The sequence below is a fragment of the Periplaneta americana genome, chromosome 16, assembly GCF_040183065.1.
Source record: "Periplaneta americana isolate PAMFEO1 chromosome 16, P.americana_PAMFEO1_priV1, whole genome shotgun sequence".
In the NCBI taxonomy this organism is placed as follows: domain Eukaryota; kingdom Metazoa; phylum Arthropoda; class Insecta; order Blattodea; family Blattidae; genus Periplaneta; species Periplaneta americana.
The window spans coordinates 33372118-33444206 of NC_091132.1; the positions used below are offsets into that span (position 1 = coordinate 33372118).

The window sequence follows — 72089 nt, forward strand, 5'->3', positions numbered from 1 at the left end:
CTGCTGTCTCATTACCAGGAATTCCAACATGGCCTGGGACCCACACCACTCCAACATCGGAGCCCGACGATAGGAGTGAGTGGAAGAGAACCTGGGTTTGTACAATGAGAGAATCATCGCAATAATATGATTGCAGAGACTGGATTGCACTCAAAGAGTCGGAGCAGATTAGAAATCTACCCCGAGGTTGTCGAATTAAAAATAACAAAGCTCTGACACTGGATAGTGAATATGGGAAAATGTGTAGGTCCTACTACATAGTAATAAGTCTTTTAGTGAGACGGGAATCCAGAATTAAGACGCGTGACGCTGCCATAAACAGCGAGTTCTCATAGACACGACTAATCGAAAGTTTCCCAGACATACGTATGATGTAAACTTAATTGTAACGACTTGTTAAAATTCTGGAAATTACCAAAACCAATTATGTGAAATTCATGGCAATTCACAAAATTGGCTCCACACGAACTCGTCAAAGACACTTTCTAAAATTCAAATACGGCATTTATAATTATTATAAAACAATAAACTAACGATAACATATGTCCAAAATCCTGAGGAATTCGTTATTACAAAACAAAGCTCACACAAGCGGCCCTGTTTTCGTCTTAGAATCCGAGAACATATAAACCAGCCATTATGGTGTGCAGCGAAAAAATGAAGAAAAAAAAAAGGTAAAGGTTGTTGCAGCAAATTAGAAAAATAAAAATGAAAATAGTACTTAAAAAGTGAGTCCACAAGAGTCAATATTCAGCGAACGCAGCACGTCAACATTCAGAAAACACATTCCCTCTCAAACCTTCAAAATTCTCACTGGTTGAGAACCACTGATTTAAATTATATGAGTGTGAATAAATCTTTAGTGTGCCACATGTTGAAAAAAGTTGATGCAGACAATTAACAAAAATTAAAAAACACATGATCAGTCAGTCAATAATTGTGAAGAATTAACCTTCTTGTTTCAACCAAATTTCTCTTTCTCTCCAATATTTAATATTTTTTCTTTATATGGTTTATTTTACGATGTTTTATCAACTGCGATTAATGTCTGGCGTCTAAAGGAAATGGAGGTGATAATGCCAGCAAAATGAGTCCAGGGTCCAGTGCCGAAAGTTACCCAGCATTTGCTCTCAATGGTTGAGGGAAAACCCCGGAAAAAAACCTTAACCAGGCAACTTGTCCCAACCAGGATTTGAATCCGGGCCCGCTCGTTTCACAGTCAGACATGTTAATCGTTACTCCATACTGGTGGACCTTAAATTCTTCATAGTTGTTGCTCTTCATCTGAAATACACGATTTTCCGCCAGTTGATTTTGTATCGTGATTTTTAGATAAATCGTGTTTATGTTGGTAACAATAATGGTTGATTTTGCGTCAGTGCAAGTACCTTGTTGTAGATTCCATCTTTGACAAGCTTGGTGATACACGTCACAAGATATACGTTAAGCAAATACATACATGGACAAAGCATCTGAAGAAGGTAAATGGTTTGCTCATATTTTTGGTCTTTCATATCTCGCCCATGAAGAAGTGAGTAACTGTTTTCTATCTGATCTATGCGAAGAGAAACAGGACAATTCCAAGATAAATTGTCGCAAGTTTGTATCTAGTAGTAGTAGGGTTTAAAAAAGGCGCGTCAGCTACTATGGCTATTTGCTCCCTTATCCAAAATTCCAACAAAGACTTAAATAATATAATAATCAGAGTGCTAAAAGAACTAAAAAGCGTTGTCACGGTAAAACGAGGTACACAAATCCAGTATACACAAGGTGATTTCTACAGAATCATAAAAGTGAGCAATTCTACGACCCTAGGTGGTATTCAAAACGAACAAATAAAATAATTAAACTAAGGCCACCAGAGATAAATTGTGTATCGCATTTCAAAAACAATAAAATTTTATTAAATATTCCGATGTATAAAGTCAAAATTGTCAACAATGTAAAATCAAATATAAAACAACAAATGTAACCTCCGGATGTAAAGGGTCCAGAGGATAAGTAAAACGGGTCAATAAAAACTAAATCACCTTATCCAGTCCTGTATTCGATAAATATCTCAGAACTGCATTTGTACAATTAAAATCATTTCCAAGAGCGTCACGTAGTGTCGGCCGAATTCCATATTGCCGGCGGACACGGTCATATTTTCTGCAAAGCGATAAATGTAACACCTGCAAAAACTTCTACATAGGACAGACAGGCAGATCATTTCAAACACGTTACAAAGAACACATCACAGCCATAACAAAATTACAAAACACCTCCACATATGCGGAACACATCACAAATGCCAACCACACCTACAGAGACATCAACATAGACATGGAAATACTGCACATCCAACCAAAAAGCCAGAAACTCAACACACTAGAAAATATGAAATATATAGACACATGAAAACACACCCCAACGATATTCTCAACACACAACTCAATTTCAAAACACATACACTCTTTGACTCTACACTACGAACGCACCCTCACAGGAAAGAAGAGGCGCCAAGACCAACAACGACCAGTTCTGAAGATGACCCAAAATAGGTTGAAACATGTTAACAAGGTACGTTAAAATTTAACACAAGAAAGTTCTTATCATACATATTCCAATAAGCCCACACCTGTGGCGTAACGGTCAGCGTGTCTGGCTGCGAAACCAGGTGGCCCGGGTTCGAATCCCGGTCGGGGCAAGTTACCTGGTTGAGGTTTTTCCGGAGTTTTCCCTCAACCCAATACGAGCAAATGCTGGGTAACTTTCGGTGCTGGACCCCGGACTCATTTCACCGGCATTATCACCTTCATATCATTCAGACGCTAAATAACCTAGATTAGATGTTGATACAGCGTCGTAAAATAACCCAATAAAATAAATATTGCAATAAAAAAATGTTCCACCGTAAGTGGAACACGGCACATATCGTTTGTATCTAAGGAAGAGCGTTTTTCTTCTGTAATTTGGGCAGAACAGTCTGCAGCTACCGCAAACAGAATCATTTCACAGAAAGTTCAATGCGCTCTTTTATTCTCCACATTCTGACATATTAACTGGCCAATGTAATAAATTCTCTCCAAATCAATGGCGCACAAGAACGACAAAAATATTACATTCGTGAAGAAGATGCATATGTTAGACTCATTTCTGGAATGATAACTCGCGGCGACTATATAAGAAGGATTTCTTTCATCATTGTTTTATTTTCTTCTTAAAAGTCTTGAAATATACAGTTTTATGACGTAACACTAGCTATAAGAGAAGGTAGCCTGAAACTATCGGTCTACATTATAAACGAATAGCATTTGATATATTATCTGATCCTAAGTGTCACACGATATAACCCAGTTCACCTTCTCCGCGCTACGGTGTAGATTTTTTGAAGTTCACTTGCTCTGAATTTTTATTAATTTAATAAATCTCAGACGACAAGAAAAGGTCAAGACTTCTAATTTGTCCTCCTTAAATATATCACCTAGTGCTATTATTTAATATAACTCAAGTCGGCTTTGAGAACTCAAAATGAGAATGGCCTTGGAGGCACAAAAATATATTTGCACTAAAGGCACGGGATAAAATGTGACATCAAAGTAGACAAAGGAAGCGGAATGTTGAAGATATTTCAAAACACGTTTCTTGTCTTGACTACTGCTGGAATGTCAAAGGTAATAATACTGGAATTTCAGTAACTCTCGGAGCAATGGTTTCCGTAAATAATGAGCCAACTTCAATTTCTAAAATTCACAGAATTAAAACTGTAACACAACTAAAATTTAACACTAGAGAACACGTTGTTGACTGCTTTATATTGTTGCTGACGTGATCAGTCTGCTAGTGTGCCAGCATTCAGAGAGTTTAAGGTTCAAGATTTAGTAACAATACTTTTATTATTATTATTATTATTATTATTGTTATTAATATTCATTATTCAATTTATTTCCATCACAATAAACTGCAGAAATCTTGGAAGATCAAAGAAGAAATGACGAGAACAATTCTATGAGTCGGAACATGTTAATTAGGCCTACATCCTGATGTCGATATTTTTTTATTTTATTTTACCTGGCAGAGTTGAGGTCTTGAAGGCTTCTCTTCAATTCAACCAAGTCAACAATACAAATATATGTCACAATAATAATAATAATAATAATAATAATAATAATAATAATAATAATAATAACACAGGCCTATGTATCAAATATAATTATTGTTTTAATTTATTTAAGCTACTAGTTTAATGCATTAAAAATGTGAACATAATGTCTTAGAATTACCATTTATAAAGTAAAATTAGATATTTAAATATATAGGACTAATCACTGTATAACATAGGCCTATTGAGAGAAAATCAATGCAGTAATCAAAGATTTTGGCTTTCATAATACACTGTTACAAGATATAAGCCTAAATGCTATTAAAGGTTCTACAGCAATTTTTAAGGGCGGCCGGGTAGCTGGAACTGTATTTTGCGCCGGCAAGTCGTACGGAGGGTATTTGTTATCGGTTGCGTACGGTAACATTCCACAACACAAATCAAATGCTCCGTGTCCATGTTGACCGTCGAAGTTAATGTCAACAAATACGTAAGTAATCGTCTTAACCCTCTCCCCATATCCCCACAGTACGTATTTCCAAATAGTTCACATTCCTGCCACTACCGGCGTTACCGTACGTATCGGTACGTACTCTTCAGAATGATGATGATGATAGTGAAATTTGAAGGGCGCGTCAGCATCGATGGCTATTTGCACCCATGCCTATTGTTTTTCTTTTTGTGTGGTGAAATTACATTATTGTATAACTAAAATTCACACTGACGAAATACTTTGACACATTAAAACACACTAATATTGGACGGACAAGGTGACTCCTGATATAAATTACATTAAAACGAACACGTAGTAGTCCCAAGATAATGTGAGACAATCATAAAATATAAAACAAACACTGCTACAAGAAATATGTGGCAATGTTTTATAACAACATTCATTAAAAATCGGATGTATAAGGTCCGAGTAATAATGTGTATTAAAAGAAATGTAACTAAAATAATCTCCAGATGTAAAGGGTCTGGAGATCTTCAGAATGAACGCCGTACTTGCTAGGCAACTTCTCTGCCTCATAGGTTATACACTTCTGCGGAAGTATAGGAAGATTGAATTCTCTAGGCTCATCGGCTAGCCACATGACGGCATACAGCGAGCCATGACACACTTTGAACTGAACAACCAGTATATATATATATATATATATATATATATATATATATATATATATATCTGTGTGTGTGTGTGTGTGTGTGTGTGTCGACTTCGTTCCTACGTTCATAGACATCTATGACGTAGTGCAGAGGGCGACCACTAGAGGGAACCCAAGAGTTGGAACTTAAACTGAGACGATTCTGTCCGACACCGAGATGGGTATCCGGTGTGGCTTAGTGGATAAAGCATCAGCACGTAGAGCTGAAAACCCGGGTTCAAATCCCGGTGCCAGAGAAATTTTTCTCCGTTCCATTACTCTTTCATCGTTTTTTCTCGTTGCCAAACTTTCAGAACGGCCCCGAGGTTCACTCAGCCTCCTATAAAATTGAGTACCGTGTCTTTCCCAGGGGTTAAAGGCGGTCAGAGCGTGGTGCCGACCACACCACCTCATTCTAGTGCCGAGGTCATGGAAAGCATGGGGCTCTACCTCCATGCCTCCCCAACTGCCTTCATGACATGTTACGGGGATACCTTTACCTATAGCAATGTTTAGACTTCATTTATATAGCCAGATATAAGTTGTTCATGTTCAAAACCATATAATTGGCAAATCTGACGAAAATTGGGTTTTGGCGTCCCGCTGTCATTTGCTTTGACCTGCAAATGAAAATATAAACAAACAGTAACATAAGTGTTCTGGGCACTAGCAAAGTTAATTCAGTCGCATGGAGTCAAAAGGGTCTACCCCACAATTTGAAAACCACTGTTAGTCTCTGAATAAAAAGTACTGACGAAAAAGTAAAGTTGTTCGCAATCCATAATTATGTTTTTAAATTTATTTAATGGAGATCAGGTGATCAGGACTTTTTCATAAAAATACGGACATTTAACAAATTTTGAAAATGAATATGGATGGCAGTACATCTTCAAAATACGTATATGTCCTAACCATAGAGGTCCAAATTAATGTGTTCACCCATAACTATCTACCATGTGACAGCAATGGGTTCATTCTACCATCTTCAGGTGAACAAAAGAGAAAATAGGGAAGAAAAGGGTTTGTTGCTCGTTCGGACATTATAAATGACCAAATCCATTTATACAACCTAACCAACGAGCGTCATGGAATTGAGGAGTAATATAAGCGAAGTACAATAATATAGAAGTTCTAAGACATAATACTTACCTAGATGTATAAATAGAACAAAAAGACAATACAGAATATGGGCTATGTATGGCGTGGAGTAAGACAGGGCCGTGGAAGTAAACAATGTGTAGCAGAGTGAAACTGAATGGAATAATGCTTAACGTGCGAAAATAGTACGTAAAAGATACTCCGACATAGTGCTGTCATCTAGCGAAGAGAGAAGGAATCGAGTAATTGATGACTGGGACAGGCAAGCTGTTGTATTCATTAATAACATCTTGTTTGGGTTAATTCGCAGTGCTGTACTGTGTGGCTAACTCAAGTCAGCTGTTTAAGTTTTGTTAACTTTCAACAGATGTCACCGCTCTCCAGAGTACAGCAGAGAACCGAGTGGCCGCAATGATGCCCTCAGGCGATCGGTTTCTTAGCATTGCACGGTGGCTTGTGTTTTCATTTTCTTTTTTCTTCTTACTTCCAAAATAGGACAGAGGAAAATTATAAAATTGTCTGTCTGTAGCTAGATGATTACCTTTGGGGAGGCCGAGACGTAGATGGGAGGATAATATTAAAATGGATTTGAGGGAAGTGGGATATGATGATAGAGACTGGATTAATCTTGCTCAGGATAGGGACCGATGACGGGCTTATGTGAGGGCGGCAATGAACCTCCGGGCTCCTTAAAAGCCATAAGTAAGTAAATTAGTAGGCCTATGTAGCAAGGGTGACTCTCCTACTCCATGAAGAGAAGAAGAAGAAGAAATTTTTTCTGCTCTATCGATTGGTGAAACCCACAAAGTCCTGAAATAATAAATAAACGGGCCAATGAGGATTTCTCGTTTTACTAAGTCCCAAATCGCAAAACGTTTGTCAGGAGAAATCCATTATTGGACTTAGTGGTAATCTCCTGTATACTTTCTTTACTGCAGTACAGACTAATCGGGACTTAGTTGAAATTAATTTATTGATTTTTTGGCTCCAATGTTACTTTGGTTTTTGCATCTTAACTTACAAGACGAGTTTGAGGATGTCAACAAGATCTGAGAAAATTGTTTCATTAGCAAGACAAGCAGGTAAGTTAATTTCGTATTTCATTACACATCATTATTTTAAATGCATAATTTGTCATAATGCAAAACTATAAAAAAAAACATTTGTAACAAAAATAACATTGACATACTGCATTTGCTGATTCTTTCACATCTGAAGACGTCGGAGGAAATATCCAACGCAACTTACACAGTTGGAATCAGATGGTGTAAATGAAATTGCAGACCCACCAAGCAGTGATATGCTAAAGAATTTAGATATTAATTTGTTCATATTTATTAAAATCTATTATTTGTGGACTCATACATAGCTAGCTAGAGTTCTGAGATGCAGGGTTATGAATGAAATACATTGCTCTGTTGCAATACTTGATGACTGATGAGACTATAAAAACTTACACACGGTTTGAGCGTCTGGCTGTAAATAAAATACTGAGACCATAGAATGGAGAATGCAGAAATTCTGAAATTGGGACCTCTCATTATACATCGCATTTTTGAAACCAGAAGCAACTCATCTTTCATTACTTTCCGATACTTATGAGTTATGAGTAAGGAGCGAATTTCTATGTAATTAAATATTATTTTTGCGTGTGATAAAACACAATTAACAAAGTTAAAAATTCCGAACATGAAGTTTCAAGTTTAAAACTCGAATTTTATTTCACATAAAAATACATATTTTCACAAAAAATTATGTAAATACATATTTACAGGAAATCTGTTATAAACATATAAATCTTGGACTTTTTTATTTAAATAATTTTTTACAAGAACGTTTTAACATTTTAAAACTAAATCATTTATGTCACTCAGAAATACGTTAGCCTATCTTTTTAAGAATTCTTGGTTGCTTCGTGTTTCTAAGCGCTGTGTGGTGCATCCGTGATCCATTTTTGTAATAGTATCGCCACAAGTTCTGAGAACTGCTAGGCAGCATATCAATGTTATTATTAGAGAATAAATTAACATGGACAAGGAGAGATCTTGCAACACATAATTAGGAATGTTTATTGTTGCTGAAGATGGTTTCATTCAACGCTTTGTTTGTGAAACACAATAGATAAGAGCTCGGGTATGAACATTATTTAATTTAAACAAATCTCTCGCCTCTCGCTCATGCCCATCAAGTAAGGCAATACGTCTTGTTGTGATTCCCTGTTATCGAGCTTCGTCAATCGATAGCCTTCAAGATATACTGAAAGACGGTTGTTTAAAAAACAATTTGGCTTTCCTATTAGCAAATCTAAGCTTTTTGTGTGACACCATAAAAAAACTCGAAACATCCCAAAAAAACATATTGTCTGAAACAGGGACGTGCGTGCCGTGGAAATTAAACTAGTCTCGCTACCAGGTTCAGAAGTACAAGTACTAAGGGACAAATTCCAGAATATGTTTGGGAAAACAGTGGATATAAAAAAATGTGTAAAGTTGCTCAAGTATTGGAGGATGTGCCTGTAGGTGAAACTGACGGTGTTTGTGACATTCATCTTTTTAAATATGCACGTCTGACGTCATGTGATGTGGACAGATCGTTTTCACAGTATAAGTCGTTGTTCAGAGATAATCGGCATGCATTTGTGATGGGGAATTTGGAAATGACCTTTGTTGTTCACTGCAATTCTCGGCCAACTACTAGCACTCAAGTGTGGTTGGTGAGTACATAGTATTTTTTTTTTTGCAAGCTAAGTAAGGTATTTTTGTCATATTTAAAAAATATATATATATATTTTTTTATTTTTAGCAAATATTTTTGTACTTTTAGTACATAAAAAATAAATATATTAGAATATTTTAGGACATAAAATTCCGCTCCCTAGTTATGAGAGACCGAATAGGAACACTCTAATGGTGGTTTCCTTACTTCGTACTGTTGCCTCTTACCCACAGTGACAACAAGAGGGTAAACATTTCATGGAAAGTGGCCATTAATTTATGGAAGTAGATTTTATGCATATTACAAAAGAGAACGTAAGAAGAATATTCACATTTTCAGTGTTCATGAAATGGAGACTGTTTCCAAGAACCTCAAAAAAAGAGTGGAGGGAAGGGGAATATCCATATGGTACACGTGAGTTACTGTACAATGAATTTTTGGACCTCAAGACCCCTGTACAAAATAATGAACAAACAAGATATAACATGATTATGGGTTTGGTTTATTTTACGACGCTTTATTAACTGCGATGTTATCTAGTACCTGAGTGAAATGAAGGTGTAATATTAGAGAAATGAATCCAGGATCCAGCGCCAAACGTTTCTCAGAATTTTCACCATTTGTTTTCAATCGGAAATCCTGCAAAATATCTCAATGAGGTTAACTTCTCTCAACCAGGATTTTAATCTGCACGCGCGCGTTTTGCTATCAGATATGTTGAATTTCATTCATTTTTTTCTTGTTATAGCTTCGGGCTATTAATACACATAACTATTATTTTATAAATGCTCTGCATAGCATCGTCATCCTTCAAATTAACCATTCGAATGTACAGTAACGGTACATAAGAATTTATAACAAAGTGCAAGATAGGAGCCAAATTAAATGCTTAAGTTATATAAAGAGTAATAATAAATTATTTTATCGTGTAAGCGAAATACATAAGTTACTATTTTGTCCATATCTCGTCATACCTCTCTTAATTGGAATGTCTTTACTTACGATCCAAATAATATCACACTTAATCTTCACTTAACTCACCTCAAAAATCCACCAGGGCAGTGGAAGCCGGGAACTCTGTTTCAGCGACGAGTGCGATAAGTAGATCGTATGAAGACAGAAATTTATAAGTGGAAGGATAAATTAAAACACATAACATAATATAATTATATGACTTCATATCATAATTTTATTTGTTCCTTCGGTGAAATAAAGGGACCTTGTACATCATAATTCTGTTAACACTTCAATGATAACAAAATAGGCTACGCGAACGTCAAAATATGCAAATCTTTGAAGATATATAAAACTTTGTGCTGAGTAAATCATTAATGACAAATGTAAAAAAAAAATATATCTCTAAAATTGATTGCTTTTCTTAGAAATACATGTAACGTGGAAATGTATTCATGCTATACAAATATAATGAGATGATGGGTCAAACTGGAGGTTGTTTTCCAGTTTTAAAGCACATAACACATATACTGTTTTCGCTGTAAGAAAAATCCTAATGTAAACATACGCACGTTGCTGTCATACCTGTGATTGGCTCCCAGTCGAAACACTCACATGACACAGGAAAATATAGTTCGTATTTGGAAACCACAATCTTGTATTATTTGAAAATAAAACATTGAATTCTAGTTGTTAAATACGATGAAACATTTAACTTTACTCATACGTAAAACGCTATGTAAAAGAAAAGCTACTTTTATATTTTGTTATGAACTATGAACGCGGATGAATACCAACAGTATTACCGAGGTAGTCTGTTCTTGTAACAAGCTGGCGTCACTTGAGCCCGTAGTTGTTCACGTAAGCATGTGGTACTGAAGTATGGCTTTTGCATCCTCAACTGTCCATTGTGAAGATATAAGACTTAAAAATAATTTAATTACAGTAATTATAAAATAAATGTTTCCTAAGCAAACGAATGCATAGTAGTGAGGTTAGACCTACTTGAAGAGTAACGGGAAATGTTTAACATGAAACAGAATGTACAACAGTAGGCGGGAACACGTACTGAGAATCTATGGCGCCAAACGGCGGCCAATGAAGCCTCACTTCAGTCACGTGCTATTGTTTATATTAGGATTTTTCTTGCAGCGAAAAGATTATAGGTACCCGTTTCTCCATATGCTCCACATTGTTTTTTCTAGCAAAAAAAAAATTAATATCAACAAAAGACTTGTATATAAAGTGTCCAATACAATTTTACTCACAATAATTAAGTGAAATCAACATGTCACAACAACTAACTGACCTATAAAACGTTCTTAATAAATGAAAATTTTAAAAGTGTTAAAATTTTTAATAAGCTAATATACCTTGTACGACGGACGGCACCGTTTCGACACGAGTTTCGTGTCTTCGTCAGCGTCTGTTATTAGATCAAAGACAAATGAAGTTAACTAACCATTCTCTATATTCATGTCATACCAAATGAGAACAAAATTAATGAGATCACACTGCTACTGCCGCCGAAGTATATCCTTTTCTTAGAAGCGTTTGTGACTACCGCTATCTTCTATCCAGTCGACAAGGATTCGAATCTCGGTAACTTCATGGTGGAATTTGCGATGGCGGACAAAGCAGGTGTTACTTACTTATGGCTTTTAAGGAACCCGGAGGTTTATTGCCGCCCTCACATAAGCCCTCATCGGTTCCTATCCTGAGCAAGATTAATCCAATTCCTACCATCACATCCCACCTTCCTCAAATCCATTTTAATATTATCCTCCCATCTATGTCTCGGCCTCCCCAAAGGACTTTTTCCTCCGACCTCCCAACTAACACTCTATATGCATTTCTGGATTCGCCCATACGTGCTACATGTCCTGTCCATCTTAAACGTTAGGATTCAATGTTACTAATTATGTCAGGTGATGAATACATTGCGTGCAATTCTGCGTTGTGTAACTTTCTCCATTCTCCTGTAACTTCATCCCTCTTAACCCCAAATATTTTCCCAAGCATTTTATTCTCTAACACCCTTAACTTCTGTTCCTCTCGCAAAGTGAGAGTCCAAGTTTGATAACCGTACAGAACAACCGGTAATATAACTGTTTTGTAAATTCTAATTTTCAGGTTTTCTAAGAGCAGACTGGATGAAAAAGCTTCTCAACCTAATAATTCAACATTCTGATTAGCTTATTACTAGAAAACACTTTTTTGTTCAGTTTTTAATTCCTATTGTCTGTCATCATAATATATTAAACTAGTCCATTTTCTTTAAGGGTAGCAATGAGTTGTATCCATCATGGAGCAATGGTAAGGAGATTTGAAACAATCTAGCGTACCAAGTGAATGCAGTAGGTTAGTTTGCTGCAATCATAGCAGAACGGCTAAATATATAAAAATGTCTTCTACTGTCTTATAGAGTGTAGTTTGTTTGACATAGGTATTCTACGTGCCGTAAATCTATGAGACAGGACCCAGGGTTTTGTCTCCCTCCCAAAGCAAGCCATGCTAAGTACTTTATTGCATTTTAAAAACCATTAACCTTAGTCGGCTTTGAACCCCCGAACCTTTGGTCCGAAGACCAGCACAGTATCGACGTGACGACAGAAGATGACGTAACAAGGAAGTAAAATTGTACTGAACCTTTTATAAACTTCTCTGATTTTATATTCTAAAAATATTTAGTTTGTACAATTCTTTTCTCTGTAGTTCAGATTAGAAGAACACGAAACGCGTCAGATAGAGAAGAGATGAGACGCTTTGTACTAGAGCACACTTCACAATTTGTATGTTGCTCATTTTGATTTGTATTACATTTAACTAGCTACGAGTTAAATAAAATAAAATAATAGTACATTATGCAACGAGCCTATCATGGTAGTAATTAAGAAGCGAGGATGTTTATGAAACGAGCGCAAGCGAGTTTCATAATTTTCATACGAGCGTCTTAATTACCATTATAGGCAAGTTTCATACGACTTTTTATGCTCGACCATATTTCTAACTTGAAATTATTCATAAGTATTCATGTTATTGTTATGTGAGTGACGGCAATAGCCTACCTCATAAATTGTGAGATGTGCGCAGACGCGAAAGTATTGATTTTTTCCGGGAAACGAATGTCGACGATCTTGATATAATCCAGAGAGTAAGATAAAAATTAATCTTGATATAACCTTGAAATTGAATTCGACATTGAAAAACGAGATGGCAAATTGAATTTATTTGAATATTATTTACAATTAACGCTAATTATTATAGTAACAGAACATAACCTTCTGCGACAGTATTGGATTTCCAGCCTCCATGACGTTTCCCTAGTTATCTTTCGATTGCATATCCGAGAATAATCGAAAACCTGAACTTTAATGAATAGGTGTACGTCAATGACATGCATTAAAGGACTGCTACCAGGTGTATAATTACTACATTTCGGCATGGTCGAGCATAAACGTATATTTAAATTTCAGTTCAATTTATGACTCCCTTTAAGGAAATAAATATACAGACAGCATTTCTGTGTAGCTCTGATTGATCCCACAGTTTGTGATCTATTTTTTTTTATCCCGAACAGCGAAATCTAGACATAGAACCCATGGCCACTGCCATGGCCGCCAAAATCAACACCAACTCCAAAACCTCCAAAATGCGATCTCAAAGCGTTGTGATGAACTGTAGGCCTAGGAGATTTATGAGTGACCAAGGGCGCCAACACCACGCCGTCTGTAATATGAGTTACACTGACGTCATGGGTTAGCAAAGGGTCGGGGTCATGTGTAAGAGTGGAAACTTTGTGTACCACTGTGTGAGTTACAGGAGAATCGTTGAGCAAGGGGTCTTTGGTGTGTTCTGTAACTGTGGTCAGTATATGATCGTGACTTGGTAAGTCATGATTAACTGTGATCGTGGTTTTGGTGAGGCATTCGGGCGTCAGCGTTAACGTGGACTGTTTTGAGAGCCCATGACTGGCCTTGTGGCTGAGTGCAGCGACGGGTACCAGGGAATGGTCGAGAACGGTCACCGTCGGCGAGTTGGTAACTCCATGCTCGGATACAGTTGTTGTGGTCACGTGTGTGATCGTAGGCACCAGCGCATGCGTGACATGTTCCAGTCCTCCGACGGGGCCGTGATTCTGGTCCCTGCTCGACGAACTCTTGCCTACAGACACGACCTTCATGATGCTGTGGTGAGATGTGGGATGCGTGACGCTGAGGTCGTGCGCCAGGAACCTGGAAGAGTGAGTTACCACTGGCTTCGTGGAGTGCGACACCAGCGCGTGAGCCAGGCTGGGACTGATGCTCGGCCCCTGGGCCTTCGAAAGGAGTTGCGGCACCTTGTCGGCGATGTGGTTAATAGTGGTTTCATGGTGCACACTACCTATACCCACCACGTACCCTAGATTGAGCGGGGATCTTCTGGTGATCTTGCTTGCCCCTCCGTATTTGTTAATTGCTGGCAGGGAGGACAGAAGAGACTCTATGTTGTATAGATTATGATGCGTCTCGAAGGAGGGTTTGACGAGGCAGCAGATGACTAACAATAAATACCGAGAGAGGCTGAGAAGAACCCAGTACATCTGAAAAAAAAAAACACAGAAAATTAAGTAAATTTTTAGTTCACATACGAAAAAGTTCTCTACAAGGTGTTTCAAAAGTGATATTCAAAAGTTTAGGAGCGAAAAGTAAAAATGAAGAGAAACAAAAAGGTTCCAGTAAACATGGATCCGCAAATTTAACCGTTTACCAAATTATACCATTTTGTGCTGGTCGAGGCCCGCGGAATACTAAGTCCAACAAAAGTAGTGACTATTTTATTTAATTTATCAATCACCAAGTTAGTTAGTGGGGTTTAAAAAGGGTGCGTCAGCTACTATGGCTATTTACGCCCTTATCTAAAATTCTTCACAAAACACAGACACAATACAATAATCTCAATACTTGAAAGAACTAAAAAGCATTGTCACGGTTAAAACAAGGCAAACAAATGCAGTTTCAAAAGGGTGATGCATAAAAAACACAACAGTGAGCAGTTCACAGAACTTAGCTGGAATTTAAAAAGAAACAATAAAATAATAAAACATATGCCGCCAGAAATAAATTATCTGGCGCATTTCGAAAATGCTCGGATGTAAAAGGTCCAAATGTCAAGTGTGTTAAAAACATATATAAAACAACGAATGTAACCTCCAGATGTAATCAATCACCAATCACAAGACATTAAAATTCATAATTTTGGCTTCAACACCACAGAAATATCATTAAACATATACAAAAGAAACTTTATTTGAACAATTGAAAACTTTGTTGATGAACATGGTACAGTACAGTATGAATATGTTAACTGACGAATTTTACAACAGGTGTTCAAAAAGTTGACCATGCACTTGAATGCATCTTTATAGCCTTCTCCGCAAATACCTGCTCCAGCAATCCTGGGTCATTCATTTGCTGGAACGCATCTACATTCCGATGTTGCAATTCTTCAGGTGTGGTGATGTCTCTTGTGTAAAGTAGGCTTTTTATATAAACCCATATACAAACATCCAAAGGATTTAAATCTGGTGATCTAAATTTGTGGACCCATGTTTACTGGAACTCTTTCGGTCCTTTTCGTTTTTACTTTTCATCCCTAAATTTTTTACCATCAGTTTCATACATCCTGTATACATTTTATCAATTATGATTGTTATATAACTATGAGACACGTCAGCAACCGTGCCTATTTGTATCCATTCACTCAAACTGTGTGGAAAATAAAACGTAAAATAGCACGCAATTTAAAAGACGAACACGATTGAAAACTGTTGTCCAATAAAGACTTCTATCACGCAGGTGAATCATGCTTAAAATAAATTCTCTACATCATAAAACTAAGCGATACTAAGTCCTCCAGATGTTAAAATTAACAGCCAGTAATAAAAATATTTCCGGAGTTTCAATCTAATAAAGTCCATAAAATAACCAACTACAAATAATTTGAATAATAATCATTTAATCGTATTTGGCTTCTTTCCGAATACGTAGCTTAAATTACTGAACTGAACTACTATTAATACAATGTCCACGTAGGCTACATGTAGCTAGTAGGCAACAACATAATGGAATAAAATGTTTTCATTAGTGTTATTAACTATCTTTTTGACGGTATTCAACAGATATTAGGGAACAAACGTTCTCCTGTCATTTCTAATCAACATTCTCAGGAAAATTAGTTTAATTATTAATCATAATATAAATTCGAATTAATATTAAGTCATGCAGTAACAATTTTAGTGAAGGCCAACGGCTTCCGAAACACATTTTATAAGATCTAAATGGATTAACTGCAATAATTTTAAAGTTCAAGAGACAGCGCTAGAAATGTAAGTGTTGCAAGTTTCGTTCTGTCAAGACACACCCTCTGTAAGTGGTCTCTTGGACGACAGCCATATTAGCGAGTAGAACACGTGGGGTTCATATAAGCCGAAAATATTTGTCAAGGACCATTCCGTTCAGAAAAGGAGGTGGTAGCGGACACTTTCTTTTCCTGTCAAAGCTTGACCCTGCGACCAACTGGTAAGGAAATACAAGTAGGGAAAACCTTCTGACCACATTAACTTAACCACAATGACAAGAAGCAAAACAGAAAACGATACGTAAAAATTAATTCGTGGATATTTCATGTACTACCTTTTTCGTAGAACAGAAGTTATTTCCACTATTACACTTTTACTAAGTCATACTATTTTTGACCAATAAAACGGAACGAAAGGACGTGTTTCAACCATTCATGGCTGTTTGTCCTACAATTTTATCACTTCCCTAGCATTTGTTTATTTTTATCAGTTCCCTAGAATTTCTTTGTTTTTTATTAGGGGAACGGTGGGTAGCCCCGGACATTGGGTAGCCCCGGGCACTAGGGTTTTCTCTAAACTAACAAAAGTTGGTAATCCTGTTTTACTTGAATATGACTTCCCGCTTTGTTGGACCTTGAATGTTATCAGTTGATTGAGTTGCGTCGACTGGTGTGCTTGTAATATAAATCTTGTGAGTAATTGTTTAGACTTCTGGCAGCGAGATTAAATTTGAAGACCTCCTATAGATTACACAAGTAAGTTGATCTTTATTATTATACATCCAGTCTGTTGTTAGGAATGTGTTTTACATGTATTGCATCTTACAGAGTTAAAGCTGATATACAGGGATATCATTTTATTTTTACTTCAATTTTTATTGTACCTGAGTTTTTGAATGTACTTCACTCCCACCCCTTCTACTAAGGAAGTTCCAACTCCACACAGAACCAAGACCGCAGATAGTAAGCAGTACTGAGTTACTGAGTATAGTACGTTCCAGAAATATGTTCGCGTTTTCCAGTGACGAAAGAGCTTTCAATATTGAATCATATTTTCGCACAGATACTGTCCGTTTGCCTACGTCGCATCCCGATTTCCCCCACCTGCTTCTGCTCGCCCCTCTGTAATAGCTGGGCTGTCTTAGCTCTTTTCTGAAAACATTAATTTCTCTTAGGAATTGGACGTTTACGTAATATTATACAGCTGTTTAATTTAACTTAAATAAAAGGGCCTCGTTAAGTAATTAACTGTCACGTGATTTCCTCCCTTTCTACAATCCTGCGGCATAACCACTTGGACGGAGAGTAGATAGCATGTCTGAGTAATTTTATATTTTCGGGTCGGGCAGAAGTGAAGATTGAATTTACAGTACGTAGAGTAGGTACAGAATTATTTCAACATGGGTTACTAGTACGAAGGACGAAACTGGCAATTGGAATTAGATGCAATAGTCTATAGTGCGATAATATGCACAAAAGAACTGAAGCCTGTATCGATAGATAGATAGATAGATAGTGAAATTTGAAGGGCGCGTCAGCATCAATGGCTATTTGCACCCATGCCTATTGTTTTTTGTTTTTGTGTGGTGAAATTACATTATTGTATAACTAAAATTCACACTGACTAAAAACTTTGACACGTTAAAACACACTAATATTGGACGGACAAGGTGACTTCTGATATAAAATAACATTAAAACGAACACGTAGTAGTCCCAAGATAATGTGAGACAATCATAAAATATAAAACAAACACTGCTACAAGAAATATGTAGCAATGTTTTATAACAACAATCATTAAAAATCGGATGTATAAGGTTCGAGTAATAAGGTGTATTAAAAGAAATGTAACTAAAATAATCTCCAGATGTAAAGGGTCTGGAGAAGAGATAACAATGGGCTAAAAGGACATTAAAACTTAGATCACCTTGTCGAGTTCCGTGTTACGTAAATACCTCAACACTGCGTTGACACAATTAAAATCATTGCCAAGAGCGTCACGTAACGTTGGACGTATTGCATACTGGCATCGAGGCAAATCATATTTGCGACAGTGGAGTAAAAAATGTTCCACCGTAAGAAGGGCATGACAAGTGTCACATTCCGGTGGAGGTTCGCCAGACAATAGGTGACCATGTGTCAAACGACAGTGACCAATCCTCAAGCGAGTAAGTATAACTTCATCTCGCCGTGACGCTCTTGATGACGAATCCCATTCTCGAACTGTATTTTTAATTGGTCGTAGTTTGTTACCCGCTTGTGCAGACCATTTTTCTTCCCAATCTCTCCGAATACAGTTCCTTATGTAAGTCACTACATCTTGCCACCTCTCTCGCCAGTATACCAGTGTGCCATTAAGAGCAGTGTCTCTGGCTCCAGCGTCTGCTGTCTCATTACCAGGAATTCCAACATGGCCTGGGACCCACACCTCTCCAACATCCGAGCCCGACGATAGGAGTGAGTGGAAGAGAACCTGGGTTTGTACAATGAGAGAATCATCGCAATAATATGATTGCAGAGACTGGATTGCACTCAAAGAGTCGGAGCAGATTAGAAATCTACCCCGAGGTTGTCGAATTAAAAATAACAAAGCTCTGTAAATAGCATAAAGTTCGGCAGTAAAAACACTGGTATACAAACTCAGTTTATATTTATAAACCTGCCCGTCGACAACGAAGGAGCAACCCACACGATCATTCACCCGGGATCCGTCAGTATAAATTATACTATTATAAGGAAGCTGAGATAAAATTTCGTAAAAGCGTTGTCTATAAATAAAATTGGGTGTAAAATTCTTAATAGACTGGCTCAAACTTAAGTCGAATTTTGGACGATTCATAATCCATGGTGGTGTAGGCGGGTATTCTATTACCTTTATATTCGGCAGCCTAATGTCCAGCTCTGAGAGTCCCTCCCGGAAACGGACGCCAGCTGGACGAGGTCGCCGTGGATCCCGTCTGTATCGGAAATCTAAAGCCATGGAATGAAAATGTTTGTATGTGTTGTGCTCAGGTTGGGCTCGGAGCTTTACCCCATAGGAACACAACAACATATTACGTCTCTGATACAGTGATGGTTCCCCAGACTCGCAGTAGAGGCTCTCTATCCGACTCGTTCGGAAAGCCCCTGTTGCAAGCCTTAGACCCTGATGATGGATGGGATCTAACATTTTCAATTTCGACTTATTTGCCGAGCCATAAATAAAACTACCATAATCCAATTTTGAGCGTACAACAGCACGATAGATACGTAAAAGAGTTTTGCGGTCTGCACCCCAATGTACCCCTGACAGAATGCGTAAGATATTCAAAGATTTTTCACAGCGCCGCCTTAAATCCCGTATGTGTGCCTCCCAACTTAATTTAGAGTCAAATATTAAGCCCAGAAATTTTGCAGTGTCTGTATAGTGTAACTCTACTCCGTTGAGACGTAACTCCGGGTGTGGGTGAAGTCCACGGGAGTTAACAAAGTGGATGCATTGCGTCTTTGCAGTAGAGAATTTGAACCCATTGCATATAGCCCATTCAGACAAAGTGTTGATGGCTAGCTGCAGTTGTCTCCCAATGGATGGGAGATATCGTGAGCTGTAATACAAACTAAAGTCGTCAACATAAAGAAGAGGTGTTACGTGAGGACTTATGTTAGCAGCTATACCATTAATCGCAATGGAGAACAAAAGAACACTCAGTACAGACCCCTGCGGAACGCCATTTTCCTGTAAATGTTCACTGGAAAGTGTGGTACCTATTCGTACACGGAAATACCTCTCTGCCAAAAAATTGGCCAGAAAAGTAGGAAGACTTCCCCTTAGACCCCAGTTGTGGATAGTGCGTAGGATCCCATAACGCCATGTTGTGTCGTAAGCTTTCTCAAGATCAAAGAAGATTGCTACCAAGTGCTCCTTCTTGAGGAAGGCGTCTCTAATGGCTCCTTCCAGCCGAACAAGGTGATCTGCGGTTGATCGGCGCTTACGAAAACCACACTGGATCTTAGACAAGAGGTTTTCTGATTCCAGGAACCACATTAGGCGATTACTAACCATTCTCTCCATAACTTTACACACGCAGCTGGTGAGACAGATAGGCCTGTAACTATTAGGTAGGGATGGGTCCTTTCCTGGTTTCTGCACAGGTACTACAATGGCTTTATGCCATTGAGATGGAAAGGATTTTTCTGTCCAGATTCTATTATATAAAGAGAGAAGATATATCTTCCCAGCTGGTGGTAAATTTTGGAGCATTTGATTATGAATATTATCTGGGCCAGGAGATGTGTCAGGGGATTTGTCTAGTGCTGACTGTAATTCCTGTAACGTGAACGGAGTATTATAGTTTTCTGTGTTATCAGATATAAACGAGATGTCATTTCGTTCTGCAGCCTCTTTAATTCTTAAAAATCTAGGTTCATAATGGACTGAGCTACTGATATGCGTGAATGATGTAACAAGGAGCTCAGCCATATCCAAATGATTGGTTATCATATTGCCATTATGTACTAGACCCGGAATAGCAGAATTACGTCTTCCCATTATCCTACGGACTTTTCCCCATACGGTTGTGGCTGGGACATTCTTTTTCAGTGAAGAGACATATTTCGTCCAGGATACCTTCTTAGCTTCGCAAATGGTGCGGCGAGCTTTGGCACGGAAGCGTTTGAATTGGATGAAGTTCTCTTCCGTTGGATGCCTTTGAAAGAGTCGTAGAGCTCGTTTACGGGCCAGGATAGCGTCTCTACACCCCTCTGTCCACCAAGGTACAGGGACACGTCTTGGTGTTGATGAGGAACGAGGTACATGTAGTTCTGCTGCCCGTATGATATTTGTACAGAAGTGCTCTATGATTAAGTCGACATCGTCATTTTCATTGTCATTAAACGAAAGGGACTCGGCAAATCCAGTCCAATCCGCCTTTTTTATAACCCAGTTAGGCCAGCGCGACTCCGTGGGACATGATACAGAGAGACGAAGTCGGATAGGAAAATGGTCACTTCCATGGAGATCATCCATGACCGACCACTCCATGTGCGCCGACAGAACTGGGCTACAAATGGACAGATCTATCATGGAGTAGGTGCCGTGGGCGAGAGAAAGATGTGTGGCTGCTCCTGTATTAAGAGTAATGAGATTAAGACGAGTACAAATCTCCACTATTACATGCCCTCTGTCATTGTCATTCATCGAACCCCAGCGGTGATGGGAGGCATTAAAATCTCCCACCAAGAGAAATGGGGCGGGGAGCTGATCTACAAAAAACTGTAATTCACGTATCGTTAATTCCAAGTCGGGTGGTAGATATACGCAAGCTATTGTAAATTCTATGGTAGGCAAGTGTATTCGGATTACTATATTCTGAATGGTGCTTTGAATGTTAATTGCAGAGGACATGATACTATTTTTCACCAAGATAGCACATCCTCCATTGGCCCTGACTCCAGCCAGGTGATCGTGCCGGTGAACCCTGTAACCACGAATGGATAGGGAATGTTCAGGCCGAAGATGTGTCTCTTGGAGACATAGAATAGCGGGTTCTTCATCATAGATTAGCTGCTGTAATTCTGCATATCGGCTGCGAACTCCGTTCACATTCCACTGAATTATGTCGTTACGCATCAAAAATTTTTAGATCATGGTGGTTTCACGGGAGATTTTCTCTTTTTCTTATCACCCGAGCTGCTTTGTCTCGACTGCTTATTTCGCTGCTGTGGGGATTCACTTTCTGACCTTCGTTCTCCCGACCTGGAGCGAGAGCGGGGCGTCTCGTCTGATCGGGGACTTCGACGACGTGGTTTTCTCTCCGCCGTAGAACCGGTAGATTTTGTCGTCGGTACACTGGTCTTTGGACTGTATGGTCTGATAGTAAGTCCACAGCTATCATCATCAGGCTCTGCTGTTTGAGTGGCAGCATCGACATAAGTTTGAGTAGATATCTCTACTCTCTGACGGGTGTCGTCCAGAGGTGGCGTTTGCGTGGAGGCATCACATCCCTTAAGACCTTTATGGACTACTGACGCATATGTTGTGGTCGACTTTTTCTTCTGGTCGTCATAATACCGCTTACGTGCTTCGAAAAATGTTATGTTATCTCTGACACGAAGTTCTTGGATATCCTTCTCTTCTATGTATCTCGGACATTCTTTAGAACTAGAAGCGTGGTCCCCATTGCAATTTACACAGTGCACACTGTGAGGACACGGGGAATCCCCATGATCGCCCTCACCGCACTTTGCACACACGATGTTATTTGTACATCTCTGTTGTGTATGACCGAATCGCTGGCACCGGAAGCACCGCATAGGATTCGGTACATATGCACGAACAGGGACACGCTCGTAGCCTATAAGAATGAACTCCGGGAGAGATGAGACTTCAAAGGTCAAGAATATGGTCCGAAGTGGAACAGTCTGTCCATCCCGCTTACCTAAAAGACGGTAGGCCTTGGAAACAGACTGCTCCGCCAGCTCCAGTTGGATTTCTTCATCGGACAGACCTTCTAAAGAGCTCGTAGTAATCACTCCTCTCGTGGTGTTGAGAGAAGAGTGACGCTCAACTTTAATGGGATAAGAACCAAGTAACTTCGCTTTCAGAAGGGTCTCACTTTGTTTAGGACTTAAAGTTTCAACCAGAAGACTTCCATTTCGAAGGCGAGTAGCATTTCTAACCTTACCAATCATTGCGTCGAGAGCGCGTTTAATATAGAAGGGACTGATATTTTTCATCGTCATTTCATTCCCGTCAATAGTTATACTCACAAATCTCGGAGGCGGCATTTTCACTATAATTTTATCCGGGTCCAAATCCATGTCGTCATTCAATTGAACTTTTTGTTTCTTCGGTAATGAAGAGGGAGGAGGAGAGCGCGAGGACATTTTGAACTGGCCCCCCCTACGGAACCGTCGGCGTCAGCCTGCCACCGGGGGGGCGAAAGAAAAAGACACCAAGATATTCTTCGCGGTCTGTGCCGGCCGTGGGGACCCCCCCACAGCCCGATCCCAAGCAACCCACTTCACGCAAGTTACCCTTCAAACTGGTCATTACATACCTAACGGCAAGTTCTGCACCAGAGGCGTGTCGCAGTTTTATGCCCCTACCACGGGAATAACCGCCCGTGGCTCCCCACTCTACACTGAACACAACCGCCAGACTACTGCGGCTAACTCCGACCTACCCTCCCAAAGCCGGAGCAATCCGAGAGCGCACGCAGCTTCAGGGGACTTGTGGTTGATTACACTGCGACACCCATCAGTCAGCGGTAACACGTCGGAGCGACATACCCGTCCCGGCGAGCGGAGTCGGTCACCGGGACGCCTAAATCGCCCCGGGCCCCTGGGGGGCTCTACGTGAGTGTACTTGACCTCTGGTCCGGGTTCGGCACCTAAACCTGCATATAGGGGCAGTATGAAGGGTCCACTATTGCTTCGTTGCTGGGCGCCCTGTCGGGCCACACAAGTTGGAAGTCGCGCTCGAAACCGTGGGACAGGACCACGGAGATAGTAAAGATCCCCGCTGGTGAGACGGGAGTTATAAACCTAAGAACTTTAATCTAATAATGAATATAATGAACTAGAAGAGGAAGAATAATGTAGCCTCACCAGGCATTAACAAATCCCGTCGTGGTGGCGGACGTGGCGAAAACTAACAGCGGGGATGGAGAGGTGAATATGGCTGTGATGATGTGGTGGGCGTTCCGCATGCAATGGTGGCCGGCGGAGAGAAATAGAGTGATAAAAAAGACGAGAGAGCGAAAAGGTTTGGTTGGTGATAACACGAAAATGATCGAAAAGAAGAGCACGAGGGCCACCATTGCACCCCCCGGTCACCAACTTGGAGGAACCCACCTCGACCGGGCCTGTATCGAAATGAACGGCCACCATTTTCAAAATTGTGTTTAAATATTCATATTATGATTATTTTTCAATTTAACTTCTTTCTCTATATTGTACGCTAATGTGCTGTAGACAGTATAATATACACTGCATAATGAATACGTTCGCATGGATAACTCACTTCGTGAATAAAGCACTTATTCTTAATACAGTACTGTACTTTGATTAAAGAAAAACCTAATGAAAATTATCAAACTCAAAATCGCGATATTTCCTAGTTTACGTAAATGGATGAACTACTTTTCTTCCTTCCTATACCTAGTAGAGTGATTTGTGTTTTACGCCAGTATCATCGAACTCCAGTCTTGGAGAGGGGAGCAAGCGGTGTTTCCGGTTCTCTAAAAGTATAGCCAGGTTAATATTAAAAATGTTAGTAAAAATAAAATGATGTCCCTGTAGTTTGGTTCTATTAATTTATAGAACGTTATATGCACAGTGGGTAGCCGCGGCTAGCCGCGGACAGCTACTATTATAAACTGACATGTATATTATTAGGTCTAGTAGTAATATTAGTATTACTAATAATAATAATGACCGCCTACATAGTCATGAGGTTAGAATGTCTGACTATAGGTCCAGAGGACTCGGGTTCGATTCCCGGCATTCCACTCACAGAAATACTCTATGATCAGAGTAGAAACGAAAATAGTGTTACACTTTCTTTGGTAGTCAGTGTAATATGAATGTTTATTGTCTCTATCACAAAAGCTTTTTTGTTCCTTGCAGTTCTGGAGATAATAATGCCGAATTTTAAGAGAAGGTGAACTAACCAGGGTTCCTGGTCGGAAGAATCTATGAAAAATGCGGTTGAGCAGGTCTTAAGTGGGAAAATGTCTATTAGAAGGGCAGCACACTACTTTCAATCGCCAAAAAGCTCACTACAGGATAAAGTTACTGGAATAAAAGGCGGTAAAGAATGTAATTTTCAACCAAAACTTGGACGTTTTGAGACTACATTTAATAATAGTTATGAAAGCCAGCTTGCCCAGCACATCAAAGATCTTGATGACAGACTGATGGGACTAAGTAAAAAAGAATTTCTCAGGCTCGCGTTTGACCTGGCAGAAAACCTCCGTATCGAACATAGGTTCAATAAGGAGAAAAAGTCTGCGGGGATGGATTTTTATAAATCGTTCATGTCGAGATTTCTTGAGCTGAGCCTCCGCTCTCCAGAATCAAGTTTGATGCGGTGTGTTGGGTTCAATAAACCTCAAGTGAACTTTTTCTTTGAAAAATTGTCTTTCTTGATGGACAAATATCACTTTGCTGCATCAAGAATTTATAATGCTGACGAGACTGGTGTTTCAACGGTTCACCAGAATCCTAAAGTTTTGTCTTGCAAGGGGGAAAAAAAAAACAGGTGGCAAAACTTACATCTGCAGAGAGAGGTCGTAATGTGATTGTGATGTTTTGTATGAATCCTCTTGGTCACTTCATTCCTCCACTCTTTGTTTTCCCACGGAAGAGGATGAACCTGAGACTCACAATTGGAGCACCGGACGAGTCAATTGCTGCTGCACAACCAAATGGCTGGATGAGTGCAGATACCTTTCTAATCTGGCTCAAACATTTCATTAAGCATACAAAGCATACACCTCAGAATCCTGTGCTCCTGATTTTGGATGGGCACAGTAGCCACAAGGAGCTCACAGTGATCAACTGTGCACGAGAAAGTAATGTGCACATGATCAGCACTCCTCCTCACAGAACCCATAAACTCCAACCCTTAGACAGGACGTTTATGAAACCGTTCAAGGCAGCGTATGCAGAAGCTTCTGCTATGTGGATGAGGCAAAATGCTGGGCTTCGAATAACTGAGAATGAAATCTCTGGGTTGGTTTCAACCGCGTACGTCAAATCTTGTCGCCTGGATATGGCAAGAAATGGGTTTTCATGCACAGGAATCAACCCTTAAATCCCGGAGTTTTTACAGAAAATGATTTCCTGCCATCACTCTTCACAGACATCACAGAAGCTCAGGAGGGCTCAACCGAACCACCCCTAGACGAACTACCTCCTGACAACACATCTAGACCAGCTGTAGAGGAACAAACTCCTGTACAAGCCTCAGAAGAACGAAATGCTCCCTCAAATTTCACAGCAAGACCACATGTTTTTGAAAGTCTCACCACACCATCAAACAGAAGCTCCAGACCTGCAGATGAAAGCCCTAAAACATCATTCGATGTGGACAAGAACAAGGCTATGCCAGTTGTTAATATTTTGAAGAAGCTTTCACCTCTTCCAGATGCCAGTAAGAGAAGGAGCGAAACTCGGAAAAGGAAACCTCAGAGAAGCAAAATTTTAACATCATCTCCATTCAAGAAAGTCCTAGAAGAAAAGGGCATTCAAAAATCAAGCAGATCCAGTACAGCACAAGGAAAATCACATAGAAAGGTTTTATTTGGTCCTACATCTGAGATTCAGTCAACTTCTAAGGGTGTTTCTCGAAAGAGAACTGGAGTGCCTCAGAAAACGGTTTGCATAATATGTGGAGAAATATTTGAAGAAAACTGGATCCAGTGCTGCACATGCAACGGGTGGGCACATGAAGAATGTGCTGGGGTCGAGTCAGATGATGTTTCGTTTCATTATGATCGCTGCCTTCAGCAGAAAACGTGAAGTTGTGCATGGATTTAAAGTGTCCGGGGGTACCCTACATTTGCCAATAAAGCTTAGAAATGTAACTTCCAAGTATTACTAATAATATTTATTCCAGTGTTTTCTATCATTCAGTAACATGTATAAACAATGCCCTTATGTCATGCAAAGTGTATTACATTAATGTGGAAGTTGAATAAATGTTAATTACTTACTGTAGAAGTAATAATTCTTAAGTGTCCGGCGCTACCCACCTTTCCCCTACTTCCCTAGCATTTGTTTCATTCTTTGCCAACATTTCAAACTGTAAATTCTTTACAGTACTACAAATAGTCTTTTGTTTCTCGCATAGACAGTCAACTGAAAATGGCGGCTCCGTTGGTAAGGCTAACATTAGTGAAATAGACATTAGTAAGTCAATTAATATTTTATTGTATTAGAGTACTTTATTTCTTATAATCTTTACATACTTTCTTCTAATCGTGTAATAGTCAATTAAACCCCACTCGAGTTTTGATTTTCTCTAATCAAAACCCCTATTGAGATTAGTTGATAAATGCATGGAAAATATATTGAACATTTACATAAACTCTCAATTAAATCAAACCATAGCCAAAGGTAAATTAGCACTGACACACACAGATACGAATACATTACCGCTATACCGCCACGAGGCATTTACTTCTATCGGCTTGCGCGTGAACAGAAGAAAGTACACTCACGGAAACAAAAAGTGATTTAATTGACCGCCAAATGGTACAGTCAACGACATACCATACATTCAACCTTAATATAACTTACATTAATACAAATAAAACTAATCCTGATGTTGCGGTCTACAAGAACATGTATAATAATCAAGATTTAGAATAGAGAGAAGCTACATTTACAATCCCTCCGCAGATCAAGGGCAGTTGCTCCGGGTCATTTTCGCGTGTCTGCGCTGAATCAAGTCTCGTCCATGGATGAATATAATAGGATGCGAGACTGCAGTCAACACCATCTACCATTACCTGACTCAAGTAACAAGACCTGTGTCCGGTGACGTAAGTGATGAACATTCGAATTCCGTGATCGATATATCCGAAATAGTTCTCCACTTATCCGTTAGGGTTAAACAAAAGAGACAAAATGGAAGCCAGGAACGTGCAAATAAAATCTATGCAAATGTTCTGCCCCTGGATGTAAGTGGTATGTTTGTGTAGTTAGTTAGTTAGTGGGGTGTAAAAAGGACGCGTCAGCTACTATGGCTATTTGCGCCCTTATCTAAAATTCATCACAAAACACAGACACATTATAATAATCTCAATGCTTAAAAGAACTAAAAAGCGTTGTCACGGTTAAAACGAGGCAAACAAATACAGTTTCAAAAGGATGATGCATAAAAAACATAACAGTGAGCAGTTCACAGAACTTAGCTGGTATTTAAAAAGAAACAATAAAATAATAAAACATATGCCGCCAGAAATAAATTATCTGGCGCATTTCTAAAATGCTCGGATGTAAAAGGTCCAAATGTCAAGTATGTTAAAAACATATAAAACAACGAATGTAACCTCCGGATGTAAAGGGTCCGGAGGATAAGTAAAGCGGATCAATAAAAAAACTACATCACCCTGTCAAGTCCTGTATTCGATAAAATTCTCAGAACTGCATTTGTACAATTAAAATCGTTTCCAAGAGCGTCACGTAGAGTCGGCCGAATTCCATACTTCCGACGGACACGATGTTTGTGTATGTGCAGTGTATGTTAAACAGTGATGTTTATGGACCTTGTTAAAATAGTATGGCTGAATGTATTATAAAATAGTAGATACATGAGTGAAATTGTTACCCAAAGAATACAATTTCAATTATCTGACATTTTTTCTGGATCTATTTTAATATGTTGTATTAGAAGGTAGTGTAATATAGTCTCTTTTATCTTGCTGTTCGCTCCAATACGAATTTTCAGTGGAAGATGGGGAAAAATAAAAATGTAAATGGTTTACTTTAAATTTGTTGGTTTCTTAATGGAAGAGGGATGTTTTATACACTTGGTGTGCTGCTAGATGAGTGGAGTAATTAGTTATTTCTTTCACCACTTAGTATGCCGCTACATGCATGAAGTTATTAGCAATCCGAGGCCAAAACAGGTGGCAGGAAGATCAATTTTTACATTAGCACCTCTAGCGTTTGAAACGAGAAAGTCAATAAGTTTCGTATTCTATTATTCATCCATGTGTATTCTACAAGCGTGAGGGTAGAAGAAAGGTGTATCGTTCTTACAAATAGGCAATGCATTGCGGAGGGAATAGTTGAACGCATCGTATGTGTATGGAAAATGTGTGTTGATCGAAAAATAGGTATTAGAGATAATATTAGTATATGCCAATCACCTTCAACGTATACGCACGCATGTCGCAACTCCTTCATAATTGAATGGATTTCACGCCAACCTGCTAAGAAAGTGTTCCGTGTTCGGTCCCCGGCTGGGGAAGTCTTCGAGGTACAACGGATTTAAGAGCTTGAAGCTCCGAGACCTTTTGGTTTATCAGTAGAGACCCGCATAATTCTCAAAAAAGCTGTCCTTAATTTTTTTGGATAAGCATGTAAAAAATTCTTGAGAAAAAATATATTCTTCAATAAAATGATTTACTTACTTAGCTGACTTAAGTACAAAAAGTAACACAGTCTATAGTAATTTTCATTAGCATACAGCATTCTTAAAATAAGGAAGTAAAAGACAAAAATATAATTGCAATTGAAGTAGAATAAGCCTATATTATTTCTCATAATTGTATGCCGACAGCAGCTCCAAATTCATATAAAGGTTCGTTCTACGGTCTGTCAAAACATATGCAAATTTTGAAAAGAACCGCTCATAATAAAATTTACGCTAAACACAGGAACACATAACGCTCTCAGACCAACATCAACGAAAGATGGGTGGTCTTCACAAATTGCCTCAAGGGCATTCTCCGCTGGAGTTTCGGCATTGTTTGTGAAGAGTGTAAGATGACAAAATTTGAAAATATTTTAATCTGAAAGTTCTGTCAAATGAGAAAAACTAAAACAAAAAAGGGACCATAATTTTCAAGAACTCATAATAACCAAAAATTAATTTAGACTTAGGTATTTAAAGATAAATTAAAAGTGAAATTCAAATTACAAAAATCATTAAATTAGCAAGCAGAAGTAAAAAATCGTGGATGAAGGCATATTTTAATGCAGTTTCTTCTTCAGTCAAAATGATAGAAGACGTGGTTAAGTAAGTTATGAACATATCAAACACTATTTCATAAGTTTTTTTTTTTTCATGATTTCGCGAGGATCCGCCTGTCAGCACCGGATTCACAAAAATGAAACTTAGGCCACCCGTCGGATTTCAACAATCGTATTAAATATAAGGCGTACAATGGGTCAGTGAGTTCCTAGAAAACCGTTATGGAGTAACGGTTAGCATGTCTGACCGTGAAACGAGCTAGCCCGGGTTCAAATACTAATTTACCTGGTTGAGTTTTTCCGGGGTTTTCCCTCAACCCATTAAAAGCAAATGCTGGGTAACTTTTGGCGCTGGACCCTGGACTTATTTCACCGAAATTACCACCTTCATATCATTCAGACCTAGATAACCACAGCAGTTGATAAAGCGCTGTAAAAATAATCTACTAAAAAATTCCTAGTAACATGGATCCGTCCAGAGTCCAGCTATGGAGAAGCCAAGTCAAGTAAAAACACATTATTATGTAGCCTACATGAATGCATGGGAAAAAAAAAAAGTCACAATTCTCTTAAGGGTGATGTCATCACCTAATTCAGTAGGCCTATATTACTGCAAAATTTATTGTTCGTAATGGAAAAGTATCCGTGGTACTCCTTTACCAGTTTCGATAAGAAAAACATTGAAGTTTGCAGAATTGTGACTTTGATTGTTTTCTCCTGTACTCTTCATATGACAGTAACACAGCCTACTGCAAAAAAAAAAAAAAAAAAAAAAAAAAAAACTCAATATTGTACGCGATGACTTACAGTAGTTCCGTTATGCCATTGGTAAGTACTTTCTGAATTTGTTATTATTTTCTTTAGCAATATATTCTATATTTATACCTGCATTTTTTTCTCAACGCTAAACATTATAGGTCTAATACATAAACTTTTTTTCGCTGTGTTTGTAGTTGTAATTAAGTACAATAAATCAATAATTCTATTATCACAATAATCATGCAAACGTATATGTATACATAGTAATGTATGAAAGATAAATTTTTGATATGTAGTAATATAGTTGGAATAACATTTCAAATGGTTTATGATGTATGTGTACACTCGTTCAACCAGTATGCAGCAAAACAAGGTATTGCCAACGTGAAAGTTGTGACATTGCAATAGTAGCAGGTTTTGAGACCTGTTCACGCCGCGCATATGTGAAAGAATCTTCAAGTTATGATATGTTCAAATGCCACTCTGCCACCTATGCGTTATAAAAAAACACACACACACTCTGCATGAATACTTAAGAGTTGTTCATTAAATCCAAAATTATTTACCTGTATTTTACATAACAAAAATACATAATTAAATCAATAAATAATATTTATTTTCTCCTGGCTTGTTTATGGCTCACTCCCGACGTAAGGCAGTTTTTGGACTCCACGGCTGAAGAAATCCGGTAGTTTGAAATTGAAGAAATCGTCAAGCCAATTTGAAGAGAAGTTTCGCTATTAAAATATATTCCCTGAAGGGAGTATAAGGGCACAGTGCATCAGTTTCATAGATTTCAAAAAGGCATATGACTCGGTTAAGAGAGAAGTTTTATATGATATTCTTATTGAATTTGGTATTTCCAAGAAACTAGTTAGATTAATTAAAATGTGTCTCGGTGAAACGTACAGCAGAGTTCGTATAGGTCAGTTTTTGTCAGATGCGTTTCCAATTCACTGTGGGCTAAAACAAGGAGATGCACTATCACCTTTGCTTTTTAACTTTGCTCTAGAGTATGCCATTAGGAAAGTCCAAGATAACGGAGAGGATTTGGAATTGAACGGGTTACATCAGCTCTTGTCTATGCGGATGACGTGAATGTTAGGAGAAAATCCACAAACGATTAGGGAAAACACGGGAATTTTACTGGAAGCAAGTAAAGAGATAGGTTTGGAAGTAAATCCCGAAAAGACGAAGTATATGATTATGTCTCGTGACGAGAATATTGTACGAAATGGAAATATAAAAATTGGAAATTTATCTTTTGAAGAGGTGGAGAAGTTCAAATATCTGGGAGCAACAGTAACAAATATAAATGATACTCGGGAGGAAATTAAACACAGAATAAATATGGGAAATGCCTGTTATTATTCGGCTGAGAAACTTTTATCATCCAGTCTGCTGTCGAAAAATCTGAAAATTAGAATTTATAAAACAGTTATATTATCGGGTGTTCTGTATGGTTGTGAAACTTGGACTCTCACTTTGAGAGGAACAGAAATTAAGGGTGTTTGAGAATAAAGTGCTTAGGAAAATATTTGAGGCTAAGAGGGATGAATTTACAGGAGAATGGAGAAAGTTACACAACACAGAACTGCACGCATTGTATTCTTCACCTGACATAACTAGGAACATTAAATCCAGACGTTTGTGATGGGCAGGGCTTGTAGCACGTATGGGCGAATCCAGAAATGCATATAGAGTGTTAGTTGGGAGGCCGGAGGGAAAAATACCTTTAGGGAGGCCGAGACGTAGATGGGAAGATGATATTAAAATGGATTTGAGGGAGGTGGGATATGATAGAGAATGGATTAATCTTGCTCAGGATAGGGACCAATGGCGGGCTTATGTGAGGGCGGCAATGAACCTCCGGGTTCCTTAAAAGCCAGTAAGTAAGTAAGAATGTTACGGAAAAGATGAAAATCTGAACAATCTCCCAACCGAGGTTTTGGATCACAGCTATCGTAATGTTAGCAGTATGCGAACGGACATTATCATGCTGCAGAATCACTTTGCAGGATCGGCCTTTCTTTTTTAATGCAGCCTTAAGGCGACTGAGTTGTTGACACTCAGCAGTGATCGTTATACTCCTCCAAAAGTAATTCACAGATGCCTTCTTTGTCTCACAGATGCATAACATTAGCATACGTGGATGTAAACCAACTTTTGCACAAAGAGTTGCTTCTTTGTTACGGCTCAGCCATTCATTTCTGTGCATGATGTTGATGTAAAGGCACCATTTTTCGTCGCCAGTGACAAAAACGATCAATGTTGTTGACGAGCTAAACGATGACGAGCAAGCAAAGAAGCACAAATGGTAACACACTAATTGTTGTTTTCGCTCGAACGTACGGTATCCATACACCCAATTTTTTAACTTTGCCCGTGGAATGTAAATATCGTACGTGGTTAATTGGTCACATTTAATCATACTGACCAATGAAGTGAATCATATATCCACAATGACCCTCTTTGAAACGAGGAAATAATTTTCGTACCAACGGAGTAGAAGGAGGTTATAGCTCCCAACTTTTCTGGACGTAGGAATAACAATGTAATTTCTTGCCTTCTTTACCCCCAAAATAACCATCATACTCATTTCTGTCACAGACTGAGTAAACATCAGGACCACAGTGCGACCGAAAGGGCAGACCGATAACGAAGTCCATGACCCCATCGGGAATCGAACCGGCGACCTCCTGGCTTGGTTATAATTCTAGCGTACGAGTATTACTAGTGTTAATATGATAACTGAAGGAAACTTCAACAGAGTTAATTAGTAGAGTTTAAAAAGAGTGCGTCAGCTACTATGGCTACTCGCGTCCTTATCTAAAATTCATTAAAAAACACAAATGATACAATAAGCTGAATACTAACACGAACGAAAATGCGTTGTCACATTAAAATCAGCTACACAAATGCATTACTAACAAGGTGATCGTTAAAAATTATAAAAAGATAAATTATTGGACACCAGACGTTAAAAATTATAAAAAAGATAAATTATTGGACACCAGACTAAGTTTGAAAAGCAGCCATAAAAATGATAGAAACAAATACTACCAGACACAAATAATCTAGAAGCTTAATAATAATAAAATTCTATATAATATTCGGATTAGACGGTCCAAAACATCAAGTTAAGTAAAACAAAACAACCTCCCGAGTTAGACAGTTAGTGGGGTTTAAAAAAAGGCGCGTCAGCTACTATGGCTATTTGCGCCCTTATCTAATATCATTTACAAAACAGAAACACAATACAATAACCAGAATGCTTAAAAGAACTAAAAAGCGTTGTCATGGTTGAAACGAGGTTCACAAATGCAGTTTCAACGGGGTGATGCATAAAAATAATAAAAGTGAGCAGTTCTCAGACCCTAGCTAGTATTTAAAACGAAACAATAAAATAATAAAACAAATGCCACCAGAAATAAGTTATTATCTGGCGCATTTATAAAATACTCGGATGTAAAAGGTCCGAATGTCAAGTTTGTTAAAAACGTATACTAAACAACAAATGTAACCTCCGGATGTAAAGGGTCCGGAGGGTAAGTAAAACGGGTCAATAAAAAACTAAATCACCCTGTCATGTCCTGTATTCGATAAAAATCTCAGAACTGCATTTGTACAATTAAAACCATTTCCAAGAGCGTCACGTAGTCGGACGAATTCCATACTGCCGACGGACATAACCTCTCAATGTAAAGGGTCCGGAGGGAAAACAAACAGCTGGTCAATAGAATCTAAAACACCTTGCCAAGTCCTGTATTGGATAAAAAATCTCAGAATTTGTACAATTAAGATCATTTCCAAGAGCGTCACGTAGAGTCGGCCGAATTCCATACTGCCGACGGACATAACCTCCCGATGTAAAGAGTCCGAAGGGTAAACAAACAGCGGGTCAATAGAATCTACCAAATCACCTTGTCAAGTCCTGTATTGGATAAAAATCTCAGAATTTGTACAATTAAGATCATTTCCAAGAGCGTCACGTAGAGTCGGCCGAATTCCATACTGCCGACGGACATAACCTCCTGATGTAAAGAGTCCGAAGGGTAAACAAACAGCGGGTCAATAGAATCTACCAAATCATCTTGTCAAGTCCTGTATTGGATAAAAATCTCAGAATTTGTACAATTAAGATCATTTCCAAGAGCGTCACGTAGAGTCGGCCGAATTCCATACTGCCGACGGACATAACCTCCCGATGTAAAGAGTCCGAAGGGTAAACAAACAGCGGGTCAATAGAATCTACCAAATCATCTTGTCAAGTCCTGTATTGGATAAAAATCTCAGAATTTGTACAATTAAGATCATTTCCAAGAGCGTCACGTAGAGTCGGCCGAATTCCATACTGCCGACGGACATAACCTCCCGATGTAAAGGTCCGAAGGGTAAACAAACAGCGGGTCAATAGAATCTAGCAAATCACCTTGTCAAGTCCTGTATTGGATAAAAATCTCAGAATTTGTACAATTAAGATCATTTCCAAGAGCGTCACGTAGAGTCGGCCGAATTCCATACTGCCGACGGACATAAGCTCCCGATGTAAAGAGTCCGAAGGGTAAACAAACAGCGGGTCAATAGAATCTACCAAATCACCTTGTCAAGTCCTGTATTAAATAAAAATCTCAGAATTTGTACAATTAAGATCATTTCCAAGAGCGTCACGTAGAGTCGGCCGAATTCCATACTGCCGACGGACATAACCTCCCGATGTAAAGAGTCCGAAGGGTAAACAAACAGCGGGTCAATAGAATCTACCAAATCACCTTGTCAAGTCCTGTATTGGATAAAAATCTCAGAATTTGTACAATTAAGATCATTTCCAAGAGCGTCACGTAGAGTCGGCCGAATTCCATACTGCCGACGGACATAACCTCCCGATGTAAAGGTCCGAAGGGTAAACAAACAGCGGATCAATAGAATCTACCAAATCACCTTGTCAAGTCCTGTATTGGATAAAAATCTCAGCATTTGTACAATTAAGATCATTTCCAAGAGCGTCGCGTAGAGTCGGCCGAATTCCATACTGCCGACGGACATAACCTCCCGATGTAAAGAGTCCGAAGGGTAAACAAACAGCGGATCAATAGAATCTACCAAATCACCTTGTCAAGTCCTGTATTGGATAAAAATCTCAGAATTTGTACAATTAAGATCATTTCCAAGAGCGTCACGTAGAGTCGGCCGAATTCCATACTGCCGACGGACATAACCTCCCGATGTAAAGAGTCCGAAGGGTAAACAAACAGCGGGTCAATAGAATCTACCAAATCACCTTGTCAAGTCCTGTATTGGATAAAAATCTCAGAATTTGTACAATTAAGATCATTTCCAAGAGCGTCACGTAGAGTCGGCCGAATTCCATACTGCCGACGGACATAACCTCCCGATGTAAAGAGTCCGAAGGGTAAACAAACAGAGGGTCAATAGAATCTACCAAATCATCTTGTCAAGTCCTGTATTGGATAAAAATCTCAGAATTTGTACAATTAAGATCATTTCCAAGAGCGTCACGTAGAGTCGGCCGAATTCCATACTGCCGACGGACATAACCTCCCGATGTAAAGAGTCCGAAGGGTAAACAAACAGCGGGTCAATAGAATCTACCAAATCACCTTGTCAAGTCCTGTATTGGATAAAAATCTCAGAATTTGTACAATTAAGATCATTTCCAAGAGCGTCACGTAGAGTCGGCCGAATTCCATACTGCCGACGGACATAACCTCCCGATGTAAAGAGTCCGAAGGGTAAATAAACAGCTGATCAATACAATCTACCAAATCACCTTGTCAAGTCCTGTATTGGATAAAAATCTCAGAATTTGTACAATTACGATCATTTCCAAGAGCGTCACGTAGAGTCGGCCAAATTCCATACTGCCGACGGACATAACCTCCCGATGTAAAGAGTCCGAAGGGTAAACAAACAGCGGGTCAATAGAATCTAGCAAATCACCTTGTCAAGTCCTGTATTGGATAAAAATCTCAGAATTTGTACAATTAAGATCATTTCCAAGAGCGTCACGTAGAGTCGGCCGAATTCCATACTGCCGACGGACATAACCTCCCGATGTAAAGAGTCCGAAGGGTAAACAAACAGAGGGTCAATAGAATCTACCAAATCACCTTGTCAAGTCCTGTATTGGATAAAAATCTCAGAATTTGTACAATTAAGATCATTTCCAAGAGCGTCACGTAGAGTCGGCCGAATTCCATACTGCCGACGGACATAACCTCCCGATGTAAAGAGTCCGAAGGGTAAACAAACAGCGGGTCAATAGAATCTAGCAAATCACCTTGTCAAGTCCTGTATTGGATAAAAATCTCAGAATTTGTACAATTAAGATCATTTCCAAGAGCGTCACGTAGAGTCGGCCGAATTCCATACTGCCGACGGACATAACCTCCCGATGTAAAGAGTCCGAAGGGTAAACAAACAGCGGGTCAATAGAATCTACCAAATCACCTTGTCAAGTCCTGTATTGGATAAAAATCTCAGAATTTGTACAATTAAGATCATTTCCAAGAGCGTCACGTAGAGTCGGCCGAATTCCATACTGCCGACGGACATAACCTCCCGATGTAAAGAGTCCGAAGGGTAAACAAACAGAGGGTCAATAGAATCTACCAAATCATCTTGTCAAGTCCTGTATTGGATAAAAATCTCAGAATTTGTACAATTAAGATCATTTCCAAGAGCGTCACGTAGAGTCGGCCGAATTCCATACTGCCGACGGACATAACCTCCCGATGTAAAGAGTTCGAAGGGTAAACAAACAGCGGGTCAATAGAATCTACCAAATCAACTTGTCAAGTCCTGTATTGGATAAAAATCTCAGAATTTGTACAATTAAGATCATTTCCAAGAGCGTCACGTAGAGCCGGCTGAATTCCATACTGCCGACGGACATAACCTCCCGATGTAAAGGTCCGAAGGGTAAACAAACAGCGGGTCAATAGAATGTACCAAATCACCTTGTCAAGTCCTGTATTGGATAAAATTCTCAGAATTTGTACAATTAAGATCATTTCCAAGAGCGTCACGTAGAGTCGGCCGAATTCCATACTGCCGACGGACATAAGCTCCCGATGTAAAGAGTCCGAAGGGTAAACAAACAGAGGGTCAATAGAATCTACCAAATCACCTTGTCAAGTCCTGTATTGGATAAAAATCTCAGAATTTGTACAATTAAGATCATTTCCAAGAGCGTCACGTAGAGTCGGCCGAATTCCATACTGCCGACGGACATAACCTCCCGATGTAAAGAGTCCGAAGGGTAAACAAACAGCGGGTCAATAGAATCTACCAAATCATCTTGTCAAGTCCTGTATTAGATAAAAATCTCAGAACTTGTACAATTAAGATCATTTCCAAGAGCGTCACGTAGATTCGGCCGAACTGCGTATTGACGCGGGCACTCTCATATTTCCTACAATGCAATGATATATGTTCGACTGGTAAATGGCAAACATCACACTCTGGTTGACGCTCGCCAACTTCAAGAGCAAATCCAAGCGAGGACACTTCTGCACCGCGAGACTGATGTCGATGTGCCAGTAACAGACATTGCCAAATTTCAGGAGAGAATATCAGCAGCCCTTTGTAGGGGTCCCCGGGTCTAGTTGGCTACAGGAACTAGTTGCCACACTCAATATCTGGAACACGAAATACAGATATCTTCAGTTTTTCGTGTTTCGGAGGTTGCATTTCAAAGATCATTTTGTGAATAATTCTCCACCCCGGAAGTGCTGGAGGTGAAATTTCTTCAGGGTGGATGAAGCCATAACATTTTTTTTTTTTTTTTTTGCAAGTCATTATTTTGCATACAAACTGTTCTAAGAAACGATCAGTGGCGCTTCTGTTCGACAACACCGATTCACACCTATCAATTTCAGTGCTGGATTATTGCATGGACAATGGTGTGATGGTAATTTATTTTCCTCCTCATTGCAGCCACTACTTCAGCCGCTTGACAGAAGCATTCATTAATCGGACTTTTGACGTATGGATAACAAATCATGCACGGCTAAGTATGGCATCCCTAGCAACAATTCCTGAAAATATAAAGTCGGGAATATTTCCGGACATTTTAGTGACGACAATTTTTAAGATCTTATATCATTGACAGAGTTGCTCCACCCACTGTCACTGAAAAGCTTGACCTTCCAAACGCAACAAGAGTCAGGCTCTTCAAATGCACCTCCCACACCTGAAGATACCCCACCATTGCCTAAAGTTCCAGCGAGGAAGGACACAACAAATAACAGAAGAAAGCGAACAACAGCAATCCTGACAGATACACCCGTGAAGTGAAAGTAGTTTTGCGCGAAAAGTCAAAGAGAACAGAAAACGAAACTGGAAGCAAACGGCGTCTCTTTCAGCTACGGGGAAAATGAATCAAATATAAGGAAGAAATCAACGAAGAAATAGCGTCCCGTGTGGACAGATGATGAACATTTTGATTAATTTGCATGGACAGACTTTCAAGAAGAGTGGGCGGCGAAGAATGCATTTAGTGCACCAAATGTAAGATATGGGCCCAATTAAAGTGCATACACGGTGTAATATGAATGTAATTACCTTCTTATTACTAGAAATAATTAAACACTAACTAGTGACTTATGTGATTTTATTTCATGAACAATTTGTTGTTTAAATTGTGCCAACATGCCCCATGGTTGAAGTAAATTGGCTTACATGTCGAGGTTTAAATAATTTACTGGTTCTTGGTTACCTTGATAAAAAGTGGTTATATATTATTTTTTAAATTCCACTAAAGAATTAAACTTTTATACAGATACATTTCCATTACAATATTAGCTAAATTAAAGCTCACAGAAATAGTCCAAAAACTGTACCAATCTACATGAGGACTTCCCTATCGGCTTTTGGATCGTGCAGTATACTGCGCTTGTGAGGAAAAGTAATGAATAATCTTGTACCGACAAATTCTCATCTCCTGCACAATACTGTACCTAATCGAAGAAAATATGACTACGATTTGGATCATTTCCGCAAATAAATGAGGCGCATATTTTTAAAATGAATGAGAAACGTGAATATTCAACTGCGTATAAATTAAATAACAAAATTAGATTATTGAGTATTGATGAGGTGCTCGGTCTATGTAGCTATGTAGAATCTTTTTAAAGTGAATAACATGCAATGTTCCACAACCTCCGCCTTCCTAACATCTACACTAATGTCTTCGTGTCCAATTGACAGCTGGATACAAACAATATTTGTGAATTATTCTTTGAAATTCAACTACTGTAAATATGAAAAGACAGAAAACATATTTGTTTTGATACTTTGTCAATAGGATTGATGAAAGCGAAAAAAAAAATGCTGGATGACCAGTGACGTAGCAGATAGTTTAATGTTCCAACTGGTAAAGCAGGGAGATTGATAGTATGCCACGTGGGTTGCAGTGCTTCAGAAAACGTTGGTTTCCGATCAAGACAATTGTCAGATTATCATTCGGAAATGAATAGTGACATATCCTAACACAGATTTGCCAACAAATGTCTCCCTCCACTAATTTCACAGAGATTCGCTATCTTGTGGACAATGGCTCACTAATTAACACAGCACAGTAATCCCAACTTAACATTCACAGACTGGCGTTAAGTCGAACTAGTCGTGTTTGAACACCTAAACTCGGATACAAAATCTGTCTTTAGAGCCATAAAACAACCGAGAAGTGCTATAAACAAGTAAACATATTGTTTAAGTACAATGTAATATTTTACGCTGTATTTCAAACCTACTCTTTGCGTGTTTGAATTTTTATTAGCAACAATATTTTTTTACAAATCGCTCTTACCGTCTGTAACGCAAGCAGCTCATGAAGGGCCAAAGTCAACCAGCCCGCTGCTGGCCACACGTCCAAATGTCTCAGCAGAGGTGAACTATCATACTACTAAAACGGAGGGATCGTGTTGTCAGCAGGATGATCCACCCAGCCGTTATAGCTGATTTTCGGAATCGAATTTCGCTCCCAAAATTCATCACAATGTTGGGTGAGCACCAACCCCATATGACCAAATTTCGTGAGAAAATGCCTTCCCATCAACTCGAACCAGTCCGCATACCGTAACGCGAGTCCTAGGCATGGTGCCTTAAATCACGACACTTCGGCGCGGGACGTTTACATTTTTTACTGTGTAAATGTTTTCAGAACGGATTTTAACGTGTTGCTATGTTACGAAGAAAGAGGGCGAAGAGGGTGGATAACGGATTAAGGGTGCTTCTTACAGATATTACGTCGACCTGGTTGGCGAGTTGGTATAGCGCTGGCGTTCTATGCCCAAGGTTGCGGGTTCGATCCCGGGCCAGGTCGATGGCATTTAAGTGTGCTTAAATGCGACAGGCTCATGTCAGTAGACTTACTGGCATGTAAAAGAACTCCTGCGGGACAAAATTCCGGCACGTCCGGCGACGCTGATATAACCTCTGCAGTTGCGATCGTCGTTAAATAAAACATAACATTAAAAAAAACATACAGATATTACTTATGCAATAAATGTATGCCATCTTACTGATTCTAACTCTTTCGACTGGATTTTCAGAACTGCAATTTTCCTCACGAATACTGTCAATGACTATTTTGTTTATTGCCTCGGAAACATTTTTTTGTATTACATCATTTAAGTATACTGAAAATTTTCTCTATTTCCTCGGAAACATTTCTTCTATCACATCATTTGGGTGTACTGAAAATTGTCTATTGTCTCGGAAACATTTCTTCTATTAGCTACATCATTTGGATGTACTGAAAATTTTGTCTTTTACCTCAGAAACATTTTTTTCTATCACATCACTTGGGTGTACTGAAAATTTTGTCTCTTGCCTCGGAAACATTTCTTCTATTATATAATTTAGATGTGCTGAAAATGTTTTGTCTATTGCCTCGGAAACATTTTTTCTATCACATCATTTGGGTGTGCTGAAAATTTTGTCTATTGCCTCGGAAACATTTCCTCTATTACATCATTTGGATGCGCTGAAAATTTCGTCTATAGCCTCAGAAACATTTTTTCTATCACCCATTTGGGTGTGCAGAAAATTTTGTCTTTTGCCTCGGAAACATTTCCTCTATTACATCATTTGGATGCGCTGAAAATTTCGTCTATAGCCTCAGAAACATTTTTTCTATCACACCATTTGGGTGTGCTGAAAATGTTGTATATTGACTCGGAAACTTTTTCTATAATATAATAAGGGTGTGCTGAAAATTTCAACTGTCTTTCTTTGTTCGAAGATAATTAAACATTAAGTTGTATGTTACGTAATGTTCTACAGTGTAACAAGGACCCTTCCAAACATTGTAATATTATTGAGTTTAATACATTATGGACTGCGCTTCTAGAAATCGTAACATATTAAATTAAAAGCTGTCTTACCAAAATTAGGGATCCTGCCTTTGTTTCCAGACACTGTAGCATTTTAAGTCGTGTAGAGGTGTCTCCAACCGGTATCCTAGCGACCGCCTCTTTTGACCCACTATCCACGGGTTCAGCTACTAGAATTACATCAATTGCCAACTTGTTATTTAACCGGTTTCAACACGAATAGCCTTTGTTGTTCTATTTATAACAGTGCATTGGTTTATCGACAAAGAATGAATCTGTAATTTAACTTATATTAACTCTCTTCCCTCGGGTTATCGATTCAACTTCGCTATTGGAGCATTACAACGTGACAGACTCTAACAAAAAAAATTTTAAAAAAATCACACTTGGAATCAGAGCAGAATGTGGGCGATTTATATTGAAGAAAGGGACTGAAGTAAGAGCGTTTGCTTTCCTTACCATTACCTTTCCACAGTGCTTCATTAAACATATGTTCATCAGGTCTTCTGAGAATAGCTTACAAGTTTAAGAAGCTATAATGAAACCGGATATACGACGAGACCACCATGACGAGTAACCTCCAATAAAGACAAACAGGATATCATACAATATTGATGTTATCAAAGAGGTAAGACACGTGAGCAACGCTTGAAATATAATCACAAACAGACACGCCCCCTCATCAGTGGCGGATTACTTTCGTCACGTCAAGAACTGCAACAGTTTTAACTATTCTATTATCATAATCTTCTTCTTCAAGGTGAACTATTAGGCCCGTTCCTCCTCAGAGGTCATCCTGACATCGGCGACGAGGTCTTCCGATGTTCCGAGTGTCATCATCATCATCATCATCATCATCATCATCATCATCATCATCATGTATTAGGCTTTAAGGAAGAGACGGGTGAAAATTCTATTAAATATATATTTTTTAAGCTAGAGACTTGATTTTTTGTACACGTGCTTCTATTGATATCAGTATTGATGTGTTTAAGGTTCATGTTTATGGGTTCAAGGGTTCAATAGTTAAAGAATTCATTCAAGTTAAAAGAAATAATTTGCTAATTTTCAAAATTTTTTATCTCCCTCAAATTTCAAGTATTATGTCTGTGAATTTTTTTCACAATAGGCCTACATTTGATCTCTTTAGCAAGTGTCTATGTTCTCACTGTTTTTTTTTTTTTTTTAAGAATTCATTTAAGTTAAAAGAAATAATTTGCTAATTTTCAAAATTTTTCACCTCCCTCAAATTTCAAGTATTATGTCTGTGAATTTTTTCACAATAGGCCTACATTTGATCTCTTTAGCAAGCGTCTATGTTCTCACTGTTTTTTTTTTTTAAGAATTCATTTAAGTTAAAAGAAATAATTAGCTAATTTTCAAAATTTTTCATCTCTCTCAAATTTCAAGTATTATGTCTGTGAATTTTTTTCACAATATGCCTACTTTTGATCTCTGTAGCAAGTGTCTTATGTTCTCACTGTTTTTTTTTTTATTTCACTTTATAAAACAGAGGAACAAATTTAACCAATTGATATTTAATTCTTCTTTAATTTGCAGACAGCATGTACAGATTTCATTTTTTTAATTACAAAAATTATTATTCTTAAATAACTACATAACTTTGTTAAGTATACTTTAAAGAACACGCAGCAAAAATGTCAGCTTCCTAGCATAAAATTTGTGAAATTCTTAGCAATGTGAATGCAGAGACGTGTGGGGAAACAAAGTATGGAGAAATCAGTTTAAAAGTGTGAATGCATTTAAACCTTAATCCGCGCAGACTTCTTGAATATGGTTCTGAAAACTAAAAATAAAAAATTTCTTGAATGTGGGTTAATTAATGACACAGTCGCCATAGGGTTCTAAAACTTCGTAAAAGTGAAGAAATATGTCAAATAGTAATAATAATAATAATAATAATAATAATAATAATAATAATAATAATAATAATAATGTTTTATTTTCGCTGGCAGAGTTAAGACCATAAGGCCTTCTCTTCCACTCAACCAGCCATAATCAATACAATACATATTTAAATTACGAATATTTACACTACACTCCAGCAATATTCTTCAGTTAAGTTTTAACGACTAGTAGACTATGGGCTCCTTTTTCTCAAAATAAAGATATTTCCGGCTTAAGATGTTTTAATGGTAAAAATGCCTGTTTTTTCAATACCCTTTCCTTAAAACTATAAAAACCAATACACATTCAGATCTACTACAAATACAGTACTTTGCTTTAAAATATGCAGTGGTCCATACTGGGAAGCTATGTGTTCTAACATGGCCTACAAAAACTATTACAAGATGAATATAAATTATTCTAAAATTTGATTAGCCATTCAGGCATTTGTCATAAACGACATGGACTTCTGACTTATCTGTATAGTCAGAATGACATCACATTTTACACTTAGTAAGCTGAACCCATTGCTCGCCACTTTTGCCTTCCCCACCGCAACAGGAACACTCAGCGTCATCACCACTGTCACAATCCTTATCATAGTCTGTGTCGATCAATATGGGGACAGATTCTGAGTCAGTTGAGTCAGGGTTTCCATTCTTCTTGCGTGCAATTTTTTTTTTCTGTAGCTTTCTCAGCCATTATTTATTTTCTCTTCGCAGGCTTTTTTGCTGCATGTTGAGAGGTATTACACTTTGTTTCCTTCAATTGGTTCCTGTACGGAGAATCACTGATGAGGGCTAATGGGCCTTGTCTCGATAGTTGCCAGTTTCTTCTGGAACATAGGGAGCGTAGCTACTAATGTCTGTAGGAAGAACGACATTTCAAGGCGATTCCGCAGCGTTCTCAGCTGGAATTTCTCCCTCCACAACTTCATTACTTACACCAGGCATGTCAACTGATGCCCACAGGAGCAAGCGCGCGCTTTAGAGCCCAGGAGAGCCTGAGCGCTTTACAACGGAAAGGAAAGAGACAGACGAAAGAGGTGGAATATGTCGCTTGATCGAGCTATATTCGGGGATGGCCAGCACTGATTCAATAGATGAAGGGAAGAGAACTTATTAAAACTGTATCCATGTTAATTTTTAGATTTGCCTGAGAAGTATAAATGCATTATAAGAATGTAAGTTTTAATTTTAATGCTCATTTTTCACAAGTTCGTTTGTTTTATTCAAAAGAAATATTTTCTCAACTTTTCGTATAGAAAAGTGAAATTTTCAGGTATAGGCCTATTTATTTAGTAGCCTTACACAATGTTTTCGTAAATCTAATATACCGTATATACGTATTACTGAAGATAGTGTATTGAAAATTTTGAAAATATTCGCATGGAAATTGTTCGTAAGGAAATGAATTAAAATAGCAACTACAGTTACATCATAAGCAAAAGATACGTTCCCATGTGTTGTAAAAATGTCAGCTCCATAACTTCAGCAGATTTCGAGAAAATAATTTAATATTCTGATGATAGGAAGTTGCTCACAAATATCTCCTTAAAAGCAGAATGCGATAAGAGTTTTGTTATGTAATATTAGTTACACTTAAAACAGATACAGTACCTAGGTAACTTTGCTTTGTACTGTAATATTGTTTTGATTAGTTTATTGATTACTTTTGTAAGGCTAAAGATACCATCAATATAAATTCCAACTTATCATGTCATACTCAATCTCTTTCTTTGGAATATCACTTTCTTTATGAATGATGTGTTTCATCCACTTAATACAGTATAATATTATACTACTAAGGAATTTAAGTGAATAGGCTATTCCTTCTTAACTCTCTATTATATTATTAACATTTAAAACACAAGTGCAATATTAAGAAATCAGTGTTAGTACTTTTGTTTTACAGACAATATAGATAATATTAAACAGAAAGAAACCATATAAAAATAACGACATAAGATTTCACGTTCCGTTTGAAGTTTGTGCACCACTGTTTTCTTAATCCAACAGGTTGCTTATTCATATACACAACCCTTCCTCTTTCCACAGATAGCGCTTGCTGCCCGCGCACGACGTCAAGGTCAGAAAAATGCGCTTGCTTTGACATCACTGACTTACACCATGAATGGAGAATTGATGATCTCGAAAGACGTTTTTGTTCAGAGGACACAAACCAGTCTTTTTGAAACCGTTGACAGCAGTTTCACTAGAAGCAGCCCACAGATAAGCCTTCCCCATCCACTTCGTAGTGTGTTACCACACGCCCAGGATGATTTTCGGCCATGTGTCTATTTCTTGTATGTAGTAGATCTTAAATGGCCTCATGAAAGCAACACCGAGTGGCTGCATTTTGTGTGCTGAGTGCGGGGTAAGGCAGATCAACGAAACATGCTAGTCGCTTGCGATACTTAGATGATGATGGCTGTTTGTACAAGCCAATAACTATCATTAGCATAGCGCCACTCCTTATACTAGCACATATTACACCTTCTAAATTAATATCAATTTCTGTCCGACGCAGCTCCTCCAACCAAGACCTGGTTTATCGTACGCAAGTGCGGTAAACCCTACAACGACCGAGAAGACAGAACCGACACAGACTGACACCGAAGAACTTGTAGCAACAGCACTAAAATCTGCAATGCAGAAACTAGAAAGCTACATCGACCAACAGATTAACAGGCTGCGACTTGAAATTGTGATGTTCACAATTTCACTCCTCACGACAGACGCCCAACCTAAGACAAGACGAACCACTTTAGCAACTGCTAACCAGACAGCCAGGAGACTATTACGAAGACAAGTAGCTCACCACTTTGTAGGCAACAAACTACAAATTTCCCTGGCTCCACTGAAACGTGACACGACCAACCACAGACAAACAACCAACAGCGGCCCTTAATAGGGCCGCGCGACAAACGGAAGCTACAACCAATACCGAGAGCAGCTTCATCCAGTTAACTAAAATCTGCAAGGAATAACAACATCCAAGGCCACCGCAGCAGCCTGGTGTGAGCGGAGAAGGACGCCGACCCATGCAGAGTCCAACGAGTGAAGCCAAGCCGGAACCACACTTCAACTGTCGCAGTCCAGCAAAATATCGTAACCTGAAGAGGGCATATATAAGTCCCTAAAACAGGTTGCCCTTTGGGCAAACTACATTGGATTGGATTGATCAATTTCTCTAACTTCCATCCAATCATGCGTTTTATAGAATATACTAACACCTCCCGGCCAACGCCCTCTCTTCCTCCTGTATTTACTACATGCATTGAAACTACAATGGTTCGTAAACTGTATCTTATCGTTAGCACTCATCCATGTTTCAGTCACACACAAAATGTCAAATTCGTCCATAAAGTCATAAAAGTTCTTGTTACCTATTTTACTCTTCAACCCTTCAATATTCCAGCACCCAACTGTGAGGAGAGTTTGACATGGCTATTGACCATCATTCATTGACACTTGTTTTATTTTTCTCGACTCCACCACCCGTTGAGACCTCCTTCTATTCGGTAGTTCCATACCCACTGTCTTCTGTCCTCTGTCCCTCGCAGTGCGACGTGACGAACCCGCATTCTCCACGCTGCTGGCCCGGCCTCCCGGGGCTTCTCTGCTGGCATCTGCAGGCCCATCCTTCCCCGGTGGTCTGGAGCCTTTATCGGGGGACGCCATGGCCACAGTATAGAGAACATACAGTAGACACCTAAGCCATTTCGTGGGAACAAATTCTGAGTGCGCATGTCACAAAACCGGGTGTATTATCTGGAACCTCCACCAGATGGATCTCCATCTACGACAGGGCTGGCATAATTTAATATTAACTGAAAATATTCATTACTCGTCTTTTAATAATTTTAAAGACATGAGGCAAAGGAATGGCAATATAACCATAATAATAATTACTTCCGTATGCAATCATCATGAAAATATTCATTAATTGACGCTAACGTTCAAGTCACTGTTTGAGGCTTATGTTGGTAAAGTTGATCCAAGTACGACATAATACATCATGGCGTTCGTTGCGGTGAAGTGCGAACATAAACGTCAACAATGGATATAAGTATTTTGACTTCCTAGCGACATAATATTAATGATAGATAATGTACATAGAAGATTATTCGTATTACTGACCAATAAAATAAATAAATATTTTACTAATATTTTGATAGTGGTTTGATACTAGCGACATAGTTGGATTCATTGAGAACTAGACCTTACTGAGGTTGAATTTAGTACCAACAACATCAAAGGTGCCGACAAGAATTGTCCCTACTGATTCTTCTTATACTGTGCCATGGCGTGTACCTCATTCTTTTTCGCGACGAACTCCCTCACTGAAATCTTCAGAGATAACGATTCCAGTTCCTTTCAAGTATTTACTGTCCCGAAGGATGCAACACTTCATTTTGAAATGCGCCAGTCTACATACAATGGGGCTTGCCACCATTCTGCCCCCCTACTCTGTGCGCCCTCTCAATGTCACTGTCCACAAGATCGATGCCGGGGGGGGGGGGACCTACAAAGGAGGACTTGTTTCGGGTACAAAGCACGTACGGTCAGAAGACCCGTGAATTGGATTTTAGACAAAATTATGATAATATAAAATTTGTATGTATAATATTACTCAATAAATCCATCTATTGTCCAGTCTTTTGCCGTGAAAGATACGAGCTTGAGTTGTTACTGAACACTTTAAATTATACATTTACCAAACCGTTAACCAATATACTTACCAACTCCAAATCATATAAGTATTTCATGTCCTTCTTGAATAGAATATTCGTGAAACTGTAAAATGTTAAATTATTCCAGGGAAAAAAAAATCGTATTAGTTCTAATCAACTATAATGAAACTGTAAGTCTTCAATTTCGCATACTATAATATCGTACTATTGGTTTTAATTTTTATTTTAATTAGGCATTTGATTTCTAATTTTGAGCCATTTCTTGTAATACCTGATTATTGCCAATTGTTGTTACTAAATAATGTATTTCATTCGTAAATTTTAAGCCATCTCTTAGTATAGCTATTTATTGCTTCTAAAATAACATGCTTAATAGCTATTATATATATATATATATATATATATATATATATATATATATTTCTTCCTATAACCATTAGATATAAATATAGAGACATGCCTTGAGGCTTTATGAAACGACCCATTCTTTCATTAAGGTGCATTCTTGTAGGCTACATAATTCATGTGAATTGTAACCTTAACCACAATTTTGTATTATAATTTTATTATTGTTTATTGCTTATAAAATATCTATTTTGATACCAACTATAACCCTAATATACCTCAGGGTGAAATAGGGTTTATTAAATTGGATAATAAAAAAAACCATCTATCTATGTAGTCGCTTGCCATGTCAATGACATCCAGGTTCATTGTATGGGAATAATGCCCATCGAACACTAACACAACAACTTAGTGTTGAAACCACGGAGTGGATATGTTGTTGTAACCAACCAGAAAGATGACAATCTAAGACTGTGAGGTGGTGTCCCACCCATTAACTCAGGCTTCAGGTTCTTCTTTGGGAAAATTAACATTGGTGGAACAAATGTTCCTACCGCGTTAATGCACATGATCACAGTGCATAAGTTTCCCCTATCGACGGGTGTTAAAGCAGCTACTTGATTTTTTTTCTTTATAGCTTACCACTTCTTAGTGTTTGCCCTATACCAGGGCTGGGCACATTACGTGATTCTGAGAAATGAGCGCTGTGTGCTTAAAAGAGCGGTTCTTTCGAGCGCTGTGACGTATGCACACTGTACGTCATGCAGTGTCGGTGCATTGGCGACTCTGCAGTATGATGGCGAACTTTGAAGACGGAGCTTCCGCTTATACACTAAAACGGCCCACTTTTAATGTATCACGGGAGGAGGAGTTCTTTTTCGTAGAGAGCAGTGGACTAGCAAAATGTTTAATTTGTTATAAAACACTCCAACTGATTAAGAAGTTCAATATCCAGCGGCATTATTCTTTACAACATGCTACTGAATATGACAAATATGTTGGTAATGAACGGCATAAATTAATACAACTTAAGAAAATGTTTCTCAAGTACATTAACTTATATTAGAGTATTTATTTGATATTTATATTGCATAATAAGTTATCACACATTTAGTAATATATAATTTTATATTATACAAGTATTATGTTATATCATAGTATCGTATATTACAGTTTATGATATATCATATTATATAAAGTTACATATATTATATTATATTATTGTAATCCTTTATTACATATGTTTATATTATGAATCCCTACCATTATGTCTGATTATAATCCTTTATGTTTATATTGTTAATAGCCTACCATTATGTAATTGTTAAATCAGTGTGCGTATGGGTTATGTAAATAAGCCTAATGATTTGTGTGTGCATAGAGCGAAGTTTATTTCATTAAATTAATAAGAGTGTTATAAAGTCTGTACTGTACAATGGACTGATGTAATATCCTTATAAACTATTATGTAGGCCTACTGACAGACTGAATGAATATTACAACCGTGGCTCTTGTTATATTAATGCAGGGAAGGTAGCTGTAATGTGAGTCCGCCACTGCGTGAGCGTTCTGCTCCGGCTTGCCTTGCGGAGCGAGAGCAGCTCTGGCCGGCTAAACGGAGCCGCTCTCATGCCCGGCTCTGCCCTATACTATGGTAATGCCTGTTTCGTCAACGTTGTGTAGTCTCCCAGGCGAATTGTTAATTTTTACCATTTCTGGCTAGAGAATGGAAAAAAAAATTCGCCACATTCCTTGGGGCGGTCTTCACTCTAGCAGCAGAAATTCCCTGTGGAGATCTCATAGAGAAATTGTGATGTCTTTTGAAAAACCCTTCAACCACTTTTCATCGCATAATGGATGCAGTATACCGTTTCTTTCAATGGTAAGCCACGCCACTAGCTTCAGCAGTCGTTAAACCAACATAATATTAACAGCAATTGGCAACAATAATCATTTCAATATTAGACAGTACCTATGAAACTTTTTTTTATTTTTAGTAGGTTATTTTCCGACGCATTATCAACATCTCAGGTTATTTAGCGTCTGAATGAGATGAAGGTGATAATGCCGGTGAAATGAGTCCGGGGTTCAGCACCGAAAGTTACCCAGTATTTACCTCAACCAGGTAACCTGTCCCGACGCGCTAGCCGTTACTCCACAGGTGTGGACGATTCTCTCGTTCCCCCAATATTGACATCGAAATCATTACGTCAACACTCTTATTTCTCCGATCACCGGTCGACGATGAACGCAGGAGTCTGCTCCAGGAACCTATGGAGTTTTTTGTTTGCATCCTGCATATACAGCGTGTCTTAGCATATTCGACCAGTGTGGGTGAATGTGACTAGTTGTGAGGTTAGTACAATGGGCCAGGGAATAACCTAAGTGATTTGTCGTCATAACTCCAACATCCAATAATCATTCAAAAGGTGACAGGGGACGAAACAATAGGCAACAACTAATACCACTCATTGAAATGAAGTCATTTTCAATTACACAACAAATATTGACGGGATTGTTGGATTTCCAGTTCACAAGCTTTATGATATGCTCTTTCTATAAAGATGATTTGTCTCGAAGTCAACGCATCAAATATTTCATCAAGGACGTCTTCCGCATCGTCAATTTCCCATGAGTTTTACGTTTGTTGCTATTGCACAAAGATAAAGTTTGAGATAGAATATTATCTGATCAATGGCTACTATCCATCCTACAGACATAGTCTACGTTATTTCGTTGAAATTAACGTGCGAGATACATAGGTTGGATAAAAAGTTATGGCAACACTGCTATCACGTGACGATGGTGCGTTCGAGAACTGCCAGCTGTGTGGACATGAACAAGGACTGTTAGATGAGTTAGTGCAGCCAGCGGCCACAGTACTCTGTCAATCTACTGCAGTTGACTTTCATAGGGATAGTGCGAGCGCCCTAAGACCACGTTTACAAAACTAGAGCAACGTTCCTGGATCAAAATTGAAGTGACACGAGGTCGTAGTGCACAAGAATGTTTTCAGGGACTGCGTGAAGCATGTGCCAATGTAGCGTTGCCATATCGCAAAGTGGCACGATGGATTAAAGCGTTCCGGGAAGGCAGGGATGCCGTTCAGGACAACCTCCGTACAGGAAGACCCCGCGTGGAGGACAACACAGTTCAACTCCTTGCTTCCCTGTTGGATGCTGGACTGCGCGTGAGTTAGCAGCGGAAGTCGGAGTATGTCACAAAACTGTGCTCCACATTCTGCAAGATATTCTGGGTTACCGCAAAATTACAGGGCGTTGGATATCCCATGAAATTTCCGAGGTTTAACAATGGCACCGGTATACAGTCGCACAGGCCTTGTTGGACTGGTACCAAAGAGAAGATGACGACTTTCTTGGACGAATAATCGCTATGGACGAAACCTGGGCTCGCTCATACGAACCAACCAAACTTGAAACGTTAATCAAATGAATGGAAGCATCCAGGTTCTTCTCGTCCGAAGAAAGTGCGCCCTACTCAAAGTGCTGTGAAGGCGATGGTCACTGTGGCGTATGACATTGATGGGGTAATACTGCACCACGCTGTACCTCCAAGGCAGACGGCAAAAGCGGACTACTACTGCAGGTTCCTGCAGCACAACCTTCTTCCAGTCCTCAGGAGAAAACGACGATACTTAGTGGTACAGAATCCCATCATTCTTCATGATAATGCAAGGAGTCACACCGCTGCTGCTGTCAAGGACCTCTTCCGCCGCTGGCAATGGGAGATTCTGGAACATCCACCGTACTCACCCGATATGAGTCCATGCGATTACGATCTTTTCACCAAAGTGAAAGAACCACTGCGAGGGACCTGGTACAGAGACCAGAGGTGAACTTATCCGTGCTATAGGGCGGTCAATACGGAACATCAACAAAGATGGACGCGCTGATGGTGTACGACGCCTTCCAAACATTTGGCAAAAGGTGATACTGAAACTAAATGAATATTATAACAATCACAATGATTGATATTACATTGAATTTAGTTATGTCAGTATGTATACCATACGAGCACTTAACCTTATTAGCATTTCACTCCAATCTTACTGATTTAAATTATCACTGACTACATTGTTACTTCACTCTTTAGACATCATCCTGATAGTGCTGTATTTTCAAAATTGTCTCATAATAATCTCTTTCTATTATCTAATATTATTTGAAATATATTAACATTCTATGTATTTTAGCTTAATTCTGCTACACAGTTTATTTCAGTGTTTAATTAATAGTTCATAGTATTTTGTTGCTTAATTCGTATATAACTCTTGTATACATGTAACTCTCACTTAATCAAATTGTTGAATTCTTTGTAAGTTCATGCATATGTATATACACTTTTTGCTGGTTGAGTGGAAGAGAAGGGCTTACGGCCTTAACTCTGCCAGCTAAAATAAATCATTATTATTATTATTATTATTATTATTATTATTATTATTATTATTATTATTATTATTATACACAAGGGGGGCGACTATATAGAAGGTACGTAAATGTTGTACCCCTGTGAATAAAGTCATGTCAGAAATATCGAACTGTTGCCATTACTTTTTATCCAACCTAAGTACAATAAAACACTTCATTAAATTATTTTGTTCATCGGACTGAGTTATTCCACTTGTATGAGTTTCGCAGTTTATTTTGTTTACGCTCTGAATATTATATAAAGTCATGGTTATCCAGTTCAGAACATACATTAAGATAACCAGAAACAAAACTGACATCAACAATTCATCATTTCTATCATTTTTATAATCGATACTTTTCCGAGATCGGCCATCGGCCGTCCCTTTCCCACAATGGAAACAATTGCATGCTAAATTGTCCACACAAGAGACCTATAAGCATAATGACAGCATAGCTGATAAGTTTCCTGAGATAATACAGAATAACGAAATAATATATTTCTAGTGAATACAGGGGCTGACCTCAAATTGATTCCAAAACGCATGTGTTGATTCCCATTAGCTGTCACCTAATTTCTCCCATAGCGTACGTGTTGATTCCCATCAGTTAAAAACAGTGCCATAACATTCCTCTTCCCATTTTACACAGACTTAGGACTGTCTAATTGCAGTAGGTATGGTTAAAAATGTTTGGCTTTTTGTTATTCTCATAGTGTACGTGCAAAGTTGCAATTGCCAAGCATAAGTAATAAAATTATGTAGATGGGAGAAACTTGTAGCAGATTTTTTTGAAGATACTCATACTGTGTAATGGTATAGGCTAATCAAATAGCTTTTCCATTTGTTCTTTTATGTAGTTTTGTTTGTCCCGCATTTTTTTGGGAGTAGTTTTCTCCTCGCTTCTCATTCTAACGTAAGTTTCAGTTTGAATACCCTTTAATGTTTCAAACAGGTGGAACATGTTGGGATGGGAAGAGTACCGGTAGTTAGTTAGTGGGGTTTAAAAAGGGCGCGTCAGCTACTATGGCTATTTGCGCCATTATCTAAAATCCTTCACTAAACAGGAACACAATACAATAACCAGAATACTTAAAAGAACTAAAAATCGTTGTTGCAGTTAAAACGAGGTTCACAAATGCAGTTTCAACACGGTGATACATAAAAGTGAGCAGTTCTCAGACCCTAGCTAGTATTTAAAAAGAAACATTAAAATAATAAAAGAAATGCCACCAGAAATAAATTGTCTGGCGCATTTATAAAATGCTCGGATGTAAAAGGTCCGAATGTCAAGTTTGTTAAAAACATAAACTAAACAAAAGTAACCTCCGGATGTAAAGGCTCCTCCGATTGTCAAGTTTGTTAAAAACATAAACTAAACAAAAGTAACCTCCGGATGTAAAGGGTCCTGAGGATAAGTGAAATGGGTCATTAAAAAAACTAAATCACTCTGTCAAGTCCTGTATTCCATAAAAATCTCAGAACTGCATTTGTACAATTAAAATAATTTCCAAGAGCGTCACGTAGAGTTGGCTGAATTGGGAAGAGTAAAATTGAGCGTTCAGTTTAGAGTGGAATACATCACAGCAGTTAGTAGTATGTTCAGAACTACTATTAAAGTCGGCCCGAAAGTGATCGGAATCAACACGGATGTTATTGTTCGGCAAACTTATCGAAAGCGGGAATCAAGTCGTTCACTGTTCGATCGTAGGAGGACGCAAAACGGCAGCAGCGAATACAGGAAAAGAATGAATTTTCACTTCCGTTACTGATTCTTGAAACTTAAGCCACAAGAGCTAACAAGCATGAATAAAAATTATCAGTAAATTTGATACAGAGTTATCAGCAGCAAATTAATAAACATTGGAAAGTTGTTAAATTTGTATCGATATTAATATTTAAATTTAATACAACAGCCTAACGATAAATTAGGGTTTTTCTTCAGTCAAGATTCTCAGAATGTCGGAAGTAGTACATCTTTGAGATTAACTTCATTGACTTTTAAAAATTAGTACAAGTTTTTACACGTGATCTCAAATAAAACATGTCTGACAAGTAACCCATAATTCACTTGTCTAATGCGTCACACAAAATTAATTACAACCTGCAGAACGAAATGATGGTACTTGGTATTAATTATGTAAGGAATTAAATGCTTTCGATTTTATTTAAAGGAATACATTGCAATACAATTATTACTATGTATTTAAAATATCAGCTGGATAGCCAATGTTATTTAAAGTAAAGGTAAACCACGTAACACGGATATAATAAATTGCTGTGTTTACACCCTGAAGGTAGACATGTTGTCGATCCAACGGGTCAAGATTCAAAGTCAATGACTTCTAGCAGATGCAACAGGGCTACGCCTCTATCATTAACCTTCATTATTACGTAATTAAATTAATACATATTTTTAAACTGTATACTTATTTAACGAATGAAGAGCAGAATATAAATTTACTTACATGACAGTTGTTCTTCATCCTATTAATGAAGTATTTGGCCGAAAATGGATAATTATGGAGTAGCACCAGAGACACAGTATTAACGTTCGTTCAGTTAGGTGGAACAAGTGAATGTGGCTTATGATTGTGTGCCACTTTTACGCTGGCTACTCTACAAATGTAACCACCCTAACCCGTAACATTATCGCAACACTGGTCACATTCGATCTCTCATACCTGACTCCTAAATAGCTCTACCACACATTCAATATTAGCTCAAAAATGCAACCGGCACAGATATCATGTTGTCCAACAGAGAGGGAACGTTCTTTAACATGGATGAGTTCCAGAATGTAGGCCAACGCGCTTAGAGACAAGAATGTGGACTCTGGTCGTCATACAAGGAGATAAAGAACACGAACGACACTGGAACCTGCAGCGATATATAGGAAAATGAATTACAAGACAATCTCAGGTATTCTTCATCCAAATCATCCAAAACGTTGTAAGACAATGTATGAAAACGACATTTGACCTTATTACTGTGAGAAACTTGCAATGAATAAGAATGGCTTAGAATAGTAAGTGCAGGGGAGTAAATCTTGTAAACAGAAGAAGTTCAAGAAACCCAGTGACTATAATAAAATTGCAGGCAACACTGTCTATGTTCTTGCAGTTGTGCTAGAGAAATACTATTTCATTTATAACTTTCTACCTCTTAGTGGTTTCGCAAGGAGGACATAAGTAATTATGCAAGCGAGGCGTGTTAAACGAAAACGTTTTACTCACGTGCGTGCGTGTTTGTAATGACTGTTAGGCCTACTGGCCCTGAGGAATAGAATTCAATTTATAGGTATAACTGGACATAAAATTGAGATCATATTCTGGAGCCCAATAAAGATTCGGGCGGATGTTGATGAAAAGTCATCTTATGTTTCACATTAGGACGATGCCTATTAATATAGACATCCTTTTTATGTTAATATCAACGTAAAACATTAATTTCTTATATTGCAATTTTTTACATTTTTGAACTAATAGGCCATTTTTACACTTTTTTCGGAATTTTTTGGTCATTTTTAATATCATGAAGAACTTTTAGATCATTTTGAATGTATTTTACTTCCTTCTTTACTTATACGCCTGTTGAATATTTTTCTAAGCAAACAGATGTGTAATAGGCCCTACTAGTAATTATCTACTGAATAAGTGAATAACAGTGAAGTTTGAGTTTTATATTTTGGAACAAACTCTACAAGTCCATCCCTCATTTCACTGAAGGCTTCATCTCACACAACAGAAGTAATATAAAATCCTTGACAACAGCTTAGTTTAAGTGAGGGCTTTGACCGCTACTGTTCTTTTGTCGGTACGAGGATATCTTTAGAATTTATGTATGTTTGGAAGGGGTACAACTTTCCTGGACAATAGAACGTTGTGTCCCCAATATGGTACACAGTACTTTTAACACAAAGATTGCAAGAATGCACCCTGCGCCCACAATTTGTTTTGTCATTTATCTCCCCATCTGGAAGGTCTGCTAAAAAAAGTGAAGAACGGAAGGAGGCGGAGAATGAAGGCACTGACATGGATCACCCCTGAGTGAAACATATTACAAACCCTCATCAAAATATACAGTTTTCCCTTAAAACTTTCATTTTGTTGCATGTTCTTTTCCTTTATCTTAGTCAAATTCCAGGGAGTTGCTTCCTCTCTCCGACATTTGCAGGGCAGTCATTGGGGGGGGGGGGGACTAATTTTTAAGAAGTTGTGATGCAAGTACGATGAATAATATTTAAATGTCGTTTTCTTTTAATTTTTACGTCATTTTTTCATTATTTTAACGGCATTTTAATGATCATTTTAAGTAGATTTTTAGGTCATCAACATCCGCTCCCTATTCATCACGAGTTTCCAGCAGGTAGTCACTGAACTTCTTGGTTCAGTTAAAGATTTCTCTACAAGGGGAATTGGTTCGAGCTCCAGTTTTCAATGAGTAGTTCACCTAACGCTGACGAACATATTATGAAATCAATGTCGAAACGTGCCGTCCGTCATACAAGGTATATTATCTTTTTAACAATTTTAACACTTAGCTTTCTTAGTTTAAGAGAATCTTTAATTGGAAACAATAAGTATCTTTTGTGGTTTGTAAGTTCACTGTTTTTTTCTGTTACGCAGGAGGGCCGAAGGCTTGCACATCAGCCTGAGGCTTATTGTGCTCACCTGAGATATGGATAATTGAAGTCCCCAGGACCGCATTCAGTGTTTGATGTCAGCTACGCAACAATCAGTTCCGACGGAGTCTGTGATAAACGCCTACCCGCCCTCTTGTTTTTTGTAGCCTCCTCAGATCGATGCCTCTGTATGCAAATCATCTTCTTCTTCTGACTTAAGCGTGTTATTTCAACTATATCACTTACGCACAAATGACCCATTGTGCATCCCATGAACTGGGGATAAACCCAGACAATCACAACGCGACATCAGTCTTGCGAGCTACTGGATTTAATTTCCTGAAATTCCTCGGGAGACATATGTTTCCCAAGAAAACGATGTTTGATTTGACTTTATCTAGCAAAATGTGAGGGGATGACTGATCACTCAGCCTCCATTCCACATTGGATCATTACTAAGGTCCAATATGGGTTAGTTAGTGGGGTTTAAAAAAGGGCGAATCAGCTACTATGCCTATTTGCGCCCTTATCTAAAACCCTTCACAAAACAAACACAATATAATAACCAGAATACTTTAAAGAACTAAAAAACGCTGGCACGGTTAAAACGAGGTAAACAAATGCAGTTTCAACAAGGTGATGCATAAAAATCACACAAGTGAGCAGTTCACATACCTTAGCTGGTATTTAAAAAGAAACAATAAAATAATAAAACAAATGCCACCAGGAATAAATTATCTGGTGCATTTCTAAAATGCTCGGATGTTAAAGGTCAAGATTGTTAAAAACATATACTAAACAACAAATGGAACCTCCGGATGTAAAGGGTCCGGAGGATAAGTAAAATAGGTCAGTAAAAAAACCTAATTCACCCTGTCAAGTCCTGTATTCGATAAAATCTCAGAACTGCATTTGTACAATTAAAAGCGTTTCCAAGAGCGTCACGAAGAGTCGGCCGAATTCCATATTGTCGACGAACACGGTCATATTTTCTACAATGCAATAAAAAATGTTCCACCGTAAGTGGAACTTGCATATATCACACTCCGGCTGAGGCTCGCCACGTAAAGCCCAATATGTGTAGATGCTTATTTAGATGGCAATGTTAAAAAGGCCCAATATGTGTAGATGCTTATGTAGATGGCAATGTTAAGTCAAAAGTCTGGTGACCTATCTTAGAACTTTCCTTTCCAAGCCCAGGAGTTGTTTAGTTGGGTCGGACTTTGGTTCTCCAATAAGGACTTAGGTAAATCACGTTACTACATCCTCCTGCAACCTATATTGACCTGAATAACGCGTTACTGTATATCTACCTGTGATTCAATATTTGGTACCATCTATGGATTCAGCAAAACAACAATGGAATCCGCACTGAACTCTCACCTGAAACTAATGAAAGATGATAGATGAAGTTCAATTTAATGAAGCGAAATGAGTTCGAGGTCCAACACAGAAAGTCACCCAGAAATTCTACTTCAACTGACTGAGGGAGAAAACCTTGGAAAAACCCCAACCAGGCAACTTCTCCCACCAGTATTTGAACCCGGGCCCCTCGTTTCATAGTTAGTTAGTTAGTGCGTATTTGCGCCCTTATCTAAAATTGTTCACAAAACAAAACACAAACAATACAATAACCATAACGCTACAAAGAACTATAAAACGTTGTCATAGTAAAAACGAGGTACACAAATGCATTATCAACAAGGTGATTCTTAAAATTCATAAAAGTGAGCAGTTCTCAAACACTAGGTATTATTCAAAACAAACCAATAAAATAATAAAACAAAGGCCACCAGAGACAAATTGTGTATAACATTTCAAAACAATATAATTTTATAAAAGAGGCTATTCGGATGTAAAAGGTCCGAAATGTCAGGTATGTAAAATACACATATAAAACAAAAATATAACCTCCGGATATAAAAGGTCCGGAGCTTAATCAAAAAGGGTCCATAAAACTAAATCACTCTGTCAACTCCAGTATTAGATAAAAATCTCAGAACTGCTTTTGCACAATTAAAATAATTTCCAAGAGCATCACGTAGAGTCGGTCGAATTGCATATTGTCGATGGATACGATCATATTTAATGCAATGCAATAAAATATGCTCGACCGTAATTGGTACATGGCATATCTCAAACTCCGGAGATGGCCATGTGTCAGACCACAGTGGCCAATCCTCAATCGGGTGAGTAAATACTTCTTCGTGTCGTGACGCTATTGTTGATGAATCCCAAACTCGAACGGTATTCGTTATACTACGTAATTTATTTCCTTCTAGTGCAGACCGTTCTCCTTCCCATTGCCACCATATTCTATATTTCAAATAATTTTGAATGTCTTGCCATCGTTTCATGGTCAGATGTGGTAATCGTTACACCACAGCGATCTGTTGATACTTAAAACTTCAGACGTATTTTACCCAGAGTACCATGGTGCTCATATTCTGAAGATACTTAGGATTTTTAAGTATGAATTCTTGAAATAAGTGGAACAAAAAGAGTCTAATAACATTCTTTTCTTTTCCACTTTCGTGAAAGATTGTATCGTTAATATGTTAGTGGGGTTTAAAAAAGGACGCGTTAGCTATTATGGCTATTTGCGCCCTTATCTAAAATCCTTCACAAAACAGAAACAAGACTGTATCTAAAGATGAAAATTTTGTTACATTATTTTTTTTTCAGTGGAATCAAGCTTCATGCCGATAATTCTCTTCTACATGGTACAATAACGAATATGAACGAGGGGGAAACAAAAAGCAGTGAAGTGGCGTACTGTCCCAGTATTTGCCCATAATTTTACAGAGTCTGTAAAAGCTACATTTTGAAATCACGGTTGATTAATTCTTAACAGTTGGGCTTCATCTAATCCCTAATAAGGTCCGAAATCATTCCATACTCCTATTTTATTTTAATACTTGAGGAGTATAAAAAGTAAACAACTTTAACAACCGATATTTTTCGTCGGAGACCCTACATTCCCTGTGTCAAATTGCTTGCCTACAACCCCTCTATAACCAGATGAATTTCTTTCGTTCAATTCTAAAACATTCCGTATATCATACCTCATCTACATCTAAGTGGAGTCCACACCTGTGGAGTAAAGGCTGGTTCACAATAAACCGGGAACGAGAACCAGAATGAAAATTTTTTATTCACAATAAACCGAGAGCGTAAACGACTATGCATATCGATATTACGCATTCTGATGTTGTGTACAATTGACCAATGGCGTTCTCTCATGAGTACAAGGCAGCCAACATAAACACAAGTTAACCAACTTCGAAATTTATAACACATCAACTCACGTGCATCAGTCTGGTCACATATAACCCACATGTTGCATTATAGAAATTGATTCTACTGAATTTCTGGGTTGCTTAGGGACGATAGATGAAGAAGAAATTATGTTTGCAGCATATGGTTTCCTGCTGTTATTGCTCTCCACTTATATTGCTCAAGAACCAACACGAAGGTTAGTATTCCTGTTCATTTTAAATATTATTGTTATTTTCACGATGCAAATTAACACGGAAACTATTAAGCCTATCAACATTTCGTCCTAACTTGATAAGTGCAGATAAACTCCGGATATCAGTTTTAGTGATCTGAATCTATCCTTAATTTTTTAAGAATATTTTGGCGAAACTAACGCTGAGATAGTTCCGATGGTTTCGGAGGTGAAAATCGTTGAATTTTAAAGGGATTTTTATGTGGAGATGCTCCATGCTGCACAGCACAGAACAAAATAATGCATAGATTATGTCACGGCCTTCTTGCTACAAAATACACGACAAAATAGCTTTTTGATGGCAATAGAATGAATCTACTCTCTTTCCAGCTAAAGATTGAAGTAAATGTAAATAAATGCACGTGGATTAATGGTTCCTGATTGGCAAATGAACGCACATCGCCTCCAAGCTCATCCTTGTCATCTTCTTCCTCACATTAAAATAGTTCCTTCTAAAATAATAAAATGCATAATATACATGGAATGTGGGTAAATTAAACATGGTTATAAGAACACTTTCTTACGATTTAAACAATATGTTTATATTAGTAGTTTCAGATATTGCATGATAAATCATTGTAACGTATATTATGGCAACGCGCATGCGTAATAGACATTGAGTTCCTCCCAAGGCGACCTGCAGCTTCACAGAGCACATCAGAACAGCTGATAACACAATGCGAGATTCAGTGTTGCCAACCTTAAAGAAATGTTTATAGAGTTAAAGAAATTTTCCGCTCTTCAAAGAATAACATTTAATTACGAATCTAGAGAAAAAGAAAATCCACTATTCCCAGTAGAGAAATAATCAGCTCTTCCATGTCAACGAGCATATATCTAAGTATTGAAAATTCTATATCCCTGTGCCTGTCACCACAAAATTCGTCTCCCACCTGCCTCTAGCGCGTGTGCGTTTCGAGAACGATCACATGAGAGATGCATGCCTTGATCACGTGAAAGATGCCTTTGTGAATCCCCGACTTCGTCTTTCTCGCACCATCCGAGGTCGAGGTCAATGTCTCAGTCGCAACAGTTTGTTCGTGGCAGACGACAGTGATTTTTGTATTGTATTATAGTAGCCTATTGTTAAAGCAGTCAGTACACGAAGCGTGTGTTATAGTGTTGTGGTTGTGTCGGATATGGAGGGGATAAAGCCGCTATCAAGAAACGATTAATGGTATAAGAGTTCACACACTGACGTAAGTAGAATCTAATAAGTATATTAATAACATTTTAACGTTATTAAAATTATGCAAGTCTTGTTATTAACCTTCTGTGAGCATTTTACAGGTTAGTTTAATGAATGTGTTGAAATATCTGCAATATATCAGATGATGGCTGCCCTGCGTGCTCACTTGCTGAAAATAATGCGCCCTGGTGACTACTTTGGTAACTAGCTTGCGATCGCGGAGTAATACATTTCGGTTTTGTTTACGTCTACTTCAATCTTTAGATGAAAATAGTGTAGTAGGCTGTGATCAGAAACATGAACGCCAAAGTTGAAACTTGGCCAAGTCTCCGTTCCTGTTCCCGGGCTCCGGCAAGCTTTTCGTTAATTGTGAATGCTCACATTTAAATGTACACATTTTAGCAATTTTACCGTTCTCATTTTCATTTTTTTTCTCGTTCTCGGTTTATTGTGAACCAGCCTTAACGGTCAGCGCGTCTGGTCGCGAAACCAGGTGGCCAGGCTTCGAATCACGGTCGGGGCAAGTTACGTGGTTGAAGTTTTTTCCGGGGTTTTCCTTCAACCACATACGAGCAAATGCTGGGTAACTTTCGGTGTTGGACCCCGGACTCATTTCACAGGCATTATCACCTTCATTTCATTCAGACGCTAAATAACCTAGATGTTGATACAGCGTCGTAAAATAATCCAATAAAATAAAAATCTAAGTAGACACAGCATTATAAATAAAATGCATGTTTTAGCTTTATACTGTTACACGTATGAATATTAATAGCATCTCCCTTTCATTGTCAAAAATACTACCCATGGATTATTCGAAGAAAAAAAAAGAGCATGTTATCATAAACAGCTCCGCCTACTTTCGTGGATAAACGGGGTTCAATTGCATTTGAAATTATTTAAATCTTTATTTGGAAGAATTTCTTAGAAACCATAAGGTGTTTCAGTGAACTATTTATACATTGGTGTAGCTAACTATAAACAAGTAATTTTAATAACAACAGTTTCTCTTATTTACGCAGAAACTCCGTACAGGTTTCGTTTTCATGAGTATAAGTGCAAAACAAGAACAAACATATGCACTGAGACACGTACTTAGAATGTATACATATACACTGCGGAGGAATTCGTCCTCATTTTGTGATGTGGATTTAATTTCCTTTTAACTCGTTTCGATTGGCAGAATTTACGACTTGAAACCAGATTCTCGCTTCGTTTATGGATATGGAACGCCGTGCTAGGTTTTTGCTTCGTCCTTGCTGCTGCTATAGCAATACAACTCAGAGAGTTTATGGTCAAAGTTATCGCAACTACTTTGATAAAAAAAAAAACATATGTTGTGTCCGTATTAATTTTCACTAAATTTCCATGTTACATTTTTGCATTTCATTGAGAACTAAGTTACGAAAATTTAGTACTTAAAATTACAGAGATGATTTTCACCTTTGTCAGTAGTAGTTGTAGTAGTAATGGAATGAGTAGAAGTATAAGGAAACGCTGAATCCTGTTTAGTCTCGCGAAATACGATCTTATTATCACCAATTCCATCGATGCTAAATAACAAAGTAATTGATACACCGTCATTAAATAACTATGTAAAAGTAGAAGAATCAGAAGCGGCAGAAGCATAAGTGGTACAGTCCGCGTCACCGTTTTTGGCGTGTGAAATAAGTAATGAGAACGTTAAGTGCGAGAGTGTTTTACATTTGCCGCAATCAGTCTGACAACTGTGTTTGACAAATGGCTGATATGTCGTGTATAGGAAGTGGTACCATTCTCAGCTGCACTAGCAACATGCTCACAAACGGGCACTATATATCTACGACACACGCCAAAAACGCTGGCGCCAGCTGTAGAAATAGTACCAACACAAGAAAACTGAGCGTTCGGTCGTATTTATGGCGGCGAATAGCATACAAATTATTAGCGAAATTGAATTTTTACGATGCTTTATATGTAATGAAGTAGTGTAAACGATTTTACGGTGAAGTGGGAACTCTGCAATGCTACCTCGTGACATGGAGACAACACCGTTGGCTGGTACACTGTAAGCCAAACTGAGGGTCCTCAGATTCTGTTGCAGGATTTAGCTCGGGTACGCTGACAGGCACCGAAACGGAAGACAACGTCCTAAAGGCAGCAGAGAGAAAGGCCTGGCTCTTCGTGGGAAGGCTGAGACAGTAAGTAAGATGGCGGACGAAACTTAGGACATGATAGAAGTCTCGACAATAAACCTAGCGAAAATTGCCGAAGGAAACAATAAACTGAAAAAGGAACTCAAAGAGGAAATCCTGCAACCTGTAAGCGATATAAGAAAAGCATTTATAGAACTGCATGACAAGTTGAGAGCGTAGAGTGAGGAAATAAGTGAGCTGAAAACAAAGCCAAAAATAACTGAAGAAAACAATCCCAACCAAGAGGACACGGACGGACCAAGCGGAAGTAAAGGACAAGTGGCGCCATCTGTTGACGCAAAGGAGGAAGCGCTGAGAGCAGGAAACGTGAGAGGCGACGCCAAGCGGGAATCTCCAGAAGCTTCAGGCGGCAGAGACCAACCAACAGAGAAACACAAAAGAGACACACTAATAGCTCACATTCAAAATACTCTTTCTGTGCTACAACAGAGAAACTGGACAATCCATTTTGGCTAGGTTAAGGCCCATGTTGGCTTTTATAGAAAACGAACTCGCTGACACACTGGCAAAAGCAGCATCCACGGGAGGTGAAGTAATATACAAGAAAATCCCAAAATCGACAATCAAATCAGAAATATCACGATTAGGACTTCAGAAATGGCAAGAATGTTGGAATAATACCACAAAAGGAGCGCTGAGCAAAGCATTTTTCCCTTCTGTCATGGACAGATTAAAAACAAAACTCCCGGTCACGCCGGAATTCACAGCCATTGTGACAGGTCACGGAAAACCAATTCATATTTACACCGCTTCCATCTCAAAGATGATCCTGCCTGGACATGCCACAGAGGACAACAAACGGTGAACCACCTAATCTACGAATGTCCCAATATGACAAATCAAATAACTATCCTCATAAAAGAGATATCACAAAATGGAGGAACCTGGCCAGTCACTAATCAGCAATTAACATCCAGGCACCTACGAGCATTTCGAAAATATATTCAATCCATGAACATCTAATTAGAACAAACCATCATACCATCACTAAATAAGTCAGCACATAATAACTCTCCAAAAAACAGAACAATAAAATAATAAGTATTCCAAAAACAATTGTATTCTATAAATAGCGTCACAAACGAATGTATTTATTATATGATCCCAATTGTAAATATCAAATTGTACATTTTGTAATGGTTGCATGTAATGTTACTACTGTAACGGGGCATGCATATGTATTCTCAATAAAAAAATAACACACACACACAAAAGAGAAAGAAGAAACACGTAACCAGTGGTTACACAGACTGCGGAGGCATCAAACAGAGAGAATGTGATAAACTGTGTAAGAACGCATGTAACCTAACCAAGGTCTGTAGCTGTTGCAAAACCGCGCTACAGAAAATTATACACAGGTTGTAGTATGTCACACTACAAGCGAAAATCCGATCTTAACCTTGAGTTTACAGAAGAAAATCAAGAAGAGTATAGTAGGAGACTGGAAAATGGTGAAAGTACTAAAAGAAAAATAGCAGCATCTTTAGGTGTAAATGAATCAACTTTGAGGAAGTGACTGTAACTTGTAAGTTCAATAGTAATATACGTTACAAGAGCGGTATGTTGACGTTTTCATGTTCGAGGAAAAGATTGAAAAAGCGAAACGTAGTTGAGCTTTTTTAATTTCCGAGAACATGAAAACAAACATACCGCTCGTGTATCGTACATTATTTTGTGCGAAGATCGTTTATTACATACCTGAAAGACGAATTTCTAATTAGTTGCAATGAAATCTCCATGTTGGTTTCTGTTTAATGACGGCAACTTCGGAAAACCAAAATATCTTTCTTCAACATTGTTGCTATAAAATGTTTTCTGTGTTTACTATACTCCAGCAGGCCGTGATATACGTATGTCTCCCCCCCCCCCCCAGTCTATAAATGCGAACTTAAAACAAAAGGTAAGGTTATGTAATGATTTATTTTTCATTTTAATATTTTAACAATATTATTTATATAACATATTGCAGTAATAACATCGGCATCTGGAATCTTGTTGATTTTTTCACGGCTTCCTTAATATTACTTGTATCAGGAATGCAATAAGTTTCGTGGAGTAGTAGACTTTACTTAATTTTTGCAAATATTTAAAAACAATAATTAACATTGCAATTTAGGTGAAATTGCAGTGGTAAGTTTCTAATTTATAATTATTACTATGTTAAACGTCTCTAAAAAATAATATGTTAAAAGTCTAAAGCAGTAAAATGAATGTCGCGCTTAAGCGGTAAGAAGAGGGAAATTGTTATGTGTGTTACGTTGGGAATACTGAATGTGGTATTTCACACTTACCGCGTATTGGTTCTGTGCGGAAAACAAGCAAATACGCACGATCTCGCACAAAATTCTTTTTGTTGGTCTAATTTTATTCAACTTTATTTAATTTACATTCTTCATTCGTCGTATTCCGTTTTATTGCTAGAGTACTGTACCATCATCAGTTGGACGATTGAAGACAACATTCAGCCCAGATCAAGAGAAAGAGGTAACAGAGAGACCCTATTCTGCCGCAGAAGAGAATGAAGGACATGTTCAAGGATCAAGCAGCAGGCCTAAGAATGAGGAATCACAGCCAGTAGACCTATTATCATCTTCACTGATGCCTCTTCCAACTGCTACATTTGACTAGGAAGTACAAAGTAGAGGAAAAAGATTTCAAATTATATGACGTCTTCACCTTTTAAAAACAGCCTGATAGAGTAGTAGTAGTAGGGTTTAAGAAGGGCGCTTCAGCTACTATGGCTATTTGCGCCCTTATCTAAAATTCTTAATGTAACAAATACATAAATAATATAATAATCAGAGTGCTAAAAGAACTAAAAAGCGTTGTCACGATAAAACGAGGCACACAAATGCAGTATACATAAGGTGATTTCTACAGAATCATAAAAGTGAGCAATTCTACCACACTAGGTGGTATTCAAGACGAACAAATAAAACAATAAAACTAAGGCCACCGAGGATAACTTGTCAATCATATTTTAAAACCATAAAATTTTATAAAATATTCGGATGTATAAAGTCCGAAGTGTCAGCAATGTAAAATCAAATATAAAACAACAAATGTAACCTCCGGATGTAAAGGGTCCGGAAGATGAGTAAAAACGGATCAATAAAAAACTAAATCACCTTATCCAAACCTGTATTTGATAAAAATCTCAGAACTGCATTTGCACAATTAAAATCATTTCCAAGAGCGTCACGTAATGTCGGCCGAATTCCATATTTCCTGCAACGCAATAAAACGTGTTCCACCGTAAGTGGAACATGGCACATATCGCACTCCGGCTGAGGTTCGCCACGTAGGAGATGGCCGTGTGTCAGATGACAATGGCCAATCCTCAACCGGGTGAGTAAAACCTCCTCGTGTCGCGACGCTCTTGTAGACGAATCCCAAACTCTAACAGTATTCTTTATATTTCGTAATCTGTTTCCCTCTTGTGCAGACCATTCTCCTTCCCATTGCCACCAAATTTTAGATTTCAAGTAGTTTCGAATGTCCTGCCACCTCTCGCGCCAATATACCAGAGAGCCATCCAGTGCGCCAGCCCTGGCTGCAGCATCCGCGGCCTCATTTCCTGCAATCCCTACATGGCCAGGAATCCACACTACTCCAATCTCATAATCAGAGCAAAGGAGAGTATGGAACAGCTGTTGAGTTCTTAAGACAAGCGGATCATCACAATTAAAAGACTGCAAGGACTGGATGGCACTTAAAGAGTCGGAACAGATAAGGAATCTGCCCCGAGGTTGCCTGATTAAAAACAATAAAACTCTGTAAAAAGCATAGAGTTCAGCAGTAAAAACACTAGTATATTGGCTTAGTCTGTATTTAAATATCTCTCCATTTGTAACGAAGGAACAACCAACACAATCATTTATCCGGGATCCGTCAGTAAAAATTAATGAATAATTTGGATATCGGGATAAAAGTTCACTAAAACGAAGTCTATAAACAAAAGCTGGTGTAAAATTCTTAAAACAGCGGCTCAGACTTATATCAAACATGGGACGTCGCATAATCCACGGAGGAGTGGTGGTATACTCCAGTGTGCGGACTGATGATAGATGTATATCCAGCTCAGAGAGCAGTTCACGAAAGCGCACACCTGCTGGACGAGGTCTCCGTGGATTTTCACTGTATCGGCCGTAAAGAGACGAATGATGGAAAGAGTCGTAAGAGATGTGCTCAGGCTGCGAGCGGAGCTTAACAGCATATGAGCACAACAAAATATGACGTCGCCGATACAGTGATGGTTCTCCTGCTTCACAATACAGGCTCGCTATCCGACTGGTTCGGAAGGCCCCTGTAGCGAGTCGTATCCCATGGTGATGTACAGTATCTAAAAGACGTAATTTAGAGTTATTTGCTGAGCCATAAATAAAACACCCATAATCCAGCTTTGATCGAATAAGAGCTCGGTAAAGGCGTAAAAGCACTGTACGGTCTGCACCCCATCGGACCCCTGACAAAAGGCGTAAGATGTTTAAGGATTTCTCGCAACGCCTTCTCAAATCACGTATATGCGCCTCCCACGTTAACTTATAATCAAAGATAAGGCCCAAGAATCTCGCAGTGTCTGTATATTGCAATTCCACTCCATTCAGACGCAATTCGGGATGTGGATGTAGTCCACGTTGGTTGTAAAAGTGGACACACTGCGTCTTCTGAGTGGAGAATTTAAAGCCATTGCGAACAGCCCATTCTGATAGTACGTTGATGACCAGCTGCAAATGTCGACCGATGGACGGAAGATATCGGGAGCTGTAATATAAACTGAAGTCATCAACGTACAACAGAGAAGATACTCGGTTACCCACACAGTGGGCAATTCCATTGATCGCAATGCAGAAAAGAAGAACGCTTAATACAGAACCCTGCGGAACGCCGTTTTCTTGGAGGTGTTCGTTAGAAAGTGTGGTGCCTACTCGAACTCGGAAATACCGCTCTGCCATGAACTTCGCAATAAACGTTGGTAGACTACCACGAAGTCCCCAGTCATGCAGAGTTTGCAGAATGCCATACCGCCATGTGGTATCGTAAGCCTTTTCTAGATCAAAGAAGACCGCCACAAGATGTTCCTTCTTGAGGAAAGCATCTCTAATGGCGGTCTCTAGCCGAACAAGATGGTCTACGGCGGATCTGTGCTTACGAAAACCACATTGGATGTTAGATAATCGGTTTTCCGATTCGAGTACCCACATCAGGCGTTTGCTTATCATTCTTTCCATAACCTTGCATACGCAGCTGGTGAGAGAAATTGGTCTGTAGCTTCCAGACAAAGAAGGATCCTTTCCTGGTTTCTGGACGGGGATTACAATGGCGGAACGCCAAGCAGATGGGAACACTCCCTCAGTCCAGATTCTGTTATACATTGCCAGAAGAAAGGATTTTCCAGCAGGCGGAAGATGGCGAAGCATTTGGTTATGGATGTTATCAGGACCAGGGGAGGTGTCAGGGGATGTGCTTAGGGCCGCCTCCAGCTCCTCGGATGTGAACGGTGTATTGTAGTACTCTGTATTATCTGATATAAAATTGAGGTTTCGTTTTTCCGCAGTATCTTTGATTTTCAGAAATTCCGGGTCATAATTATTTGAGCTGCTAATCTGTGCGAAAGAGGTAGCGAATATTTCTGCAATTTCTATTGGACTGGTGGTCGTTAATCCATTGCTTATTATTCCCGGAATTACAGAACTACGTTTCCCCATTATTCGGCGGACTTTGTCCCATACGATGTTAGATGGGACATTCCTTTTCATTGAATTGACGTAGTTTGTCCAGGACGTCTTCTTAGCATCGCATACAGTTCGACGAGCTTTTGCTCGAAGACGTTTAAACTGGACAAAATTTTCTTGGGTCGGATGGCGCTCAAATTGGCGTAAGGCACATCGGCGGTCTCGGATTGCATCTCTGCAGGCATCCGACCACCAGGGGACAGAGAAGCGTTTTGGCCTGCAGGACGACCGGGGGATAGATAATTCCGCTGACTTGATAACCATATTTGAGAAATGGTCTACTACGGAGTCCACACTTTCATGTCCGTTATCTTCGAATGATATGGACTCCGAAAATCCGACCCAGTCCGCCTTTTTAATAACCCAGTTTGGAGATCGAGATTCCGCAGGACGTAAAGCGGACATACGCATTCGGATGGGGTAGTGGTCACTACCATGTAGGTCGTGAATCACAGACCATTCGAAATGCGTGGACAAAACTGGGCTACAAATGGAGATATCTATCATGGAGTATGTACCATAAGCCAAGGAAAGGTGTGTTGCTTCCCCTGAATTCAGGGTAACAAGATTTAGACGGGTACATACCTCTGCTATTTTATTTCCTCTGTCGTCATCGGAATTTGAGCCCCAAGAGTGGTGGGATGCATTGAAATCCCCCACCAAGAGATATGGTGCAGGTACCTGTGAAAGAATATGTTGAATTTCAAGTACTGTAAAGGGTGTATCTGGGGGCATATAAACGGAGACTATTGAAAACTGTATGGTAGGTAAGGTTACTCTGGCAGCTAGGCATTGATGAGGGCTGTTAATGTTTAGAACAGAGGAAAAGATATTCTGGCGGAGAAGGATGGCACAACCTCCGTTAGCACGAATACCGGCAAGATGGTCATACCGGTAAACATTGTATCCCGAGATTTTCAGGGAATGTTCAGGTCGGAGGTGTGTCTCCTGTAGACATAAAATAGCAGGGTTCTCACGATAGATCAATTGCTGTAGTTCTGCATATCTGCTGCGTACACCGTTCACATTCCATTGTATGATATCAGTCATTATGTGGATCTAAATTATCATGGTGGCTTGACGGGTGATTTTCTCTTCTTATCTTTTCTAGGATTTCGTGCCGTTGACTGAGACTGCTTGGTCTTCGACCGTGGGGATTCGCTCGCAGATCGCCGCACGCCCGATCGTGATCTTGATCGAGACCGTGATCTCGACCCGTCACCAGAACAGGGAGCGCGACGTCGCGGCGATCTACCAGGCGTAGAGTCTTTCTCTGTCGCCACGGTAATAATCTTTTTTGGAATATAAGGCCTTATGTCA

At 38.7% G+C, this 72089-nt stretch overlaps 1 protein-coding gene and 1 non-coding gene across 2 annotated transcripts; one reads left to right on the plus strand and one right to left on the minus strand.

Moving 5' to 3' along the window:
* Positions 1-2612: 2612 nt before the first annotated feature.
* On the plus strand, positions 2613-2689 carry TRNAR-GCG (transfer RNA arginine (anticodon GCG)). The gene has a single exon. It is a non-coding gene; the product is annotated as a tRNA-Arg (tRNA).
* A 7360-nt stretch (positions 2690-10049) lies between these two features.
* LOC138691119 (mucin-3B-like) lies at positions 10050-56249 on the minus strand. Its single transcript, XM_069812851.1, has 2 exons — positions 55984-56249; positions 10050-14578 (listed from the first exon to the last, which is right to left on the minus strand). Exons 1-2 carry the CDS (start codon positions 55999-56001, stop codon positions 13583-13585), a joined length of 1014 nt encoding a protein of 337 aa, XP_069668952.1. The 5' UTR covers positions 56002-56249; the 3' UTR covers positions 10050-13582.
* Between the last annotated feature and the right edge of the window lie 15840 nt (positions 56250-72089).